Below are 54,323 nucleotides of genomic sequence, written 5' to 3' on the forward strand. Positions count from 1 at the left end.
TTCTCGATCGTGTAAACGTTTCTCGATCCACTAACGGTGCTTTTAGGCACCACAAGCACCGGTCACCATCCTCGTCGAGCCCGTCGCTTGCGACGAAGGGCTCGACGAGCGAATTAACCCATTGACACAGCCCACTGAGTTTCTCGCCGGATCTTCTCAGTGGGTCGCGTTTCCGATCCGGTGGTAGATTCTGCGAAGCACTGCTCTTGTTAGGATCAGTGTTAGCAACACTCCGGGTTGAGCCCCGTGAGCTCACCTACACACGTTAGGGTGAAGCTGAAATAGCCTCTCCAGGCTATCAGCATAGGTTGGAGAAAAAAAAAGTTTCTTTTTTTTTGTGCCTATCTGAGACTCCTCATTGATCACCATTTGTCACCAACTGCCTGTATGTATATCATGACGTTTCAGTCGTTTGATGTAACTGACTTTTGTCAACGCATTAGCTAGGGTATTTGGGTGGTTTTCCAGACGAGTTCTGTACTTAGTCCCTGTCAACCTTGTCTCTTCCTTAACAGTTCTCATGTTCATGGCTTCATGGATCTCAGTGTTTGTCACAAACCATGGTACGTTTGCTATGGTTCTTAAGATGCCATTCTGCATTCTGTATGATATTTATGATCGCGTAAAAGTTAACTTAAATTTGTATGGAGTCGGAACGTTTGCCTACGTTATAACGTGTCTGTGTCTAAGGGTGTCCCTGGTATGCTGATGTTACATGAGGCCCAGTCGCGTCACTCGCCAAAAGGTGGTCTATGGGTCGCGAGACACGGGGCCGAGTCGCACCACTTCTAGACACGTCACCACCGGTAGACAACCGGTGAACAGGAGACTCTGTGAGGAGGATCTCAGGGCGCCACCACTTACCGCTCTGGGAGATTTACACCAATAAATGAAAACAATTACAATATAAAGTTGTGTTTATTCTATGTAAATAACACGGATACAATTGTTATAATAGTTCACAAAGATTAAATTAGTGGTTGTAACGTTAGAAAATTTAATTTTTTTTTTTTAAGTTAACGCCATCTAGCGTATGCGTGGCGCAGTGTGGGGAAATAATATAATTATGAAACACTGCTTAGTGCTCTTACTCGACACAGCATGGCGTGATTGTGCTATCTTGTCTGTGGTTCGAGGGTGAGATTGGCTCAGCACTATAGGCGGAACATTCGAGAACCGTAAGACTATTCGTATAAAAGGACAAGTCGCTTTGTCCGAAGCCTTTTTCAATCAACATCTCTCGAGCTGCAGTGCAAGTTTTATTACGTATTTACCAAAGTCAATTTAACAGTTCCTTGGTGTATTTTTATTCAACCAGGGTAAGTGTTTCCGAACACACGAGAAAGCTATCAACGAAAATTAGTTTAAAATTAAATAACTAGAAACAATGACGGTTTCACCAATTTAGTTAACAAACAGACGATGAAAGGTTCACCGGATTGCTTCCCAGCAACTGGGGTTGCTGGATCGGAGCAAGGCTGTGTATGCAGGTGTGTTTCTTGTTCTACGGTAGTCAAGCACTTTCTTGGATCGCCTAGCCAGAGCACCTCGCTTCCGGCAGCGTCCACACAGAAAGGTACTGCGGGATCTTGAAGGTGATCTAAAGGTCACTCTCCGCACCCTAACTGATGTGCATATAATGTACCAGTTATTAGGACCTACACGATAAGACATAGTGATGTTAGCTTCGGACAAAGTGACTTGTCCTTTTATAGCAATAGTCTGACGGTTCTCGAAGATTCTGCCTGATAGTGCTGTGCTAATCTCACCTTCGAACTATAGACAAGATCGCACAGTCACGCCATGCAGCGTCGAGTGAGAGAACTAAGTAGTGTTTCACAATTATTTTATTTCCCCACACTGCGCCACGTATACGCTAGATGGCGTTGATTTAAAAAAAATCGAATTTAATTTTTCCAGCGTTACAACGTTTGCCGCTAGGGGCGCTGTTTTATTGGTTCCAGTAATCACTTAACACCGGGCGAGCCGTGAGCTCGTCCAGCCTTATAAACAACAAAAAAAAACAATTGTGCAATTAGATTTGGTAGTGTTTTATATTGCTCGACTCATTTAATGTAACACCAATTTTTCCTTTAATCTTTTTTTCATCCGGAGCTAACATGTAAATTTCCCCAAAAAATTCGGAAGTGACTATTGCTTCTGTTTTATATTATTTATTTATTGAATTTTTGTTCTCAATACCGAATTAATCTGATGTTTCTTTAATCAACTCTGGCGTGACCTTCAAAAAGTTATCTTGTGCATTGTTATGCAATCGGCCGAGATTAAATTTACTTTGCAACAATTTTATTTAATGGTAACAAAAAAAGAATGCCGCTACGTTGTTATTTCGAAGGACATGCGTAAGCACAGATGTATCCTTTTATTGAGCTTAAGGAATGGAACATGTGTCTTCAAAAACATGTATTCGCATACCAAGTATCGTATATGAGTCGACTATTATCAAAGGCGGCAATCTGACTTTTGGACAATGATTGGTAAATCAGAAAAACGAATTATTGACTTTGTATTCCATTGGCAGTCACAAAACTCTTCGGAACGACATCTTAGATAAATAACAGGTTAACTATTAACCTTTATTTAATGCAGGTTTTGAACCGTATTCTTTGAAGGAGACGATTATATTCAAATAAATCTGTATTGACATATTAAAATTTTTTTGTCCAAATGTACAGATTGCCACCTTTGATAATAGACGACTCATATTATCTATATATTAATACGTGAAGCAAAAACTTTGTATCCCTTTTTACGAAAATTACGCGGACGGAGGAGTATGAAATTTTCCACACTTATAGAGAGTATAGAGAAGAAGTGCACAATGCTAATTTTTTTTTTAAATAATGCATAAAAGGTACATTAAATCAATAAATAAAACATTATACACACTACATACCATGTATTTGACGCACACATGCATGCATACTATTTATTGTCAAACTTTTCTTCTTGACGTCTGTTGTCAAATTGAGAATAGATTAAATATTGTTTGTCTTTGTTAATATTTTTTATAGTGTAGTCTTGGCGAAATTTGTGATTATTTATAGAAGTATAAAATACAATCATAATAGTGTACAAACTTACAATTCCAATTAATTATAGTCGAATTTCGACTACTGCTGAATCACTAGTAAATGTAAAAGTGTCTCTGTTTAGTTGAGCATAAATGTATTATTTTTCCTTATCTTCGTTGACACGAAACAACGGATTAATTTGTTTTTTAAATTGAGGTCGGCAGGATGATATATAGGCTTTATCTTTTGTCCCGAAAAAAACATCTCCCATTCCCAAGATATTACTACACTGCATTTTGCCTTGACCACGCGGGCAATTGAAACAGCTATATCTAAATCTGTCTTAAACAATACAGATGGCATTCAAAGTATTATAAATTATAAAAAAATATATATACATATATCTGTATATATAAAAATGAATTGCTGTTCGTTAGTCTCGCTAAAACTCGAGAACGGTTGGACCGATTTGGCTAATTTTGGTCTTGAATTATTCGTGGAAGTCCAGAGAAGGTTTAAAAGTTTGAAAAAATATGCAAATGCTCGGAATTATATAAAAACAATTTTGTTTTTCCTTTCAACGGATTCCTTTTGTTTGTTTTTGTATTTATTTTATACAAAAGCTGAGGTTTTTTATTTATCGATTGAGGCACTACGAAGTCTGCCGGGTCAGCTAGTATTAAATAAAATATATTAAAAATATCCTAATAACATCCCTTGATAACCCTTGATCTTTCGCAAATAAAACTACTGTTATTACGCTATGAGTATTTCCGACGTTTTGGATACATTTTTCGCGATTATACACAACTAAGGTGTTTTTTTCGTCGACATTTGAGCATTGTACCGCCTATTTTCTTATAAATCGACTATTATCAAAGCCGGCAATGTGAGTTTTGGACAATTATTGGTAAATCAGAAAAATGAATTATTGACTTTGTATTCCATTGGCAGTCACAAAACTCTTCTGAACGACATCTTAGATAAATAACAGGTTAAGTATTAACCTTTATTTAATGCAGGTTTTGAACCGTATTCTTTGAAGGAGACGATTATATTCAAATCAATCTGTATTGACATATAACATTTTTTTGTCCAAATGCACAGATTGCCACCTTTGATAATAGACGACTCAAATATACTATTTCCCCACCTAAACATAATAACTTAAGCAAAAAAAGGAGTAGTTAGTATAATATTCAAATGTTGATGAATATCAAAGGCATAAAATAAGTCCTTCGGATTACGAGAACCGTTAAGACTAAAATAAATTTTAAGTAAATTTAAACTAAGCATATCATTAATTTCATAGAAAAATAGACGTTAGTCCGTGCCTACGAAAACGGTAATGTTTTTTTATTTATTTTTTATTGCTTAGATGGTTGGACTAGCTCACAGCCCACCTGATATTAAGTGGTTACTGGAGCCCATAGACATCTACAACGTAAATGCGCCACCCACCTTGAGATATAAGTTCTAAGGTCTCGGTATAGTTACAAAGGCAGCCCCGCCCTTCAAACCGAAACGCATTACTGCTTCACGGCAGAAATAGGCGGGGCGATGATACCTACCCGTGCGGACTCACAAGAGGTCCTACCACCAGTAATATATTGAAAATGTACGTATTAATGTAACTCAGTGGGTCGCGTTTCCAATCCGGTGGTAGATTCTGCGAAGCACTGCTCTTGCTAGGGCCAGTGTTAGCAAATTCTATCAGGTTGAGCCCGTGAGCTGACTTACTCGTCCGCACGTAGCTGGAAATAGCCTCTAAGGCTACCAACGAATAATTAGAGAAAAATAAGTTGCCGGTCCCCCTACACACCGTGAAGACTAGAAGTTATATGAGCGTTGGACTCCCTACACCAGTTACGGGGGCGTTAATGATGAGAATCTTTGTGGGGGTGAGAAATAATAATGTTAATTTTAAATGCCCAGCGAAGCGGACGGGTACAGCTAGTAATGTTATAAAGCTGAAGAGTTTGTTTGAACGCGCTAATCTCAGGAACTACTGGTCCGATTTGAAAAATTCTTTCAGTGTTAGATAGCCCCTTTATTGAGGAAGGTTATAGACACAGATAACCCCCAATAGATTCCGCATACAGGGCCACAAATGTTCACAGCACATTAGTGATTTAGCTAGTATATGAAGTGACGCTAAGAATCACGACATCAGTGTTGACCAAGTTTAAGACCCGTAAGCACGCCGAGTTCTTGCCAATATTTAAAGATAGTTTTAAATTCAAATAATATTATAAATGGCTTCCTGGGCAATAAAATGGTGTGGCAAGTCATCTAAGACATCTGCCGTGCGATTCTGTAAGCGTTGTTTAACAAACTCGCACGTGAATTTGGTGTGAGTTTTCAAATTGGCATTCTGTAAATTTCATTGTAGTGCCGAATCTACACTAGCGCCCCTCGCGGGTGAATTGAACTAGCAAGCGTGAGTTTTTTTTACTAAAATGTATGAGTTGACGTTTGAAACGGCATTCTGTAGTGAAAATCACGTCGAATTTCGGCAAGAACTTCGCATCGCAAAATCATTTTATTTGTCAAATCAAAAGTTAGTGTTTTAAGTGTTTGTTGTGAGTGAGAATATACGAAAACGTTATAAACCGCTGTTAATTATTAAAAAAATACTATTAATTAACAAAATTGCACTTTAAAATAACTTTATTCTTCATCAATATTTTATGGAGCGTATGTTTTTATTGAAAACATTGTTCAAAGAGGCTGACGCTACGGATCAGGGTGAAATGCGTCGACAAGCCTACGAAATTCACAATTTATCACTTTTAACTTAAGATGACGACTATGTAAAAGTATAAAGAAAGTGTATAGATTGTCGAAGGATCCATTAAAAGCCATTGAAAAGGACTTTCAACTCTTCTAAAGGTAGGTATTCCATGTGGTAAGATTGTGTCTTTATGTAGAAAATAGGTACTTTAAAACATATTATTAAAGTTTGCCCATTTGTTTATATCATTGTAAAACAATACCACTAAACTAATCTACCAAAAATATCTTGAAAGAATACAAATTAGATTATCTAATAACTATGTGTATTGTATAATGATTATTTCTTAGTTTCAGTTATTGTGCACCTTGTTTATTTGGGCAAATGAAGTTACCAAAAAAATCATAAAAGAAAATATAAGAACATATTTGTTCCAGATATCCCAGTGTATATCTGAGGTTGTGGAGGCTCTGAACAACCCAGCAACTATATATAAATATTTAAGATTCCCGCAGAATGCTCAAGAATGGCAAAAGTTGAAGGAAAACTGAAGAAAAAAGAAGAAGGTGGTTTAAACTAAATAAATATTTTTTTTCTTCATAAAAAAGTACCAATATTAATCTAATGCTAAATATTGCAGTTTTTGTAAAAAAATTAAAATCACTTTGGTTGTTGGGTGTATTTATGGGACGTTGGTGGCCTTAAAAAGACCTGCTACCAATAAAAAATGGTTTTACTGTCACAAAGGCTATCATGCCAGAAAATGTACAATTTGTAAAGCCATTAATATTTTTCGAAATTCTGATGATATGTAATCCATAAACGAAATGTGTATTATGAACTATGTTTTCAGATTGTATTAATTTCAGTTAAATTGAATTGTGTATATTGGTTTAAAGTTATTGTGAAATTTAGTATTTATATTAAATAAACTTTATTCGGTTATAAAAAAAAAAACAAAATAAAATCTACTAAAGATTAGTCAATGACAGCAAGTAATGACCATTATAATTATTTAACATCTTTTCAGTCTTTCTGTATATGCTCAACGTTCCAACCTTATGACACCTTTTGCTAAATTTTTTTTCATTTCACCATCTAAATGGTTCGACGAGCTCACAGCCCACCTGGTGTTAAGTGGTTACTGGAGCCCATAGACATCTACAACGTAAATGCGCCACCAACCTTGAGATATAAATTCGAAGGTCTCAGTATAGTTACAACGGCTGCGCCACCCTTCAAACCGAAACGCATTACTGCTTCAGAAATAGGCGATAATGCTATGCTAGCTAATACCTGCTAATAATGGCTAGCTAATGCTAATACGGAGAGAGATACTCCTGAAGCTTTGTAGCACCACCTTCATTCTACTGCCCGTAACTCAGTGAAAAGAACAATAGGTCTGTTAAAGAGTAGATTCAGGTGTTTGCTGATCCATAGGGTGCCAATTTATCACCCTGATAAGGGAGCAAAAATAGCTGTTGCGTGTTGTGTTTTGCACAACATTTGCAATTGTGCAGAGCTGCCAGTTCCCATAATCTCAGATTATGAGATTACATTTACATTATGGTGGTCATGTTGAATTACTTTGTTAAATTCTACTAATTAGCTTACTTATAGTGTGAAGTAACTTCAAATATAAATTAATGATTTATAAAAATAGTTTTATTATAGTTTTATTCAATAGTTATATACAATAATTTTGAAATTTGTTTGCATCAGTAATATGTGGAAATACAGGTTTAAAATTCCTAGCTGCATATGCTAATTCCACCAACAGTTCATCCTTCTTGCAGACTGTCGACTATTTATTCCCCCATGGTTGTTTAAGTTATATATCCTGGTACTGTGTAATTTGTTGTAATTTGAGTACACTCTGCTTTTCATTGAAAAGTGGTGAAATAGCAGGTCAGGTGTTGAGGTGCTGAAAAAAATAAATTTATTTAAAAACAAGGTTAGTTAAAATACAATGTTTAGAATACATATAAGAAAAGGTTTTTATTAACAAGTAACAGCATTATGCACAAATCAATGTCCCTAATATGGATGTTCAATGAATAGGTACTTTGACCTGAATAAACACTTACCTAACAACCCAATCTCTTGACTAACATGAGACCTACTGTGGCTGGAGCTACTAGTAGTAGCATCACAATAAGTAGAAGTCACTTGCATTTAGTTAGGGGAGGATGACTGCAAAATAGGTGATTCTTGATGCAATGCTAAAAAGCCAATAAATATTAATTTTTAAAATGCAAGTTTTGTTTAGGTATTTATTTAAGATAATTAGGTATAACATACGTACCTGTAGGATGTTTGGGATTGTTCCAATACTGATACATTTTCCGAGTTGGCAATGAATTCTCCTTACAATATTCTGATAATGTGGATTAGTATTTTCAATCTGTTGTAGTTCCTTAAATATAATAAAGTAAGTTATGGCAAAATTTTGTTCATTGATTTTAAACGGAGTATGCAGTCTTTAGCCTACATAATGTCAATTTAGTCAATACTCTGGCACTTCCTGCCACCCCTGTACCGGTGTGCACACCCTTTACCATAGATACAGTCACCTCTGCATCAATAATAACATTCCAACAACATCAATCCAACAGGTATTGCAAATACCTAAATTGTTAATGATTTGATTTATTTAATTCAATATATTTTTTTTTTGTTGGTGAATTTGAGATACAGATAAATTACCGATATTCCCTGTTAAAATAAAATATCAATAAAAACGTAGTAGATAGATTTATCATACATAAATAGATGTTAACATGTCCTAAATATCTCTCCGGGAATGGATCATATCTGACAAGATAATTTAGTTCCTATATTTTTTAATATCCTTGTTATCTTATTGAACATGTTGAGATACGATTAAACCTTTTGTTTCGCTACATTTTAATCCAAAACGTCTATCAATGCCTCTATTTGCACCAATGTCGGATGAGAAGAACGCTCGTTAAGTCTGTTGGTAAAATATTGAAATTTTAGATTAAAAAACAAATGGATGAACCATTGATAGCCTCATAACTAACTTTTACTTACCTCATAATTTTTATTTAACGTTAAATTCACTCACAAAGTAACAAAAAATCTAGAAAAAGCAAAATAAAAACTTCCGACTGCTTGAGATTGTTTTGAAAACAATTAAAATTTTGTTTTTTAATTCTGGTATTCGCCAGTGCACGCAAAGGAACTTAGCGTACATACAGAAATTACAATTAATTTCATAAATATATGACTTTTAATTTTCTTTTTAGATATATTAGATGTGGCTTAGACACCAAAGCTTAAATTCATAGTATTTTCTTACAGAATGCTTATAAATACAACGAAAAACTGAAACCGGTAAGCTTCGATTTACATTTGCGCGTATACGGCTATCCCTAGTATATTATAAACAAACTTCGTTGTCACTTCACTTCGCTCGAGGCAGGGTAATTAAGATTAGTGTTTACAGAATGCCAAATCAAGGTCATTCTATTGCGAATGCGAAGTGATGGAGAATTTCGTAGTGAGATGCGAGTTCTTGTTTGAATTTTAGAGAATCGCACGGCTGGTTATCATAAAGATGGCATAACATTTCATCGGTAACTACTGTTACTTGTCTGTACTTTTATTACATTAACGTAATTCAAATAAACCAGAGTTCAACTTATACTGGTGACGAAATGTGAAAGTAATAATATCAATAACACCCGTTGATGTATTTTTGAAATGTCCCTTTCACTCATCATGTAAATTACAATAGTTGTCTTTGTCTAAATCTGCACGTGTATCGATAGTGTTGTGATTTAGAAGTCGACATTTGTTTGGGCATTTTTTGCTTTTTTTCTATTGTAGCAAAAAAATATTTAAAACCTTACTATTAAACCAGTAATGTTTAATGTTTAAAATATTATCGAGCAAGTCATACGAAGCTCAATAAATACAACCCAAGGTTGTAAAATATTATATAAAGATAAAAAACGGGTTATCTCTGGTTATAGGCTATAACATCACGGTAAGACCAATACAAGCGGAGCACCAATAAAGAATGTTTCAAAATAGGGGTTTAAATATCTCCTTAACATTCTATAATTCAAAAATATTTTCACTTTCTACGTAAATGAAGTGGGGGGTAAAATTTTGCGTTATGCCAAAGTAAGTATTCCACGCGGACGGAGTCGCGGGCAAAAGCTAGTAAAAAGCTAATAGACAACTAATTCTGTCGCTAAACAACGGAACTTAAGGACCGAATTGAGTTTCGTGTACAATATCAACAAAGGTGCCACATACAACAAGTACCTACCGATAAGGAAAACATTATCTGGAATATCGCTTTATAGTCATTCACAGCGGTTTGTCCCGCAGATTCGTTTCTTTAGAACTCCGTATAAATAAATCAACGGGTCTGCGACACGGCTGCACGTCAAGAATATATTTATAGTATTATTCTCCTCAAAGAACTGAACACAATCGGAATAAGTTATATATTGCATTAATATTATCGGGATTTTTATTTTTATCGAAGGCGACCGACCTTTGTTTTGTTGTCCTTGTAAGCAGACGAGCATATCAAATCAAATCAAATCAAATAATAATTATTCAACATAAATGGAAGTACATATTTGTTGAACGTCAAAAAGAACTACCGCCAATTCACAAAAACTAGCCTCCGTCCAGAGAAGAACTGGCAAGAAACTCAGCGGGCATGTCTTTTTTTTAAATACTAGCTGACCCGGCAGACTTCGTAGTGCCTCAATCGATAAATAAAAGACCTAAACTTTTGTATTAAAATAAACTTAAAACAAACAAAAGGAATCCGTCCGACGGGGGACACATCAATGGGAAAACAAAATTGTTATTTTTATTGAATTCTGAGCATTTTCATATTATATTTTTAAATATATCGCCCTACTGATGGTGACTGGTTACCATTGTCAGGGGCACAGCCAATCTACTACCTTCCATAATGATCCCTGCTCCTAAGTGTGGTGGTGGCTTATAGACATCGCCAATGTCAGGGCCAAGATGAAGCCGTTGCCTAGCGCTCAGGTTTGAGGATATGCCATAGTGCTTAGAACCACTATGGAGGGAAGTTCGTTCCAGAGTCGGATGTGGTACGCCATTTCCGTTGAATGCTCAATCACTATTTTGCGTAACCTACTTTAAAATATATAATAGTTTAAAAAAACTATCAAAATACGCTTTTATAGAAAATCCAACTAAAAAATAGAAAATAAATTTGAATTAAAAATAGTTATAAAAAAAATAAAAATTGTTATATATTAAATTGTTATATATTTGTTATAGTTATATGTTAGTTTTTTTAAACTATTATTTATTTTTCAATTTTTAGTTAATCTTTTAAATTTTTTCAAATTTTTTTTAATATTGAATTATCATCGGTCCTTAATAAGTATACTAAATTTGGAGTTAATCCGACGTTTTGAAGGGAGTCAAAATCATGTTCAAAGATTCCGTTACATACATACATACCTAATAACATACATAAGTACGTCTGAAGCTAATAAAGCGTATTAAAAATACCACACTTCAAACATAGCTAGCAAAGTTAGTTGAATATTCTTTCTTTTTCTCTACCTGAACCCTGGCAGACTTAGGGATCAAGCTACTCACGGACCGGCATATGAGCTCACGGGCTCAACCTGACAGAATATGCTAGCAATAGATATAGCAAGAGGGGTGCTGAATCTACCACCGAAATCGCGATCCAATGAGAAGAGCCGGCGAGAAACTAAGTGGCCTGGTATTATACATAGTAAAATTTTACTATAAAAATACATTATTAAATTAAAGATTTGACGGGAGCTTCGCGGCTTATTTTGGCTTGTTTATACGTCTGATGGGACGGGCGGTTTAATTAACCGAAGCCTAAGGCTCTTGGTTTAATATATGTATTTAATATAAGTATTTATTTATAAGTTTTACTAACAATCACGCCACGTTAACTGGTCCCGTGATAAGTTCGTAAAGAACTTGTGTTACAGATACTAGATAACGGGTATAAATGTAAGATTTTTATTATACACATACATATATTTAATATACATCCATAACCCTGGAAAAGACATTTATATTTATCATACAAATATCTTCCCTTGGCGGGATTCTAACCCGCGACCCCCTTGTGTAGTGACCATGTCACTTACCACTACACCAGACGGCCGTTAAAACTTCAGAACGAGACACCCGCCACTGACCTTGTGTTTTTTTTTATTACTTAGATGAGTGGACGAGCTCACAGACCACCTGAAGCCCATAGACATCTGCGACGTAAATGCGCCACCCACCTTGAGATATAAGTTTTAAGGTCTCTTAGTATAGTTATAACGGCTACCCCCACCCTTCAAACCGAAACGCATCACTGCTTCACGGCAGAAATAGGCGGGGTGGTGGTACCTACCCGTGCGGACTCACAAGAGGTCCTACTACCACCAGGTCTTGTGTCGTAAGCGAGAAATTTAATTTTTGTAAACTGCTCCATCCATAAAACGGGTCATTCCCGTTGGGACGCGTACGAACTCCGAAAGCCACTCAACAACAAGGATAAACTTTAAGCTTTTTTTTTTTTTTTTATTGCTTAGATGTGTGGACGAGCTCACACAGCCCACCTGGTGTTAAGTGGTTACTGGAGCCCATAGACATCTACAGCGTAAATGCGCCACACACCTTGAGATATAAGTTCTAAGGTCTCAGTATATAGTTACAACGGCTGCCCCACCTTTCAAACCGAAACGCATTACTGCTTCACGGCAGAAATAGGCGGAGCGGTGGTACCTACCCGTGCGGACTCACAAGAGGTCCTACCACCAGTAATTACGTAAATTATATTTTTGCGGGTTTGATTTTTATTACACGATGTTATTCCGAACCGGGAATCGATTCCGAGAAATTGCATGTTTCTCGTGATGCACATTTTACATCGTAACGAGCGTGGCTGATAGAGGTTATCTTTTATTTTGCATTCTCGGTAAAATTGCAGTTGACGATATCCAAGAAAGAGGGATAATGTACTTTATCTTTTATATATCTTTTCTAAGAATACTACGAAAGAAAAATACAAAAAAAAAAAAAATATGAACGAAATTTTAATTATTTTTTTCTATTGCTAGATGAGTGGACGAGCTCACAGCCCACCTGGTGTTAAGTGGTTACTGGAGCCCATAGACATTTACGACGTAAATGTGCCACCCACCTTGAGATATAAGTTCTAAGGTCTCAAGTATAGTTACAACGGCTGCCCCACCCTTCAAACCGAAACGCATTACTGCTTCACGGCAGAAATAGGCAGGGTGGTGGTACCCACCCGCGTGGACTCACAAGAGGTCCTACCACCAGTAATTACGCAAATTATAATTTTGCGGGTTTTAATTTTTATTACACGATGTTATTCCTTCACCGTGGAAGTCAATCGTGAACATTTTTTGAGTACGTATTTCATTAGAAAAATTGGTACCCGCCTGAGATTCGAACACCGGCGCATCGCTCAACACGAATGTACCGAACGTCTTATCCGTTAGGCCACGACGAATTCATATATATATTTTTCTATCTAGGAACAAATCACACACGATCACACGGCCCCAAATCAGGATTATCTGTGTCTTATGGGTGTATCAGAGACTGACATAGATACTGATAGTTATTTTATATTTTATCACAGTTAGTTTGCTAAACAAAAAGTCTGTCACCTTTTGATTATAACTGATTACATATTCAAATGTATTTTTTTTAGAGTTAATTTATTTACTATAAAAAAAAAAAAAAAAAATGTGTGCAATTCACACGTGGTAGAAGTGAAACCTTCCAAAATTAAAATACAATTATCCTAAACGTCTTAAGTATATGTAAAATGTTGTCATTAGTAAATAATTGTAAGGTAGCGCCCTCTGTGAATTGATATTTTAATTTCACGTATAATCCTAAATTAAAATTCACTACAAGAGCTTTCATACACACGTTAGTATTAAAAAATCTCACAGATGGCGCTGTATTAAATAGTATGTATATTTCTGTCTCATTCTTTGCTGGCTTCATCCTACACATTTTTGTATTTGTGTCTCTTACCTGTCGTTTTTTCCGTTGCATCCGGTTTGAAATCACAACGATTCTAAAGAAGTTTTCACTTCAAAAAGAACACAATATTCCTAACCTAAAAGTACATGTTATTATCCGCAACATGCTTCGTCAGATTACAGAAATAAAGATAACAGTAACATGCTTCGTCTTTCAAATGTATTATGAAAAAAATCTGTGACTGATTCTCGCGTCACTAAGGCGAGAAACGCGTTTAACATAAGATCGCATGTTTAGGGTAATTTTCAATTCTTCTGTGTGATACCATAGTCATCACGAGTAAATTAAATAATTAATTTGATCATTAACTTCGGTTATAGTATTATTTCCTGTGCTTATTTTGTGAATTCCATTTTTGATAAATACTAATCTATGCTAATACTATAAAGAGGAAAGATTTGTTTGTTTTATTGAATGGGCTCCGAAACTATTGAACCGATTTGAAAAATTCTTTCACTGTTTGGAAGCTACATTATTCCCGAGTGACATAAGCTATAATCTTTTTTGAAAAATATTAGGGATCCTTACTAAAACTCCAATAATGTAACCCAAGGTGTAAAAAAACTTACCTAATATTCTTTACATCGCACAGTGGGTCGATACTGTGATTTTAGTGACTTAGGGACCAACTTTGTTTTTTTACATTTTTCTTTATGTAGATAGATAGAGCTCGTTAATCTCAATAATAATTGTTTTGGGCAAAAATTACAAAAACTTTATAGTTTGGTCAGAAAAATGTGTTTTGTGATTTTTTTGTATGGAGCGGGTCACATTAAATTAAATTCCTGCTAAGTACCGTGAGGTCCCGCTTTGAAACTTTATTTTCCTTACACCTTGTCTAGTCTACTATCATTTGATGCTTTGAACATGTGCATAAAGTTGCAACTCTGCCAAATAAATGGATCGAAAAAAATGAATAAACACATAGAATAAAAACCTTTATTTTTATTTTCGTAAGTGCTTTTAAGTTAAATTTGATATAGATTAGTACGTACAAGCACGCAACAATACCCATAATTACATAATACCTAACAAAATACATTTAGTAGGTCTTAATTAATCAATCTCTCTAAGTATTATATATTTTGCTTCACCATTCGATCTTTAGATAAGAAGACAAAAGAAGATTGTGTAAAATATCCTCATTAGTCGGCAGTCTACTTATCTTTCTAAAATAACAACTCTCTGTATATTTCCGAAAATCTTTATTGCGAGCTTCCGCTGCCTCTTCCGACAGTTTACCTATAGGAATGGCACGAAAGGCAAAGCTTTTTGAAGTGAAACTTCCTTATCGGCGTTGGAAAAAAATTTACCGTCACATTTTTCGGTTACGCGTCACATTTTTCCGTTACGCGCCATCTTTTAATTAACGGCTGTATGTTCTGAAGTATGGATGCGCATTTGAGAAACCGACCTCATGTCTCAAGGTGGGTCACGGAATACATTTTGTAATTGCAATAATCCCAGGTAACCCACTTAATATCACGTGGACCGTGCTATTATTGTTATTACGTAAAATAATAGGAAGAAAAGTACCAGGGTATTATGATATCAAAGAGATGTATTATTATAACTTTACTCTGACGTACAGCCTTCTTTATTAATTAACGGCTGTATGTTCTGAAGTATGGATTCCGATTTGAGAAATTGACCTCATGTCTCCAGGTGGATTACGGAAATCATTTTGTAATTCCAATAATCTCAGGGAGCCCACTTAATAATATCACGTGGACCGTGCTATTTATTACTGTTATTACGTAAAATAATAGGAAGAAAAGTACCAGGGTATTATGATAGCAAAGAGATTTATTAATAATTAACGGCGGTATGTTCTGAAGCATGGTTTCGGATTTGAGAAATCGACCTCATGTCTCAAGGTGGGTCAAACTTCACGAACCTCAGGAACCCCATTTAACACCACGTGGACCGTGCTATTATTATTAATTTATAGGAAGAAAAGTACCAGGGTATTATGATATCAAAGAGATGTATTATTAAAATGCTGTAATAATCTTAGTAGCAAAAAGGTAAAGTGAAATAATTGTATTATTTGTATTCATGTCTATGATAATAAAATCCTTTTGTTTAAACTTTATCTAATTTAACTTTATTTAACCAATTTCTAGAAAGTTGCATGTAGATCATTTTTCGAAAAATAAGGCCATAAACAAGTTTCACTTCTTACGTGTGTACACTAGTACACGCACACATTTTTCTTTATTATTATTGTATATCACTGCCATGTGCCAACAATTTATGGATACTGGAAGGCATATAATACCAGGGATATAAATTAATATACAATTCTGCAGTATATCTACAAAACTCGGAAAAATTGGAAAGGTCCACGCGCTCTCCAGATGCAACAGCCTGAAGAATCACGTGAAACCTCTCTATTAAATCTTTACGTATTCCTGTTATGCGGGCTGTTCCTTCTGCATTCCTGAAAAATCTTCTGGCAGTATTGCCATCATTGGTTGTTCCTACTCCTTGCTTGACAACATCTATAAGTACACCGTATTCCTTTTTAAACGCTTAAGGTATAGCGCTCTTTCTGATTGATATTTTTTCTTAGTCATCGCCCCTTGCAACTCCATTTCTTGAAGTCCAAACGATTAGACGCAAACAAAAAAATGTATTTTAAAAAATAATCTCACTGGAAACTACATAGGATGAAAAAATTGTGAAGTAATAAAATTATATTTACCGATATGAAGTAAGCACTCCATGCGTCTTATCCAGGCATGTAAAGATGGCATTCCATACTGGAATATTTCTTCATTATTTTCTCTTTGATAAGCAAGTGACTCCAAAAAATCTGACGGTTTTGCTTTGCAAATATCACAGACAGCAGAAAATGTTTCTGAAAAATATGAGGTTATTTTGCCGTCTATCATCGTCATGTGCAATTGATGCTTAACTTCAACTTGTTTGATTTTTTATGGCTGAAGTCTTTCTATTTCTTCTGTTATGCTAGCTTTTATAATTGCCATTGTTGACTGCGTTTCTTTTATAAATTTAAACATTATTGGACGGCAACAAAAAGTTGATGAGGGTAGGTCGTTTTCCCAAACAATTGTTCCATCAAATTTCTGAAGCCTTAAAGGAACTAGACTGGTCAAGAAAACAGATGAATCATCAAACTCTGTTTCAGTCTTTTGTTTATAATTACTTTGACCTGGGGCTCTATCAAAGCCTATTTGCTTATAAGCAGTAGCTTTCTTGCCGAGTCCAAATCCGAAGTAATCACATTTAAAAGCCTATATACCGCCAAGCTTAGTAATGCTTGCATTTTAATAGCAGCTCCTTCTTCATTAATAATTACCTCGTCTTTCCCTGGATAACATTTGGTCTTTTCTTGCTTATTTTTATATTAAGAAGGGTATAAATCGGACCCATTTTCACTTGCTGCTTCTCTTAGATTTATATACTGCCACTTACTTAATTTAAGTGAAACTAATAGTGCCTTATCGGGAGAATATGTACTACTTTTCACTTTACTTGTACTTAAACACTCCTTAACTTTTTCTAGATCTTCGGGGTGATTTGACAAATGGTTCATTATTTCTCCTACATCTTCATTTCCAGTGTTTCTCAAACTAGCAACTGTAGTTTCATTTAATCCGGGGATAACGAAAGCGATTGGTAAATTTGTTCAACGTGCCTGGATCCCAATCCTTCAAAAGGTTTTCGAGGTGTAAAAGTAGATGTCGAGGCTTCTGCGGTACATTAGAGCGTGGTACATTTTCAACATCTTCAGTATTAGAAATCTCGAGCCTTTCCTGTACAGTGTTGATATCTTCAGGTATCATGCCTTCGGGCCAGTTTATTGCACATTCGAACTAATCACATTTTTTTCTTATAAACTGTGCTAACATGCGACTTCTTCGTTTCCATATTGCACTTATATTTGAACAAAAGTGCGTACAGAATTTTTGGGGCTCAACACTTTTCTCTTCGGTCACGTTCATTTGATTTTGTAGGAACTGAAAGTTTTTTATTATCAGACAGCGACTGTAGTTGCTCTCTTAAAATCATAAATAATCCTAAATTGTTAATAAAATTATCAATTATAACGGACAAAGGAAGATCACGACGACAATCACAAGATGTTAGTAATAGTACGAATAAACGAACACTAGTTAGTATATAATAAATATGGTCACTTTATACTTCCAGAGAGACACAAATGTTTACTATATTTTCTACTACCCAGTAATGGCTGCTTAACTAATTATCCTCAGTAACTAATGTTAATTATCCTAATAATTACAGAGATTGATTAATTAGAGACCTACTAAATGTATTTTTGTTAGGTATTATGTAATTATGGGTATTGTTGCGTGCTTGTACTTACTAATCCATATCAAATTTAACTTAAAAGCACTTACGAAAATAAAAATAAAGGTTTTTATTCTATGTATTTATTCATTTTTTTCGATCCATTTATTTGGCAGAGTTGCAACTTTATGCACATGTTCATAGCATCAAATGATAGTAGACTAGACAAGGTGTAAGGAAAATAAAGTTTCAAAGCGGGACCTCGCGGTACTTAGCAGGAATTTAAGTTAATGTGACCCGCTCCATACAAAAAAATCACAAAACACATTTTTCTGACCAAACTATAAAGTTTTTGTAATTTTTGCCCAAAACAATTATTATTGAGATTAACGAGCTCTATCTATCTACATAAAGAAAAATGTAAAAAAACAAAGTTGGTCCCTAAGTCACTAAAATCACAGTATCGACCCACTGTGCATCGCGTGCCCTGCGAAAACTATTGAGGATAGAATAAAATAATGTACTACGACTTTGTAGAACACATTATTATTTACAAAAAGTATTGCGACAGCATATGTCTAACTATTATAGTTATGCCGCAATAAGTGGTATTTTATTTAAAAAAGTAAAACAACGTCAAATATCGTTGAAATTTTTGTTAAAGTCCCGAGCGGAGCCGGATCGGGCCGCTAGTAGGTAATAAGAGATCATTGTGTTTCAATAGCTGGTAGCCACGAGAACCTATTCCAGTTTATACCGGCTTAATAAGCAAGCTCACAGGAGTCGGGTTTAATTGAGTTGCCAACACTAGTCCTAGCAAGAACAGGGCTTTGCTAAATTTTTTCATTCATTTCATTCGATTTCATTGTATAATGATTATATGACCTTCATGATGATCTTGAATGATTCAGATTAATCGACTACTATCCATTACACGTTACACTTTTCATTGATAAGATAAGCACTTAACGACCGCAATATAAGTGCTTGAGTTTAAAAAAGATGAATAAAAGTTTATAATTAATGATTTTGTATACGATTTCTTTTGTTTTGTTCTGTTTATTTTGAGTAATAAATACTATTGTCGTATACCGCTATCTAAGGAAATAGGTACTCAACAAATGTTCACGATTGACTTCCACGGCGAAGGAATAACATCGTGTAATAAAAATCAAACCTGCAAAATTATGATTTGCGTAACTAATGGTGGTAGGACCTCTTGTGAGTCCGCGCGGGTAGCCCTGCCTATTTCCTGCCTATTTCTGCCGTGAAGCAGTAATGCGTTTCGGTTTGAAGGGTGTGGCAGCCGTTGTAACTATACTCGAGACCTTAGAACTTATATCTCAAGGTGGGTGGCGCATTTACGTCGTAGGTGTCTACGGGCTCCAGTAGCCACTTAACACCAGGTGGGTTGTGCGCTCGTTCACCCATCTAAGCAATAAAAAAAAATTGCATTTTGCTTTATTTCGAGCACTTACGTTTATTATTATTTATTTATTTATTTATGTACACACAAAAAAGAAGACATAGTACAGAATAAGAGGAAAATTATTGGTAACTAAAAATGAAAAGTATGATAATAATAATTAACATACCGCAAATTATATAACGCATCTCGTAAATTCTCGTATATAAATCAAAAGTTTGTGAGTGTGTTCAAGTTAGTCTGCGCTGAGCGTTGTCGTGTTAAGACGTTCTAATAACAAGCTTGTTATAACGCGTCCGAAATAAACTTTGCATATTATTTGAATCGTGTTGTATATTGCTATTTGTTTTATTATTAATTTTTTTAAAACGTTATAGTCAATTAGTTTCGGATCTGTCCTAATAAGAATCTGCGTGCATCGTGAAATTATAAGTAAGTTTCAATTTTATTACATAAATGTAATCTTTTTGTTTTTTTTTTTTATCATTTGTCTGTGTTTGGAAGTATATCATCTCTATATATAAAAATGAATTGCTGTTCGTTAGTCTCGCTAAAACTCGAGAACGGCTAGACCGATTTGGCTAATTTTGGTCTTGAATTATTCGTGGAAGTCCAGGGAAATTTTAAAAGGTGAGAAAATATAAAAAAGCTCGGAATTATATAAAAACAAACGATTTTGTTTTTCCTTTGATGTGTCTCCTTGATGTGTCTTTTATTTATCGATTGAGGCACTACGAAGTCTGCTGGGTCAGCTAGTCGTTAATATTTTAAAATTGAAATTTATTTTTTCCACGCACCGGACAAATAGTATGTCGATTTGTGGAAATAATGTTATATATTTTTAGTCCGACAATAAAAATTAGATAAAATGTTTGAAAATTTTGAGAAAAAAAGGCGCCAAAGTCGTGATTGATTAAAAAATGCACAGATAATATAAAAAAAATAGGATATGCGCTTCGTTTCACGCTGTGAAGATCTTGAACCTTTTTTTTACGGTACTAAAAACATATTATATAAATTTATATAAATCCTAAAAACATCGCGTATTAAATGGAATATCAGTATTTGAGGTTTACCGCAAACCATCGCAACGACTACGTAATTAATTCGAATGTTTCTATAATTTCGTTTTTATTCATACATTGTTGTTAATGGACATTAGAATGAATTTTAAAAAGTATAAATGTTAAAATTATTTTATTAAAAATAAAAATAAAACAGCCGACTTGATTAGGCTCCTTGGAAAAGAGAACTATAATTTTCAATAATGTTTCAAATCGTTTCAATGCTTCAGTAGCCCTTTGTTAAATAATTGAAATACCTACCTACCTATTTTGTTTATTTTCAAATCGAATTAAAACGTCATTAAAGGAAATTTTGACTATGCGAAATTCAGTAAGCTTTCCTAGTAAATGATTTTATGGTAGATATTTTTTTATTTATTTAAAATTCACTCAATTGATATACTAATTTTAACAGCAGCGTGATATGACTATATCTTTATAGTTATACATGATTTTTTTTATTTTTTTATTCGCCTTTCCCCGCCCATAGGCTCGGCAGGACCTTATTATTCTATGTTACACATTCATACCATTTCTCGCTTGTATGCCTCTCGCACTGACATGCCTCACACTATATCTTTCTTTCATCCATCACCTTCCTTTCTTTGCCGGGTGGGACTCCCGCTAATTTGACTACCTTATATTTTTATCTGTTGGGGTAATAATGTATCTACGTATGTGACCGTTTATTGTAACCTTGATGTTACTACATAACTCTTTTTTTTTTCTTTCTTATCAGCTTGACAGCATTGTCCAATACAATATAGCTACAGTAAAAATGTGGAACGCTTCACGATTTTGCGCGTCATCCTTACGCAGGGGCCATGCTAATCTTCTTTGTCGTTCCAATTTTATTATATGTACTGCCGAAGCAAGTACGTTACACATGATATGAGATAATAAGACTCGTAACAAAAATTTAAAAAACGAAAAATGAATTAACCTATTTGTAAATTTGAGGTCTTTAGGAATGTTTCAAAATGGCTAGCCATTTGCATAGTTCAAAATTTACATACAGAAATATTGAGTTCAACATTTACTTATTTATTGCTAAGCCTCTATTTCTACAAGTATCGTTTTGCTTTGCGGGACTCCGGCGGTTAGATGACGGGGATGAGAGCGAGTTCCCTCAACTCTATATCGGAAAGAGCGGTTCGACAAGAAGTCTCGTATGATGAGCACGAGTCTGGTTCCACTTCGATAAAGTGGCACGACACGAGAACCCTCTCATCGTGGCCGCCGGTAACTACATTCCCGATCCTGCGGACAGAATGGAAAGCAGTCGACGTCGCCCAAAACACGTCATCTCGGATCCTCCCGATCCACTAACGGTGCTTCTAGGTACTTCAAGCACCGGTCACCGTTCTCGTCGAACCCGTCGCTTCCGACGAAGGGCTCGACGAGTAAATTAACTCTCAGACACAGCCCACTGAGTTTCTCGCCGGATCTTCTCAGTGGGTCGCGATTCCGATCCGGTGGTAGATTCTGCGAAGCACGACTCTTGCTAGGGTTCGTGTTAGCATCGTCGTCAGGTTTGAGTCCCGTGAGCTCACCTACTAGTTACGGTTACGCTGGAATAGCCGCTCCAGGCTACCAGCTTATGTAGGAAAAAAAAAAAGCTCGAGTCTGTCTGGTACTACCATGTTGTACAGTTTGTAGATCAAACCGTTGTGCTTTTTCGAACGCCTTCGCGATATTGAAGAAGAGGGCTCCGGTCGGGATGGGTTTCCGAGTATTCAGCCCTATTATGATGTGCTATTGTGTGCGAGAATAGTCACTCGTATTTATAGTAGAGTAGTAGGGGTAGCTTAGTCATTCATGAATTCTCTTGAATACCGTCTTAAACAGTTGTTGACATGCGTAACATGAAGAAAACAGTTGACTTTAACTGGTGGTAGGATCTCTTGTGAGTCCGCACGGGTAGGTACCACCACCCTGCCTATTTCTACCGTGAAGCAGTAATGCGTTTCGGTTTGAAGGGTGGGGCAGCCGTTGTAACTATTCTTTGAGACCTTAGAACTTATATCTCAAGGTGGGTGGCGCATTTACTTTGTAGATGTCTATGGGCTCCAGTAACCACTTAACACCAGGTGGGCTGTCCACCCAGGAGCTTGTCCACCCATCCAAGCAATAAAAAAAAAATTTTTAAAACTTAATAGTGACCTTGCGGCTTGCGTAATTGTTCAAACTAATTATTAATATATTTGTAATCGTATTAATAACTTAAAAATATATAATAGTTTATAAAAAAATATCAAAAAACACGCTTTTATATAAAATCCAACTAAAAAATATAATATGTAAATTTATTCTAAATAAAACGTGGTGTGCATGGTGTGAATAGTTATAAATATTTTATTGACAGATATTTGAGGATTATTATTTTGATAATATCTGTAAAAGCACCGCATGCTTTTTTTACAGTACATTTATTTTCTATTTTTTAGTTGGATTTTCTTTAAAAGCGTATTTTGTTAGTTTTTTTTTAAACTATTATTTATTTTTAGTGCCCTTGTAGGCAGATCCAATCCAAGCCACTGTCTACCATAAAGTTGAACCGCTGTGACAACCAAGGAAAGAAAATCCTTCAGTCTTCTTTATATATATATATTTTTTTTTTGTTGCAGAGAACAGCCGTTGAGTTTGGAATATAATTTTCAAGGCACTAAACAAGAATGCCATCCGAGAAGTAAGTTTTTAAAGTTATCTATCTATATATATATAAAAATGAATTGCTTTTCGTTAGTCTCGCTAAAACTCGAGAACGGCTGGACCGATTTGGCTAACTTTGGTCTTGAATTGTAGAAGTCCAGAGAAGGTTTAAAAGGTAGATAAACATGAAAATGCTCAGAATGAAATAAAAATAACAATTTTGTTTTTCCTTCGATGTATCCCCCGCCGGACGGATTCCGTTTGTTTTTTTTAAAGTTTATTTTATACAAAAGATTAGGTCTTTTATTTATCGATTGAGGCACTACGAAGTCTGCCGGGTCAGCTAGTTTACAATCAAATATTCATACTATATCGTTACTAAATAAGATTGTTTCCGGCAGCCACGACACAACGGTGTATAAATCGTACAAATATAATTGAGTCGTCTATTATCAAAGGTGGCAATCTGTGCATTTGGACAAAAAAAAATTATTGATATGTCAATACAGATTGATTTGAATATAATCGTCTCCTTCAAAAAATAAGGTTCAAAACCTGCATTAAATAAAGGTTAATACTTAACCTGTTATTTATCTAATATGTCGTTCAGAAGAGTTTTGTGACTGCCAATGGAATACAAAGTCAATAATTCGTTTTTCTGATTTACCAATAATTGTCCAAAAGTCACATTGCCGGCTTTGATAATAGTCGACTCATATCTGCATAACGTCAATTATTTTGATTTCGGTAACCTGAAAGTTATTCAACTAAATAAAACACAAATATCATAATACTATGTAAACAACAACAAAAAAAGCCCGATGACATTTATCTTTAAAACGATATCATTCGTGGGTCCATTGGGTTTATCTAAACTCATTACATTGAGCAAAATTAACATCATTAATTAACATAACATTAAGATCGGTGCACGTGTGATGACCTGGAAGTTATCTATCTGTTTAAGCGAGAATCCATTAAATAGATAAGGAGTATCTTAGTTATTTTTAACAAAAATCGAAGCTTTTAATAAGTTTTTTAAACCCACTTCTAATAAAAATAAATTAGGAATACAAACGAACAAAAATAAAGTTGTGTCGCCACACGCTTTTCTCTGAAGCTCTAGCTTTTAACCTTCTCAACCTTCCCTTCATCTACGGAATCGTTAAGCCCCTCTCAGGTCCTTCGCGTGTTAATGAATATTTTTTTTTAGGTACAACAATAGGTTTATTGATATACTTACTACGTATGTAAAATAATAGAATTTTTTTTCTATTTCTTAGATGGGTGGACGAGCTCACAGCCCACCTGTTGTTAAGTGGTTACTGGAGCCCATAGACATCTATAACGTAAACGTCGCCACACACCTTGAGATATAGTTCTAAGGTCTCAGTATAGTTACAACGGCTGCCCCACCCTTCAAACCGAAACGCATTACTGCTTCACGGCAGAAATAGGCGGGGCGGTGGTACCTACCCGTGCGGACTCACAAGAGGTCCTACCACCAGTAATAAAACCAGTAATGAAACCGGGAAATAGAAAATTCGTAAAGAGCTCGAAGATATGGGTCGTTTTTCCGGGGTAAACAGAAAATTAGCTTGGGCGATTTAAAAAAGAAGCTGTATCAAATATAGACAGCGTACCAGATAATGCTTAATATGATTTTTTGTTTGTATTGGTTTTATTTTTTTTATTTTTATTTTTTATTGCCCTTGTAGGCAGACGAGCATACGGCCCACCTGATGGTGAGTGGTTACCGTCGCCCATGGACTTCAGCAATGCCAGGGGCAGAGCCAAGCCGCCCCCTACCGATTTTATATTATTTCGTGATTTTTTTTTGTGTCTTGTCTGTATATTTGAAGTATCGTTAAATGAAATTATGTAATTTGCGATGTCCGTTGCGATAAATTCACTGAACGGTCGAAGGTCAGTTGAACGGTCAAAGGTCAGTTGAACGGTCGCTTGTACTGTTGTCGTCTTACATGAGAACGGTCAATTCGTTCTTTTTCGTCTTTTTGTGTCTCTCTTTAAGGACGTCCAAAAATGTACTGCCGCGCCGCTGGTCACGTACGCCCTCGTTCCATTTCTTATCGAATTATTTTCAAATCTCGGTCTTAGTCTGTGTCTATGTCTAGTCATTATAGGTCTTATGTCCTGTCAAAGAGGTTGCACGCCACGACATTCACTGTAAGCCCGAACACGTTCGCGTGAGCAACCTCATTTCTGAATACTGCTACTGTGGCGCACCTTTTTCCCCTACAAAATCTAGCAACATCTAAAAAAGTCCCGCCGTAATGCGTACATCTTATGATGATGTTTTTTAGGGAACGCAGCGGTGGTGTAGGCTATGAAAATCGAATGCGTTGCGGCGCTAAGTAGATGCGCCATAGGAATTATCCCATAAAATAGACGTCCAAAGACGTTCGGACAAAATAAATATGATAATCTAGAGGCCGTCATATGACGTTGCGCCATTTCGTGGCCTAAAGGATAAAACATCCGGTGCATTCGTATCGAGCGATGCACCGGTGTTCGAATCCCGCAGGCAGGTACCAATTTTTCTAATGAAATACGTACTTAACAAATGCTTACGATTGACTTCCACGGTGAAGGAATAACATCGTGTAATAAAAATCAAACCCGCAAAATTATAATTTGAGTAATTACTGGTGGTAGGACCTCTTGTGAGTCCGCACGGGTAGGTACCACCGCCCCGCTTATTTCTGCCGTGAAGCAGTAATGCGTTTCGGTTTGAAGGGTGGGGCAGCCGTTGTGACTATACTGAGACCTTAGAACTTATATCTCAAGGTGTGTGGCGCATTTACGTTGTAGATGTCTATGGGCTCCAGTAACCACTTAACACCAGGTGGGCTGTGAGCTCGTCCACACGTCTATGCAACAACAAAAAATAAAAAAAAATCATAATTTTAAAAACACGATGTTGTAAGACGTTGCTCACGCGAACTTGCTAATAGCGGTACTTAGAATGGACTGTACGGTTATCGTGGCTAGGGCGGCTAATTAACCGCATCCCGGCGCAGAGAAAGTTCGAGCGTGAAGACTCCAATCTAGCGTACTGTTCCATGAGTCTGGTTGTAGTGATGCCTACAGAAACCTCCCTGTTCTGCCCGGGTTCTGATCCCGGGCGGAGATCGGACATTGGGTGAGAGACCGCAAGGGAAATCGTTCGATTGGTAAGACCCTAAAAAACATCCTTGGGGCCGCGGTCTGCTCCCAACATCTACGGACCGTTAACTACCAAATACCCTGCGCGTCCCCTAAAGCTTAAACCTGCAGTTGATGTAGAAGTAGTTCTAATTTAGCTCGCAATGTTTGACCTTGTCAAGTTACTTCGAATTACGAAACCTTACATAAGACTACAGAGCTAGTTACTACTCCAAGGTAGAAGCTCTAGTTGTTTATGATATTCCGAGTGGCTGATAAGGCGTCGACCCGGGATCAGTCTACGTTCGCGTCTCGACTGAGAATCACAGAAATCGGTCCGAGATGGAATATTTAAAATTCATTACAATTAACGACAGATGCTAGTTGATATTTAAAAAGATTATGAGGGGTTGGTTTGTGTGCAAAAAGAGTGATACGTGTTAATCATACGAGATAAGAGCGGCAACTATAGGAGAAATAAAGCAAAAGTCTTGCGCTAAAGACCTTTTGGAACTAGAAATTGAACCAAAAACAATGGACCGTCCGTCTAAAGAAGATTGACATCACTTCAGTGGAAGAACTTCTCTTTTTCATCCTAAATGCGGCGGAACAACCGAAATTGACAGAGTAGCCATCTTTACACAGACCACACGTTTTCGCAATGTTAACTAAGTCGACAGACGCTGATAGATAATGTCGATTTAAAATGTGTCGCGATACGTGAGATACAATAGTACTTTAAAAGCTATAATTACACGTGCAAACCGATATTATAGAACACGAAACCGTAATAATAATATGGCATTTCGGTATTTTATGAATATTGTATAATCACCCTTCTTATCGGCTAGAACTAAAACTGCGCACATGTTGGATCGCGCGTGGAGAGAAGGAAGATTTATATGTTAAATATACTTTGGTGACAGACGTCCCTTAGCTGATAATATTGAACAATTTTAAGCAAAAAAAATTAACGTGGTTACAAAAAACGATCGATCTTTGAAATTACAAAGATTCCCCTGATTGATCCGTCAGTGGCGACTTCCATTAGTTTCTACATGTACATTAGTTTGGCGAATAGCATTATCCAGCGATTTTTCTGGGGATCGTTTTTTTAATTGTTTTCCTTCCTTGCAGAGACCTTATCATAGATGACAATGAGGACTTCGAAAACGACCTGTGAGTATTTAATTCTTATTTACACTCGTATACCTGGTAACAAATATTGGAATAGAATCAATTATATCAAGTATAGAACTGTGTTGATTTAGTTCTTGATATTAAAAGCAAAACATAAATTGTTTGAATTTAGTGGTAGGACATCTTGTGAGTCCGCATGGGTAGGTACCGCCATCCTGCCTATTTCAGCCGTGAAGCAGTAATGCGTTTCGGTTTGAAGAGCGGTACAGCCATTGTGCTGAAAAAAAAGTCTAGAACTCTTGTCTTGAAGTGAGTGGCGGTATTCACGGAATAGACTTATTTATCTATTCCGTGGCGGCATTTGTGTTGTAGATGTCTATGGGCTCCCGTAACCACTTAATACCAGGTGGGACGTAAGCTCGTCCACCCATCCAAGCAGTAAAAATAAGAATTCTAAGTTAAATAGATTTTGTACAGGATCCCTGGTACACTTTTCGTTATTTATTACTAACAAGCTGATTTTTCGTGAGTAACTTCCTTTTGACTAGACGCCCAACTTTTTTCATTACAGTAACGTTGGTAAGTGGTAGCTTATTTGGGGTTGCAAGGATAAAATATGTTGCTTTCACGAATTTTAAAAATTTATTACTCAACGATTTTTTCTTTGTTAATTATCAAGAAAATTATCTAAATAACGTGAAATAATATTTGTCCTACAAAATATAAGGTTTTGTTAGGGAGTCCTCCCTCTCCAACATGTATCATAAAAAAGGTAACGAAAACTAATTACTAACCAGCTGATTTTTTTTTATTGGTTAGCTAATATTTGCATAGTTTACCAGCCACATTGTCCTACAAACTGCCTGGTATGTCATCTTGGTCATACGCTCAAAAGTTGTCAATACCGCAGGCCTTTTTTTTATTTATTTTTTATTAGTAACTGTAGGACAAAGGCACCACGTGATAGGTTAATATATTTTTCGTCCAAATAAAACAATGTCCTACAAAAAAAAAGGTGTGTGCTTTATTAGTCCTACAAGATTTGTAATTTTTGAGTATACAAAATGAAATGAAATATATATAAACATTAAATTTACTCTAAATTCCTTGTAACAACAGGAATGATAACCTATTATTACATCACCCCAACTTTCAGACAATACAACATCACAATATTTGTGTTGCTTTCGAGCAGATAACATTTCTTACAAGAAAGCCATATCTCTATTATTTTTTTCTCTGTTATCTCTATTTTCAGATAACAAATTACATACACAAAAAACATTCCATTATTATATTTTTGCAGCACAGATTAACTATTCAAATTATTTTTTGAAAGACAAATAAAATACGAGGTTGACTAAAAACAACTTTACGTGGTTATGATCACCGTAAGCAATGCTGTGCGCATGCATTTGTGGGCAAGGATAATAGTGGGCTTCAGCTCCAATAGCAAAATGTACGAAATAATATTATTTTTAATTTCATTAATTTAACCTTATTTTTTTATTGTTTTTTTTTTATTGCTTAGATGTTTGGACGAGCTCACAGCCCACCTGGTGTTAAGTGGATACTGAAGCCCATAGACATCTACAACCTAAATGCGCCACACATCTTGAGATACAGTTCTAAGTTCTCAGTATAGTCACAACGGCTGCCCCACCCTTCAAACCGAAACGCATTACTGCTTCACGGCAGAAATAGGCGGGGCGGTGGTACCTACCCGTGCGGACTCACAAGAGGTCCTACCACCAGAAAAAAACTATGTAACTGGAGGACTGGAATAACGTACCACGCAGTTTGTAGGATAATGTGGCTGGTAAACTATGCAAATGCTAGGTAACCAATAAAAAAAAATCAGCTGGTTAGTAATTAGTTTTCATGACCTTATTTATGATACATATTGGAGAGGGGGGACTCGCTAACAAAACCGTATATATTTTAAAGGACAAATATTTTTTCACGTTATTTAGATAATTATCTCGATAATTAACACAAAAAAAAATCGATTAGTAATAAAAAAAAATTCGTAAAAACAACATATTTCATCCCTATTATCTTAGTTACAAACCACAATCGAGAATTTTCGTACAAGAATTAGTTGGGCGTCTCATTGCAACGAAGCTATTCTCGAACATTCAGCTTGATAGTAATTATTTTTACGTTAAGTATTAGTACTACAACTTTCGAGCTTAGGACCAAGATGACATACCACGCACTTTGTAGGACAATGTGGCTGGTAAACTATGCAAATATTAGCTAACCAATAAAAAAAAATCAGCTGGTTAGTAATTAGTTTTCATGACCTTGTTTATGATACATGTTGGAGAGGGGGGACTCCCTAACAAAACCTTATATTTTGTAGGACAAATATTTTTTCACATTATTTAGATAATTATCACGATAATTAACAAAGAAAAATTCGGTTAGTAATAAATTTTTAAAATTCGTGATATCAACATATTTTATCCTTGCTATCCCTAGTAAGCTACCACTTACCAACATTACTGTAAAGAAAAAAGTTGGGCGTCTAGTCACTAGGCAGCTACTCACGAAAAATCCGAAAAATGAAACCCGCAAAATTATAATTTGCGTAATTACTGGTGGTAGGACCTCTTGCGCGTCCGCGCGGGTGGGTACCACCACCCTGCCTATTTCTGCCGTGAAGCAGTAATGCGTTTCGGTTTGAAGGGTGGGGCAGCCGTTGTACCTATACTTGAGACCTTAGAACTTATATCTCAAAGGTGGGTGGCGCATTTACGTTGTGGATGTCTATGGGCTCCAGTAACCACTTAACACCAGGTGGGCTGTGAGCTCGTCCACCCATCTAAGCAATAAAAAATAAATAAAAAAACAGCTTGTTAGTAATAAATGATGAAAAGTGATGAAAAGTGTACCAGGGATCCTGTACTAATTACAATATAGATGAAATTTAGAATTTAAATAGGATCGTTGGAATCGTTGACTTACTGACTTCAATAGTTCTTGACATGAAATTCTATGATTCCAACGTCAGATTACACTTTCATATAAAAAGTGTGTATAAGTTTGTTTGTTTTGTTCCCAATACAAAGAGTTCTCATGTCGTTTACCTGATTGCTTTAAAACCTTAAACGTACTAATATAGAACAATTTTGGGTGCCAATTACGTATATCAATCGTAATTCGTAAATGTAGAAGGATATAGAGGAAGAGGTTTTTTTTTAAAGAGATTTTATGACCTGGTAACTGAGACCTTTCAGTCATGTCTTATTTTAATGTATATTCATATTTTTATGAAAAATGATATTATGGAGTGAAATGAAATGAAGATGATTAATTTGAGACATTAATCAACTGGGATCAAATAAATTAGATGATTTGAGATGAAATATAATCTCAGTGAAATGGTGGTCGTTTACTAAGATTTTTTCAGTGGACTTTTTGGAGGATCCCGAGAAGTTACGTCCAGCGGCTTTGTTTCATTTTCACACATTTGTGCACTTTCACAGATATTAAACAGTTAATAAACCACCATTATTACACATTTAAACCCGAATAAACACTAAATAGACAAAATAAAACAAATCACACAACTTCACTCCTCGCGTTCCCGCCAAAAAGTCCAGAAGGATATAGAGGAAGAGGTAGACCTAAGAAGAAATGGATGGATTGACGTGAAAGACGATGTGGGTAAGAGGGGAGTGAGCGAAGTAATGGTATATGATAGAGGAGTATGGAAGGAGAAAACATGTTGCGCCGACCCCAGGTGACTGGGAGAAGGGCAGGATAATGATGATGAACTTAACTAATCTAATGACCTAACTAACCTACTTAGAAGAATAAATGAATTTGCCGAAAAAAATAATCGAGCACTATACGCTAGTAGACTCATAGAAGATCATTTTTAAGACAACGTAGAGTATGTGTTAATGTTCGTTGAGGTCAATTTTGGTTTATACTTTAAATAAATAATTGTAAATAAAATATCATTTAGCTCAAATTAAACAAAATCAAGTTAAGTTGATATATATATATATATTTTTTTTTTTGCTGGCTCATCATAATTGGGTCTTTCCTCGAGTTACCTGCGGGAGACAATGTACTCCATGGGTTTTGTCTACAGACATGAATAACCCCAGGTGACTAGGAGAAGGGCAGGAGAATGGATGATGAATCGTAATTCGCAAATTTATTCTTGAATTTCGCATTATTATTCTTATATATTATGTTCAAGTAACGATAACAGACTTCTTTGTCCGCAGGAACGACATACCCAAAACTAGAAATATTTATGATAAGCAGTAAGTTTCCGATTTTCATTTACTACAGATCATTACGAATTACTAATTACTTTTTTATTGCATGTAGGCAGACGAGCATACGGCTCACCTGATGGTAAGCGGTTACCGTTACTCGATGACGTCTCACGGGGCTCTAACCTGAGGACTTTGCTAACACTAGCCCTAGCAAGAGCAGTGCTTCGCAGAATCTGCCACCGGATCGGAAACGCGATCTGGTATATAAATTTTTGTCACTGCCTATAAAGGCAGACGAGCATACGGCCCACTTGATGGTGAGTGGTTACCGTCGCTCATGGACGTCAGCAATGCCAGGGGCAGAGCCAAGTCGCTGCCTACAAATATCTATCTGATATGGAGTACTTCAGAATTAACAAACAATAATAGACTTAATTGCATCTTCTGTTACATAATAAGATAAGAACATTTAAAAAAACATAATATATTTTAAAATTAATATTAAAAATTAAACAGTTATGCGTATTAATAAACTATACAAAACTCAACTCTATTTTTACTGAATGAAGACTTTATTTGAGTCGACTATTATCAAAGCCGGCAATGTGACTTTTGGACAATTATTGGTAAATCAGAAAAACGAATTATTGACTTTGTATTCCATTGGCAGTCACAAAACTCTTCGGAACGACATCTTAGATAAATAACAGGTTAACTATTAACCTTTATTTAATGCAGGTTTTGTACCGTATTCTTTGAAGGAGACGATTATATTCAAATCAATCTGTATTGACATATCAATAACATTTTTTTGTCCAAATGCACAGATTGTCACCTTTGATAATAGACGACTCATTTCATGACGCTAAATGACACTGAAGAAAAATCCTTTTTTTAAATTAAAGAGTTTTAAATAATAAAGATTTTTCACTCTTCTATTTTTGTCTTAGGAATTGTAAGTTTGAAATAAGCGTTGCTCTGAAAACAAAGATTTATTATTTCAATAACGTAAAACGTACACAAGAGTAATTAGTACAATTACACTTGTAAACATAAAGTTGGTATCTCACCTGAAAACAAAGAAATGACATTGTAACTATACTTAAGCCGTTTAGGGTCGATTCGACCAAACAAGAGTAAATCTTATTCTTAGAATAACTCGTCAGTTAATCGAGAGTAAATCAATTTTACGTTTTACCAACTACAATTCTAAGAATAGTGGGCCTATTCGGGAATTGTTACTATACCGCCGTTTCGCACGGAATAACGGAGCTATTCCTAGAATAAATTAATGGCGTCTGTCAGTCCAACATCTGATTTCTGTCATTTCATAAATATTTATTCTGTTTAATTTCAAGTCAACGCAATGCACTAAATGATTATTAATAGTCTGAATGCAACGTTTAAACGAAAAAAGATAAAACCACACGACAAAACTTGACAATTCCCTCAAACAAACAAGAAATAAAAATAATACGTTTGACAGCTGGATATCTTACACAACAGCTACTTTTTCACACTAAAATACGGCAAAATCGAGTTGACGATTTGTATGCTCTTACACTATGCCGTTGAACAACAACATTTATTTGCCGGATTTTATTTTTGTTCACCATTCACTCTGCTATTCGCGTATTGTTATTCCTAGCGCAAGTATACGTGGAAAAACGACTATGAATTTACTCGAGATTAAAATCATGGAATAGGTTATTCCTCGTATAGTTACTCGAGTTTAAATTTAAGTTTGGTCAAATCCGCCCTTAGTTGTATTGCAATTAAGTCTTTTATTGTTTATTAATTCTGAAGTTTTTTTTTTTATTGCTTAGATGGGTGTACGAGCTCACGGCCCACCTGGTGTTAAGTTGTTACTGGAGCCCATAGACATCTACAACGTAAATGCGCCACCCAACTTGAGATAAGTTCTAAGGTCTCAGTATAGTTACAACGGCTGCCGCACTCTTCAAACCGAAAAATTATTTTTCCATTAGAAGCCGACATTGTCCCTGATGAACATAGGCTACTTTTTTAATTTTTTAATTTTTTTTTTGGTTTCATGTTTGTTTTAATGTTTCCGAAGCGAAGCGAGGGCGGGTCGCTAGTTTATAATATATATGGTAATAATATTTGCATTGTGCACCAGATCGGACTTTCAGATAAAGATTAAACCCGACCACCTGCCCGAGAAGATAGATGAAGATGAAAAAATAATGTGAGTAAATTTTAACATGCACCTATTCTATATAGGGCTGTATAATTTAACCGGCCAAGCCGGCTAAAAAAGTTAGCTAAATTAATTAGCTAGCTAACCGATAGGCTTAGGTAGCTAATTTATATTTAAATTTAGCTATTCTACATGATAATCGCCTTATCGTTGCCGCCGCTGATTACTCCCCGAATCCTGATCACGCAGGAGCAAGTCACCGTCGTCGCCCTAGACACGTCCTTGCGGATCCATCAGATCCAATAACTCTTGCATTAGATACCTTCAGCTCTAACACTAGGAGCAGGCCGAGGAACCCCGGTAACCGTACTCGTCGAACTCGACAAAGAGGTCGACGTGCAACCTAACCTATGCATCAGCCCGCTGAGTTTCTCGCCGGATCTTCTCTGTGGGTCGCGATTCCGATCCGGTAGTAGATTCATTCGCGAAGCAATTGCTCTTGAGTTGTTAGGTCTCCTTCGGAGGCGCTCGGGCAGTTGTTAGCAAATCCCACCCCTCCTGGCTGAGCCTTTGCTCGCCCACCTGTCCTGGTGAAGCTGGAAAGGCCTCCGGGCCACCACTAATCTTTCAATAAAAAAAAAAATGTTTAAATTTAACCGGTTACCTGAATTAGCTCAGTTTCAATTCCTTATCTACAGACAGGTTCAAAAAATAACCCATTTTTTGTTGTTTAAAGATACGGTGATACTACTGAAATAAATTACTTTCGTTATTTTGGTCATAAAAAAAAGATATTATTATTTTTTTCCTCATGTCGAGGCGGATGAGATTCTCGTACTGATGTCTATGGACTCCGTCAGCGGCGGACTCGTGTGGCCATTACAGCAAACAAAAATCTTTCGACTAAATCATTTTTTCATTTTACAGAATCGATTGGGAAACAACATCTGTAATCAAACGTAAGATATTTATTAAACGCTTTATAATTATTGAGGCCGTCGGCGCAAAAGTGGCCTAAAATGACCACAGTTAGTATGGAGACAATAAGGTTTTAATTTTTACACTGCTACTAAAGCAAAAACAATACGCCGCAAAAATCATGTTTACAAAGCCATCAGTTATGCGGAATTTACATTACGAAATTAGTGTCATGCATGTTGAGCTCAGTTTCACGAAAGTAGTTTCGATATATGCGAAAGTAATTTCGTTAAAAAATTAGTCTCGCGAAATCCACAGTATCGCAGTAACCATGGCGCCGTCAGCATCAAAGCTATAATTTGCTATATTCAATGTAGCTAAAGAAATGCTTATATACCTATAAACTTAAAAAAATACTATCCAGAAAAAAAAGACGTTGGTGGATTCGAGGATGGTCAACAAGAAGGCATTTAGGAGCAATGAAGTTAGTCTCTGAATTAGCAGATGAAGATCTTGAGAGTTATAAAAACTATTTTCGAATGAGTGAAGATTATTTTGATTTTTTACTGTAGGTGTTTCGGGTCCCAGAGACACCCTTGTCGCTAATATTCATCAATAAGATCTATATTTTTTTCTGTACTCCATCGTTGGTTTGCCACAGATATTAAACAGTTAATAAACCACCATTATTACACATTTAAACCCGAATAAACACTAAATAGACAAAATAAAACAAATCACACAACTTCACTCCTCGCGTTCCCGCCAAAAAGTCCAGAAGGATATAGAGGAAGAGGTAGACCTAAGAAGAAATGGATGGATTGACGTGAAAGACGATGTGGGTAAGAGGGGAGTGAGCGAAGTAATGGTATATGATAGAGGAGTATGGAAGGAGAAAACATGTTGCGCCGACCCCAGGTGACTGGGAGAAGGGCAGGATAATGATGATGAACTTAACTAATCTAATGACCTAACTAACCTACTTAGAAGAATAAATGAATTTGCCGAAAAAAATAATCGAGCACTATACGCTAGTAGACTCATAGAAGATCATTTTTAAGACAACGTAGAGTATGTGTTAATGTTCGTTGAGGTCAATTTTGGTTTATACTTTAAATAAATAATTGTAAATAAAATATCATTTAGCTCAAATTAAACAAAATCAAGTTAAGTTGATATATATATATATATTTTTTTTTTTGCTGGCTCATCATAATTGGGTCTTTCCTCGAGTTACCTGCGGGAGACAATGTACTCCATGGGTTTTGTCTACAGACATGAATAACCCCAGGTGACTAGGAGAAGGGCAGGAGAATGGATGATGAATCGTAATTCGCAAATTTATTCTTGAATTTCGCATTATTATTCTTATATATTATGTTCAAGTAACGATAACAGACTTCTTTGTCCGCAGGAACGACATACCCAAAACTAGAAATATTTATGATAAGCAGTAAGTTTCCGATTTTCATTTACTACAGATCATTACGAATTACTAATTACTTTTTTATTGCATGTAGGCAGACGAGCATACGGCTCACCTGATGGTAAGCGGTTACCGTTACTCGATGACGTCTCACGGGGCTCTAACCTGAGGACTTTGCTAACACTAGCCCTAGCAAGAGCAGTGCTTCGCAGAATCTGCCACCGGATCGGAAACGCGATCTGGTATATAAATTTTTGTCACTGCCTATAAAGGCAGACGAGCATACGGCCCACTTGATGGTGAGTGGTTACCGTCGCTCATGGACGTCAGCAATGCCAGGGGCAGAGCCAAGTCGCTGCCTACAAATATCTATCTGATATGGAGTACTTCAGAATTAACAAACAATAATAGACTTAATTGCATCTTCTGTTACATAATAAGATAAGAACATTTAAAAAAACATAATATATTTTAAAATTAATATTAAAAATTAAACAGTTATGCGTATTAATAAACTATACAAAACTCAACTCTATTTTTACTGAATGAAGACTTTATTTGAGTCGACTATTATCAAAGCCGGCAATGTGACTTTTGGACAATTATTGGTAAATCAGAAAAACGAATTATTGACTTTGTATTCCATTGGCAGTCACAAAACTCTTCGGAACGACATCTTAGATAAATAACAGGTTAACTATTAACCTTTATTTAATGCAGGTTTTGTACCGTATTCTTTGAAGGAGACGATTATATTCAAATCAATCTGTATTGACATATCAATAACATTTTTTTGTCCAAATGCACAGATTGTCACCTTTGATAATAGACGACTCATTTCATGACGCTAAATGACACTGAAGAAAAATCCTTTTTTTAAATTAAAGAGTTTTAAATAATAAAGATTTTTCACTCTTCTATTTTTGTCTTAGGAATTGTAAGTTTGAAATAAGCGTTGCTCTGAAAACAAAGATTTATTATTTCAATAACGTAAAACGTACACAAGAGTAATTAGTACAATTACACTTGTAAACATAAAGTTGGTATCTCACCTGAAAACAAAGAAATGACATTGTAACTATACTTAAGCCGTTTAGGGTCGATTCGACCAAACAAGAGTAAATCTTATTCTTAGAATAACTCGTCAGTTAATCGAGAGTAAATCAATTTTACGTTTTACCAACTACAATTCTAAGAATAGTGGGCCTATTCGGGAATTGTTACTATACCGCCGTTTCGCACGGAATAACGGAGCTATTCCTAGAATAAATTAATGGCGTCTGTCAGTCCAACATCTGATTTCTGTCATTTCATAAATATTTATTCTGTTTAATTTCAAGTCAACGCAATGCACTAAATGATTATTAATAGTCTGAATGCAACGTTTAAACGAAAAAAGATAAAACCACACGACAAAACTTGACAATTCCCTCAAACAAACAAGAAATAAAAATAATACGTTTGACAGCTGGATATCTTACACAACAGCTACTTTTTCACACTAAAATACGGCAAAATCGAGTTGACGATTTGTATGCTCTTACACTATGCCGTTGAACAACAACATTTATTTGCCGGATTTTATTTTTGTTCACCATTCACTCTGCTATTCGCGTATTGTTATTCCTAGCGCAAGTATACGTGGAAAAACGACTATGAATTTACTCGAGATTAAAATCATGGAATAGGTTATTCCTCGTATAGTTACTCGAGTTTAAATTTAAGTTTGGTCAAATCCGCCCTTAGTTGTATTGCAATTAAGTCTTTTATTGTTTATTAATTCTGAAGTTTTTTTTTTTATTGCTTAGATGGGTGTACGAGCTCACGGCCCACCTGGTGTTAAGTTGTTACTGGAGCCCATAGACATCTACAACGTAAATGCGCCACCCAACTTGAGATAAGTTCTAAGGTCTCAGTATAGTTACAACGGCTGCCGCACTCTTCAAACCGAAAAATTATTTTTCCATTAGAAGCCGACATTGTCCCTGATGAACATAGGCTACTTTTTTAATTTTTTAATTTTTTTTTTGGTTTCATGTTTGTTTTAATGTTTCCGAAGCGAAGCGAGGGCGGGTCGCTAGTTTATAATATATATGGTAATAATATTTGCATTGTGCACCAGATCGGACTTTCAGATAAAGATTAAACCCGACCACCTGCCCGAGAAGATAGATGAAGATGAAAAAATAATGTGAGTAAATTTTAACATGCACCTATTCTATATAGGGCTGTATAATTTAACCGGCCAAGCCGGCTAAAAAAGTTAGCTAAATTAATTAGCTAGCTAACCGATAGGCTTAGGTAGCTAATTTATATTTAAATTTAGCTATTCTACATGATAATCGCCTTATCGTTGCCGCCGCTGATTACTCCCCGAATCCTGATCACGCAGGAGCAAGTCACCGTCGTCGCCCTAGACACGTCCTTGCGGATCCATCAGATCCAATAACTCTTGCATTAGATACCTTCAGCTCTAACACTAGGAGCAGGCCGAGGAACCCCGGTAACCGTACTCGTCGAACTCGACAAAGAGGTCGACGTGCAACCTAACCTATGCATCAGCCCGCTGAGTTTCTCGCCGGATCTTCTCTGTGGGTCGCGATTCCGATCCGGTAGTAGATTCATTCGCGAAGCAATTGCTCTTGAGTTGTTAGGTCTCCTTCGGAGGCGCTCGGGCAGTTGTTAGCAAATCCCACCCCTCCTGGCTGAGCCTTTGCTCGCCCACCTGTCCTGGTGAAGCTGGAAAGGCCTCCGGGCCACCACTAATCTTTCAATAAAAAAAAAAATGTTTAAATTTAACCGGTTACCTGAATTAGCTCAGTTTCAATTCCTTATCTACAGACAGGTTCAAAAAATAACCCATTTTTTGTTGTTTAAAGATACGGTGATACTACTGAAATAAATTACTTTCGTTATTTTGGTCATAAAAAAAAGATATTATTATTTTTTTCCTCATGTCGAGGCGGATGAGATTCTCGTACTGATGTCTATGGACTCCGTCAGCGGCGGACTCGTGTGGCCATTACAGCAAACAAAAATCTTTCGACTAAATCATTTTTTCATTTTACAGAATCGATTGGGAAACAACATCTGTAATCAAACGTAAGATATTTATTAAACGCTTTATAATTATTGAGGCCGTCGGCGCAAAAGTGGCCTAAAATGACCACAGTTAGTATGGAGACAATAAGGTTTTAATTTTTACACTGCTACTAAAGCAAAAACAATACGCCGCAAAAATCATGTTTACAAAGCCATCAGTTATGCGGAATTTACATTACGAAATTAGTGTCATGCATGTTGAGCTCAGTTTCACGAAAGTAGTTTCGATATATGCGAAAGTAATTTCGTTAAAAAATTAGTCTCGCGAAATCCACAGTATCGCAGTAACCATGGCGCCGTCAGCATCAAAGCTATAATTTGCTATATTCAATGTAGCTAAAGAAATGCTTATATACCTATAAACTTAAAAAAATACTATCCAGAAAAAAAAGACGTTGGTGGATTCGAGGATGGTCAACAAGAAGGCATTTAGGAGCAATGAAGTTAGTCTCTGAATTAGCAGATGAAGATCTTGAGAGTTATAAAAACTATTTTCGAATGAGTGAAGATTATTTTGATTTTTTACTGTAGGTGTTTCGGGTCCCAGAGACACCCTTGTCGCTAATATTCATCAATAAGATCTATATTTTTTTCTGTACTCCATCGTTGGTTTGCCATTTTCAATGCTTGAAGCGCGTCCGAACTAACAATACACACGTCCGCACAGCGCAGGCCCTTTCGCGACATTAGTTTCACGTCGCGTCTACACTATGAAATTAGTTGCATGACACTAGTTTCACCAAAAAATCGCGCAGGGCACGAAACTAATTTGCATGCATGAAATTAATGCATGCATTACGAAAGTATTAAATTACACGTGAAACTGTTGGTAAAACTAATGTCACGAAATTAATTTCATGCCACTAATTTCGTAATGTAAATTCGCCTTTATCTATGGCTGAAACTAGGGATAGAGCGGTTTTGCTTCAAAATTTATTATGTTTTAAATAAATTGCAATATATGTACATGTAAGCACGAATATGAAAAATGTGGGTTAGGTCAGTTCTGCGCTGACGGTTTCAATTATGAATAGCTTTACTTGACTATTAGTTTGTAGTTAATTTATCTAACAGTAGTCTAGTATTACTTGTGCAGAGACAATGTCTTTTTATTTGAAGTGAAATTTCTTTAGGCGCGTTGAGAGTAAAATTCAACTCGCGACAGATTTTTTTTAAATTTTTTTATTGCTTAATTGGATGGACGAGCTCACAGCCCATCTGGTGTTAAGTGGTTACTGGAGCCCATATACATCTACAACGTAAATGCGCCACCCACCTTGAGATATAGGTTCTAAGGCCTCAGTATAGTTACAACGGCTGCCCCGCCCTTCAAACCGAAACGCATTACTGCTTCACGGCAGAAATAGGCGGGGCGGTGGTACCTACCCGTGCGGACTCACTAGAGGTCCTACCACCAGTACCGTTACGGCTAGAGAGAAAAGATACAATTTAGGAAGAGCGAGAGTGAGAAAATAGACAGAGCGTCTCGCGAACCACTCGACCGTGGTGAGAGGGTAAGGACAAAACGAGCTAGGTCATTTCTCTTATACACAGAACATTCCCTGTTACAATAAAAATTTGATTTAAGGATGAAAAATGAAGAAAACCACAATACTACACACCGCAAAAGAAGTTTCACTTCATTCACGTGCACCAAGTTGACTTCCACGGTGAAGGAATAACATCGTGTAATTAAAATCAAACCCGCAAAATTATAATTTGCGTAATTACTGGTGGTAGGACCACTTGTGAGTCCGCACGGGTAGGTACCACCACCCCGCCTATTTCCGCCGTGAAGCAGTAATGCGTTTCGGTTCGAAGGGTGGGGTAGCCGTTGTAACTATACTGAGATCTGAGAACTTATATCTCGAGGTGGGTGGCGCATTTACGTTGTAGATGTCTATGGGCTCCAGTAACCACTTAACACCAGGTGGGCTGTGAGCTCGTCCATCGATCTAAGCAATAAAAAAATAAATAAAAAAAGCGCACCATTTTTTTTCCATTACGAGCTTACATTTTCCTGTTAATTATTTCCGACTTATCTCAACTGCTGTCGTATATGACCACAAATACGTACGTCCCTACCCGATCCTGCGGACTGAATGGTAAACAGTCGACGTCACCCTAAACACGTCATTACGGACCCTCCCGATCCACTAACGGTGCTTTTAGGCACCTCAAGCACCGGTCATCGTCCTCGTCGCACCCGTTGCTTGCGACATAGAGCTCAGCGAGTAAATTAACCCATAGGCACAGAGCACTGAATTTCTCGCCGGATATTCTCATTGGGTCGCGTTATCGATCCGGTGGTAGATTCTGCGAAGCACTCTTGCTAGGGCCAGTGTTAGCAACACGCCCGGTTTGAGCCCCGAAAGCTCACCTACACGCTAGGGTAACGCTGATGCTATCTATAAGCTATGCCTTAAATAGCCCTTTTAGTGTTGGGTTAAAAAGAATTAGCGTTCCACCACGTTTTTCCTTGTATACTTGTTGGTTGTCTAATAACTATCTCCTTTTACAGGCGAAGATTCGTTATCTACGCCGAGAAGGATTAGGCGAAGCAAACGCAGCACTAGAAATGCGAAGCTAAGCGTCATCTTGAGGTCATCTAAACGTCACATAAACGTCATCTAAAGGTATCAGTTAACTTCGACTCCAACAACAATCATAATGTAATGTCGGATAATACAGGCTACCGGTTTTAATTTTAGCGTAGTGACTTCTACAAATGTATGTGGAAATTAATTATTAAACTAATGTCGGTCTGGTTTAGTTACGTCATGGCATTGTTTAGTCGGTTGGTGTCAGTTGGTGTTAACGCATCTTCCGGGGAAAGACATTTATTTAAGAGTTTTAAATATGTGTATTCTATGATCACGGTGTAGAAGATTACACTGTAGATTAAGGGGAAATCGGACCCTTTTTTTATTTATTGCTTAGATGGATGTGGAAAAGTATTGTGACTTCCCAGATTTGTCCCTCTTCTAACACCAGTCTCTATTCTCCCAATCTACTGTATCAGAAGCGAAGACCATTGTTTTTATTTTTAATCAGATCTCTCTCACAACTCAAACGATGTGAGTTTTAGATTTAATTTAAAGAATATTCTTTGATTTCATAAAGATTAGCACAGTTATAAATGATTTTGTTTACAAGACAAAAAGAAATATAAAAATGGCGCCGGACACAAAAATGGCGCCGGATATAAAAATGGCGTCGTACACCTTTCCATTTTAAATCGAAGTTTTAAACGTAATAATACCCGATAACCCACCGTTCGAAGTGCTTGACTGCTTCGTGGCTGTCAATAGGCATGATTTTGGTACACGTCCGGACTCAAAACGTAACAATCACTTATATTGTTTCATCCTTAAAATCCTTTAATGACTGTATTTCATTTTCATATATGTAGTGTGTGTCGAATTAAAAAAAAAGATAATGTTTCATCAATCAAGTTCCATTTTATCGTCACATAGAATTTAAATACGTGAACAAAACTAGTTCAGAGAAAAGTGTTTTAATGGTGGCCTCTTAAAGCAGGAAATTTGTTGTTTTTTTTGAAGTGAAACTTCCTTATCGGCGTTGGAAAAAAATTTACCGTCACATTTTTCGGTTACGCGTCACATTTTTCCGTTACGCGCCATCTGTTTTGTATTCATGTCTATGATAATAAAATCCTTTTGTTTAAACTTTATCTAATTTAACTTTTTGTATTCATGTCTATGATAATAAAATCCTTTTGTTTAAACTTTATCTAATTTAACTTTTTGTATTCATGTCTATGATAATAAAATCCTTTTGTTTAAACTTTATCTAATTTAACTTTATTTAACCAATTTCTAGAAAGTTGCATGTAGATCATTTTTCGAAAAATAAGGCCATAAATAAGTTTCACTTCTTACGTGTGTACACTAGTACACGCACACATTTTTTTGTACGGATGTGGTTGATACTTGTGGTAAATTATTCAATATATTAATACACGAACGAAATCATTAATTTGAGGTTAGGATTTTTTTCAACGTTCGCGCCAAAAAGATTACACATGCCCATTCATCTGTGTGCTTAGTGCGAGACTTTTAACGTTCTCGATAGCGTAAGAGTTAACTCAAATTTGTATGGAGTTGGAACGTTTGCCTACATTTGCCACTAGGGGCGCTGTTCCAACTGCATACAAATTTGAGTTAACTTTTACGTATCGAAAAATCTTAAGCAACTCGCACTAAGCACACAGCAGTAAGCAGTAATGCGTTTCGGTTTGAAGGACTGTAACTATACTGAGACCTTAGAACTTATATCTCAAGGTGGGTGGCCCATTTCCGTCGTAGATGTCTATAGGCTCTAGTAACCACTTAATACCAAGGCTTTGAGCTCGTCCGCCCACCTAAGCAATAAGTAAAAATTATAACTGTTTTTCAATGTTTTGTTTTGGGTGTGCCATAAATCACTTTAATAATCTCTTTCTTTAACATCTAGTTTTAATATTAGTTTTTGTTTAAGTTTTTTGTTTTTGTTTTATATGTTCCTTTTTTTTAAACAATAAATTTTTCTGATGGAAATTTTGTTTTATTTTGAAATTTGATTTTGATGATAAGCTAGCCGTACTCGCACGCTTTGCTAAAATTAACATTATTATTTATTGTCATTATCATTAGGGAGTCAAACACTCATATAAATATTAGCCTATCCATTAAGTACGTGTATTTTCTACACGGATACCAAGTTTCAAGTCAATCGGATGCATGGTTCAGTAGTTATACCGGAACATCCGTAAAAACCACTGTAGATTTATATATTAGTAAAAATAAATTATATTAAAATAAAGGATGACAAAAAAATCAAAGGCTCAATTATGTGAGCGCTGTCCTACTGTTTGAGGGCATACCTGGAGCCACTGCGTTCATCCACAGAGCGTTTCCAGAGATCTTTTTTGCCACGCACCATCCGGCTATAGAATGAGCTCCCCTCCACGGTGTTTCCCGAGAGCTATGACATGTCCTCTTTCAATTGTGGAGAGTATTAAGCTGCGGCGGCGGCTTGGTTCTGCCCCTGGCATTGCTGAAGTCCATGGGCGACGGTAACCACTCACCATCAGGTGGGCCGTATGCTCGTCTGCCTACAGGGGCAATAATAGAAATAGGCAGATCGTTCCTACCTACCGGCAGAACATTCCCGGAAAACGCCCCTCATCGATTTTCTCAGGAAACTCTGACATTTCTTGAACAAACATGTTCTTTTTCAAACGAGGCTTGTGGAGAGTACCTAACGGCAGGCAGCAGCTTGGCTTAGTCTCTGGCATTGCTGATGTCCACGGGCGACGGTAACCACTCATCATCAGGTGAGGGCCGTATGTTCGTCTATCTATAAGGTCATTCAAAAAAAAATTCAAAATCCTTTGCAAAGCTTTATTAAATCTGTTCTTTTAATCATACACTTATCTAATCATATTTTAAAGACAATAATATTTAATATTCCGTTAAAAAAGAGCAAGGATAAATATTGGACAACGCTTAAACGATCCACATAAATTAATTTTGAAAACATTTTAACAAAAATACAATACTTTTTTTTTACTTCTTCACATTATCGAATAAGATTTGATTTTTTTTTTAAATCTGATTTTTTTTTATTTTCACAGAGACAATTTCGGTTACCGTTTACTCGGTAGTTTTTTTTTTTCTCAAAAATAGGCAACACTGTGCCAATCAATCGATTTTTGCACGTCTCATATGTCTTAGGGTGAAGAAATAAATATGCGTTATATCATTAGATCGACGAGAAACCAAAAAAAAACTTGATAGATTACATTTTCCATTTTCACTACCTACTACTGTAGTTTGAAAACCTTTACTAGTATTTTTTTTTTATTTTTTTAATTCATCGATTTGTAAAAATACATTTACCTAAAAGATTACAAGACTATTAATTATTTATGCTAAATCATGGCAGTATGCGAAGCCGCGTCTAAGAATTATTTCTCCTTTTTAATCAAATCACAGAAATACAGGTTAGATCACAAAAAATATTTGTGATAATTCATACTAATTTCATTTTTGACAGATAATTTGTGAATTTGGCGCCAAGCGGCCATCTTTGGAACGCCAACGTAAGCTTAGTTAAACAGCATTAGGTATTTACATAAGTCAGTTTTGCTTTTGTCCATGTTATAATATTGTATTGTCTCTTTAGATAAACAATATCGCTTTCTACGGAATCTTCTCACATATTTATTTAGCTGTAAAGTACATTTTGTTCATAAATGAAATTATATAATAATATAACTGAATTACGTAATACTGTAAATCGATTAATATGATTAAAATTCGCTTTGATATCTTCAGTGCTTCTTAGTTGACCTGAAAAAAGTATGAATAATAACTAGAAACCTTTGAAATTAATATTATGGACGTAATAAACTTTTGTTTGAAAGCACACACTATATGCAAGCTTTTTAGATCGGTGTATCATGTAACCGTTATCAGTGGGACGAAAACATAAAAATCCCCATATGAATTCTCGGCAATAGAGCTATAAGATCGATACTGCTTGGTTTCTTGTGGTTCTTTGGGTCTTTGATCATGATTTACCTACAATAAATTACTTAAAGAACTTATATCTTATTTCTGCCGTGAAGCAGTAATGCGTTTTGGTTGGAAGAATGCGACAGCCGTCGTGCTCTAAAAACTGAGACCTTAGAACTCATGTCTCAAGCTAGGTGGCGACATTTAATCTGTAGATGTCTATGGGCTTCGGTAACCACTTAACATCAGGTGGGCCGTGAGCTCGTCCACCCAAAATTCATAGAAAGTTGCGACAAATTATCCGGTAATTTGTGACCTTAGGACCCCCGTGGTTATGATGGGGGGATCGACTTCAACTTTCCAAGCGGTATTTACATGCTTAAACTAAGTATGTAACAAAAAAAAACCGTTTATTCGGAGTATAGCTACCTGAATTTAGGAGAGAAGCGACGCTTCCTAAGCTCGTTGCTGGCTAAGGGCTGGAGGCTCAATGATTCCTGTAAAACCAATACGTATTATAGGACAACATTACTGTAATGTGCAAAGGTCCGGACTTAAATATTTTTTATAAATGTATCTTTTTATTTGATTGGTTTTGTTAATTTTAAGTAAGTTTCAATGATACTATGTACACATATGGACTTGTTGTTGTCTGAAATAAAATAAATCATTAATTCATTCATCATTCATTCATTCATTCATTCATTCATAGGGCGCTTTTTGTCTTACCTGAACGACAGTCCTCAACAGCTCATCCCCTTTGGGTGGCCCGTACTCCCTGAAGCCGGGGGGGCCGTATTCGAGAAAGCCAATCGGGACTTCAGCGTTACTGGAAAAATAATGAAGACTGGAAAATTCGTACGAAATGACTCGTACAACTGATTCTGATAGGCACATTCATGACATAAGCTGCCATTAAAATTATCCTTTAAGCCGTCTAACTTCCAGATGAACTCAGTCTACCAATTACAATTTTTACGGCCTTGGAAACACTCTCCAGTTTACCTATCTTGATTTACTAGTTCTAGCTTTATTATTTCAGGCTATTGGCCTCAAGCCGCAAGCTAATTTAAAATATACTCAAAAACCCAATGCGGCTGCTTGATATAACGACTCGTTGATTGATCTGTGTTCTCTGATCACCGTTCTCGTTGAACCCGTCGCTCGCGAAGAAGGGCTCGACGAGCGAATTAACCTACAGACACAGCTCACTGAGTTTCTCGCCGGATCTTCTCAATGGGTCGCGTTTCCGATCCGGTGGTAGATTCTGCGAAGCACTGCTCTTGCTAGGGCCAGTGTTAGCAACACTCCGGTTTGAGCCCCGTGAGCTCACCTACACGTTAGGGCGAAACTGATATAGCCTCTCAAGGCTATCAGCAATGGTAGGAAAAAAAAAGTCTGTGTTTACAATTATATTATCATTATTCAAAGGACGTCCACAGCCGGATTTAAGCTTCTTTGAACGCTAGCCATAATGACTGGTCCAATGCTACCTACATCCAATGGAATTCCGCGACAGGTGATAGATCCATCTTATAGAAAGGGTACAGTGCTTAATGAGCCCGCACGGGTAGGTTCCAACACTCTCCCAATTTCTACTGTGAAGCAGTAACGCCTTCGGAGGGTGGGGCAGCCGTGGCACTATTAAATACTCAGACTTAGAACTCATGTCTCAAGGTGGGTAACAGCATTTACCTTGTTGATATATATGAGCTCCGGTAAGCATTTAACAGCGGGCGGGCCGTGAACTCGTCTACCAGTCTAAGCAATTAAAGAAAATGTCACTTACGTTGAAACTTCGTCCGTTTTTTGAACTTCAGTGGCGACCTGCGGTGAGAATAGATAGTAAAAATGTACTCTATTATGTTAATTAATGATTACAATCTTTGAAATAAGAACTAAATATTCGGTCCCGGCTTATTCTGTAATAGACATCTCGACACTAAGTATACTTCTGGTATAATTTATACATGACGAAAATTTCTTATATCGTACAGATTTTACTTGTCAGCATAATATAGAAAAAGGTGAAAAGCCCTCTTGTTTCATTTAGAAATGATAAATATATGGTATATTAGAAACTATATATGCATATATTATAATAGGTCTCATTGTTGCATGAATCATAGAAATAATTCAAACTAATTTTGCGGTTTATTATTTCTGGCGTTTTATTTAATTTATATAGTTTCGATGGTCACCAGACGACTGTTGCCTTTAGAATATTGTGCTAACGTCTATTAATGTTTCGTAAAATTATTATTGCATTAAAAAATATCATTTTACAAAATAGTTCTTTATAATACGTTATTATATACACCTAAATATTAAGAGATAAACTTCAAAGAAAATTAATTTGTTGAAATGAAAATGAATTTAACGCCAGATTAGACTATAAGACTATATGTTAGTTATTCAAGGTCTTATTGAGTCAAGTATTATTGAGTCCACGACTCTGCACCATAGAGGAAAATCGAGAAAACCAACGTCCGGACTAGTCTCATCTTGGTAGCACACCGTGGACCGCCAAGAGAACAAACAAATCTGTCCTCGAGCAACTTCGTATAGAAACGAGACTGTCGACGATTTGCTACCAGAAGGTTCTTGGTTACTTTGGTCATATTGCTCGACAGCCACCAGACAACCTTGAAAGATTGATTGTGGTGGGCAAGGTGGAAGGGAAAAGACCCGCCGGCCGGCCACCAAACCGTTGGTCGGATCAGATAACTGCGGTCACTGGACTCTCTGTTGCGAACGCCCTGAGAGAAGCCGAAAACCGAAGCAAATGGAAGCTGAGGGTACAAAGAGCCACGAAGGGCTTTCAAGGACACGACCTTCAGCAATGAAGTATTCGACTAAGAAGAAGAATTCTTGAGTCTACGATCTCACCTGTTCGGCTTTGACCTCATTTTCGAGAATCATTAAAGCCTCGGCTATATTCTTGATGCCTTCTTCAACAGTTTTTATTTCCTGCTCGGCATTTAGGGCGTCGGTCGTCTCAACTTTGACTTCGACAGTCTGTTCAACGACTTTTGATTCAGTATTCTCTTTGACGGTTTGTTCAACTATGTTCTGCTGTGATTCTTCATTTGCGACTGTCAATACAGCTTCAGTGACTGCTTCAACGGTTGTCTTTACAGTGTCAGTTGTGACTTCAGCGGTTATCGTTTGTTCCAGATTTTCAGTGGCCTCTTCGGTTTGTTGTATTGCATTCTCTTCAGCCTAAAACAAGTATAGTTTGTTTAAGGATAAGCTTGGATTTAATGTGATCAATTGTTTTTAAGGTGATTCCGGCGCATTTATTTCATTGTCATTTTTCAATTGCGACTTCGGCTATCTAGTTTAATTATTCGTTATGCAATTTCATTTGATTTTTATTTTATTTATTTAGTTTTTTTTACTTCAAACTCTGTACTGGTTTTAAAGATGATTTTTTATGTTTCTGCTAAAAAAATAATTAAATAACCTACATGACATAAGTAGTAACTTAGCTTAAATTAACTATGGGTCTGAGAAACTTTCGATTTACTGTCTAAGTTTGAAGGTTAATTTATTGCATAGATGGATGAAGGACATCACAATGTGAATGCTGCGTCTACCTTGAGACATGAGGTCAAAGCTTCAATTAATTAGCATAACAACTGAGCCTCCCTTCAAACCGAAATGTATCACTGCTTCTCAGCTAAGCCACATCCAGTTGAGTCATTTTTCAAAATAAAATACCCACAGAAGCACTAGTGACTTGTTCAACTGCAACCTGGACTGCAGCTTCTACAGCGGCAGCTACAACCGAATCTTCCTGCTCTATCTTCTTTTCTTCAACAACAACAGCAGACTCTGTTACTGCAACAGTTACAGCTTCAGCTTCAACTGCCTCCACCTGGTCTGTCTTCTTTTCTTCCTGAACAACAGTAGTCTCGGTGACTGCAACTTCCACTGAGCCAGCGTTTACTGACTCCGTCTGTTCTGCCTTTCCTTCCTCAGCAACTGCGGATTCGGTGACCGCAACTTCTTCTTTTTCAACTGCCTTTTCTTCTACTACAACTGCAATTTAAAGGGAAGTAATAAGGTCATAATATCAAAACTCTTTATTCCCAATTGACAATCATGTCGAAAGCAAAACAATGAAAATGAAATGTAAACGAATCTAAATCTTGAGTTGTCTTTGATGATGGTCGAATTTACATTAGACGAATACTAGCCAATGTAAATATACAACTTCATTGTCGACGATTTGATTTGACCGCCGCATTAGCTATATTATTAAATGATGACACAAAGTTCGAAGTGGCTCGATGTGGTGGGAATATGTTTTTTTTTTGGGCAGTGCTGAACCTCATTCGTGTTATTCACGTGAGATTTTTTTTATTTTTGTTGTAAGTTAAAGCGCCCAGATATTGAATTAAATTCTTGCTCTAAGTACCTTATAAATGCTTTTTCATTTGACAAGACTTACCTTCAGTAATAGTCTCTTTTTCTTCTACAGCCACTTCGGATTTAGTTTCTACGACTTCAGAAGAGAAGAGCTGTTCGGTCACCTCATCAGGTAGACCCTGGTTGATCTCCACCTTGGGAGGACCATACTCGCGCAGACCCTCGGAGCCCGACGCCTCAGTTTCTTGGTACAGAACTTCTTTCAGAGGATTATCTGGTTTTACCTGAAATTTAACGAAAACAACGTTTATTAGTAGCATTTTATATATTGACCAGCTGAGATATGAGCTCGGCCTAATATTCAACACTTCAGACGCTTGATGCGATCTATCCTGAAAATACAGGTCAGATCAGTAAAGCCTTGAGGTGAGATAGTTGAGGATATACATGCGTTATAGAATATCTTCTTAGGTCTTCATATCTATTTCTTATGACAGACAGTAAGCACAAAAGTGGCCTGAGCCGTAGTATAGTTATTATGGAACAATGAGATTTAAGTTTTCATGAATTTGAATTTGAGTGGGCAAAAAAAACAATACGCGCAAAAATAATGTTTACAAAGCCATCTGTTATCTATGGGTGAAACTATGGATAGGTCTGTTTTTGGGTTAAAATTGTGGGTTAGGCCACTTTTGCGCTGATGGCCCCATTTATTGGTTTGATGGCTGTTCGAGCTTACGGCCCGCCTGGTGCTAAGTAGATGTGACTATAAACATCAAAATGCGTATGTGATGTGATCATGAGACATTAAGTCGAAATGTCGTATGACTACGGTAGAAATAGGCAGGATGATACGATGCTTCTTCTTCTTTTTTCTAGCGTTTTCCCGGCCAAGCTCCGCCATCCTGCTTAAACTCCTCTCTAACTAATACTTTCACCAGAAAATCATATGTCTTACAACGAGTGTTGACATTCATGCTGATATCTCCATGCTCGGGAGACGAGCCCGCTCATTGGAACAACGGTCTTCGCAAGCACACACATTATACACAAAACCCTTAGAACTGACCCACCTAATCTATGTACATAATAATACATAATCTATGAGTATTAAAATAAGACTTGACCTAAAAGTCTTAGTTACCAGGTCATAAAATCTTTTAAAAAATAAAGAATCTATGAGTATTTTTTTTTTTTATTTAGTGTAACTTGGAGTACATAATATGTGCGTATTGTGTGTTGCAATTGTTTTTTTGTGTAAACTTAAATTTCTAAATTTATCTAAATTTTTTTTCTTCCTTTGTTCACTTTGTACTTATATGTGATTTTAATGGTGGAAACATGTTTGGTTATTGTTTTAACTATTTTTTTAAATATTTTAAGTTTGTATTGTACTGTTGGTTTCCCAAATAAATATATAATTACGCAAAGATAAACAAGTTGAGTACCACTGTCTTGTCTATATGTCGAATGATTAACTTTTGTTTTCTAATGAGCGATGAGTATTATTATAATGAATATTTGCTTAGAAATTACTTTTTTTTTATAACTGTCATCATTAAAGCAAAAATGGAAATGAAAATGAATCTGAGTCTTGAGGTCTCAATGATTACGGTCGATTTTTGTTTATTGGATGGGCAGAAGTGTCCGTGGAGTATACCTCAGTTTCGGATGGAAGATAAAAAGCTGGTCCGTCTGGTTTCCAGCCGCTGGGCAGATAAGGTCCTGAGCCGAGAGCTGACACGGATCCGAGGACCAATACGAAAGCGATTGTAACCTGAAGAAAAAATACTATAAGTTAAATTTAATTACTATTATAAAACAATAATAGAAATATTAATTTGGTGGTGGGACCTCTTGTGAGTCCGCGCGGGTGGGTACCACCATCCCGCCTATTTCTGCCGTGAGCAGTAATGCGTTTCGGTTTGAAGGGTGGGGCAGCCGTTGCAACTATACTGAGATCTTAGAACTTATATCTCAAGGTGGGTGGCGCATTTACTTTGTTGATGTCTATGGGCTCCTCCTCCTCCTCCTTGCGTCGGCTTCCTCATTACTGAGGGTCGTGGTCATGGCCTTGAAATGGTCTAAATATTTCTCTGTCCATGACTCTCTTTTTAAAAAGAGAAGTAGCTTTAGAAGGGCTCCAGTAACCACATAACACCAGGTGGGCTGTGTGTTCGTCCACCCATCTAAGAAACAGAAGAAAAAAAAAACAATTATTTTACATACGTAGTAAGTATATCAATAAACCTATCGTTTAAGGTTTCACTACTCACACATAGGATTTCGGATTTTAAGCAAAAAAAAAAGCACAAAAATAAGTTTAATATAAATTTAAAAGCAAAATTTTCGACACTTTTAAAAATAAATTGGGAAAAAATTCGATAAGCGTGTTACACGAACGATATTTTTAAGGTTTTTTTTTATTACGATATTTTCAAACAAGAATAAACCACGTACCTTCATTTTGTATTGTTAACTGAGATCTGTAAAACTAATGATGTCTGATAATCGTTAAATCTCAGTTTTTATACTAATCCTTAAATATAGATCAAACAATTAGGAGGCCTTGATAGATAAATCAAATATTGATTTTAGAGTTAATTATCATTGTGCAATTCTTGTTTGATTAAGCGGAAGGGATTTCAAGGTTGCTTTGAATTATAAAAAAATAATGTTAGATTTAACGGTGGATGATGGATAATCGGTTAGGGCTTAAGGTAGGTAAGTGGATGAAACTTAATGTTTAGTAGTATCGCTTCACAAGACAGCGTGGTCCAGCCGTGCTTATTTGTGACGCGAAATAGTGATTGGAGACAAGGTATCTTATATAAATAGGCGGGGAGAAACCACTACCCCGCCTATTTAACGCATTACTGCTTCACGGCAGTAATAGGCAAGGTCCGTGCGGACTCAGAAGAAGTCCTACCACCGATAATTACGCAAATTTTAATTTTGCAGGGTTGATTTTTATTACACGAAGTTATTATTCCTTCACTGTGGAAGTCAATCGTGAACATTTGTTAAGTACGTATTTTTCATTAGAAAAAGTGGTGCCCGTCTGGGATTTTAACACCGGCGCATCGCTCAACACGAATGCACTGAACGTCTTATCCTTTGGGCCACGACGACTTTAAATTTTTACTTTATATATTATAGTAAACAAATCAATAAGTATTTTTTTTTTTATTACATAAAAACTAATAAATAAAAAATAATTATGTCCACATAATAATATACACGTTATGACCATTTGGCGTGGAGTTAAATATATGAGTAGATAAATCAAAAAAACCAAACATGTTTGCCAATTTCCTTTTTTTATGATTGAAGAATTACCAGTGGTCCGGAGGCGTTTCTAGTTTCACTAGGACAGTGCGTGAGTAAAGGCTCAACCAGGAGAGGTGGGAAGCCAGGTGGGGTGGGATGCCAAGTTTCCTGAAGAGGCTAAAGTTTTAATTAAGCCTGTTGATTAAACTAAACTAAGAGTCTATGTCCAATTTCTGGATAATTTAATTTGGTTTTAAAAAAAACGAAACACGGACAATTCATACCATATTCTAAGAATGCTTGAATTATGTCAAAATTATTCATTTTGCACCCATGGCTTCTGCGCCAAGGTCAGATGCCACCACGACGCCTTCACAGCAATCGTAGACAATGCCCATTAATGCCAACGCTTTGGAGCATCATGGTGAATCGACAACCTTCTCCAATCTATCTGTTTTCCTCCCCGAAGTATACTTTTGTGCAGAATTTTAAAGTCGTCGTGGCCTAAAGGATAAGACGTCAGGTGCATTCGTATCGAGCGATGCGCCGGTGTTCGAATCCCGCAGGCGGGTACCAATTTTTCCAATGAAATACGTACTTAACAAATGGTCACGATTGACATTCACGATGAAGGAATAATATCGGTTAATAAGAATAAAAAATCCGCAAAATTAAAAATTGCATAATTACTGGTGGTAGGACGTCTTATGAGTCTGCACGGGTAG

General features: G+C 36.4%; 2 protein-coding genes, 1 long non-coding RNA gene and 1 other non-coding gene across 7 annotated transcripts; 1 reads left to right on the forward strand and 3 right to left on the reverse strand.

Moving 5' to 3' along the window:
• Positions 1–904: 904 nt before the first annotated feature.
• On the forward strand, positions 905–43,992 carry LOC101740397 (uncharacterized). 2 transcript variants are annotated; one of them, XM_062675632.1, is made up of 10 exons: positions 905–1,319; positions 23,259–23,320; positions 27,586–27,627; positions 31,833–31,871; positions 33,967–34,035; positions 34,915–34,946; positions 36,320–36,358; positions 38,454–38,522; positions 39,402–39,433; positions 41,955–43,992. In XM_062675632.1, exons 2-8 carry the CDS (start codon positions 23,307–23,309, stop codon positions 38,468–38,470), a joined length of 252 nt encoding a protein of 83 aa, XP_062531616.1. In that variant the 5' UTR covers positions 905–1,319; positions 23,259–23,306; the 3' UTR covers positions 38,471–38,522; positions 39,402–39,433; positions 41,955–43,992. The 2 variants fall into 2 exon arrangements, with proteins under 2 accessions (XP_062531616.1, XP_037875791.1); XM_038019863.2 differs by lacking the exon at positions 905–1,319 and adding an exon at positions 19,789–19,999.
• On the reverse strand, positions 7,413–9,348 carry LOC110384792 (uncharacterized). 3 transcript variants are annotated; one of them, XR_009976418.1, is made up of 5 exons: positions 8,824–9,346; positions 8,534–8,743; positions 8,075–8,185; positions 7,857–7,991; positions 7,413–7,693 (listed from the first exon to the last, which is right to left on the reverse strand). It is a non-coding gene; the product is annotated as an uncharacterized LOC110384792 (long non-coding RNA). The 3 variants fall into 3 exon arrangements; XR_005246186.2 differs by having other exon boundaries at positions 8,075–8,743; positions 8,824–9,348; XR_005246185.2 differs by having other exon boundaries at positions 8,075–9,335.
• LOC119630530 (U6 spliceosomal RNA) lies at positions 21,406–21,510 on the reverse strand. The gene has a single exon (XR_005246275.1). It is a non-coding gene; the product is annotated as a U6 spliceosomal RNA (small nuclear RNA).
• Positions 43,993–44,824: 832 nt separating the features above from the next.
• On the reverse strand, positions 44,825–52,863 carry LOC101746235 (uncharacterized). Its single transcript, XM_004923729.5, has 9 exons — positions 52,789–52,863; positions 51,989–52,105; positions 50,411–50,612; positions 49,682–49,998; positions 48,844–49,176; positions 47,744–47,781; positions 46,684–46,783; positions 46,384–46,451; positions 44,825–45,789 (listed from the first exon to the last, which is right to left on the reverse strand). Exons 1-9 carry the CDS (start codon positions 52,792–52,794, stop codon positions 45,771–45,773), a joined length of 1,200 nt encoding a protein of 399 aa, XP_004923786.2. The 5' UTR covers positions 52,795–52,863; the 3' UTR covers positions 44,825–45,770.
• Between the last annotated feature and the right edge of the window lie 1,460 nt (positions 52,864–54,323).

The sequence above is a fragment of the Bombyx mori genome, chromosome 24 (assembly GCF_030269925.1).
Source record: "Bombyx mori chromosome 24, ASM3026992v2".
Taxonomy (NCBI): Eukaryota; Metazoa; Arthropoda; class Insecta; order Lepidoptera; family Bombycidae; genus Bombyx; species Bombyx mori.

What these genes read in the sequence shown, in the direction of transcription:
- LOC101740397 (XM_062675632.1), top strand. An exon ending in GATGAAGATGAAAAAATAAT is followed by an intron (nt 34,036 to 34,914) that starts GTGAGTAAATTT and finishes TTCATTTTACAG; the next exon opens with AATCGATTGGGAAACAACAT. An exon ending in AACAACATCTGTAATCAAAC is followed by an intron (nt 34,947 to 36,319) that starts GTAAGATATTTA and finishes CTTTGTCCGCAG; the next exon opens with GAACGACATACCCAAAACTA.
- LOC101746235 (XM_004923729.5), bottom strand. An exon ending in ATCTTCCATCCGAAACTGAG is followed by an intron (nt 50,613 to 51,988) that starts GTATACTCCACG and finishes GTTAAATTTCAG; the next exon opens with GTAAAACCAGATAATCCTCT. An exon ending in AAAAGAGACTATTACTGAAG is followed by an intron (nt 49,999 to 50,410) that starts GTAAGTCTTGTC and finishes TTTAAATTGCAG; the next exon opens with TTGTAGTAGAAGAAAAGGCA.